Source organism: Canis lupus, chromosome 12 (assembly GCF_011100685.1).
Source record: "Canis lupus familiaris isolate Mischka breed German Shepherd chromosome 12, alternate assembly UU_Cfam_GSD_1.0, whole genome shotgun sequence".
NCBI lineage: Eukaryota > Metazoa > Chordata > Mammalia > Carnivora > Canidae > Canis > Canis lupus.
Window position 1 is genome coordinate 4,781,067 of NC_049233.1, and position 69,564 is coordinate 4,850,630.

Sequence of the window (69,564 nt, forward strand, 5' to 3'; positions counted from 1 at the left end):
CAGGCCTGAATAAAGCTGGCAAGTTCCCTTCCTTGCTGACCCACAATGAGAACATGGTGGCCAAAGTGGATGAAGTGAAGTCCACCATCAAATTCCAGATGAAGAAGGTAAGAAGGTCTGACTGGGTTGCAGAGATTAAGCTTTGGTGATGGTGGCACTACCAGTCCCAAAGTTCATCCATGTTCTCTGAATGGGAGTCCCAGGTCACATTTCTACAGATACATAAGACATGTGACAGTCACTGAGCAGGGTTGAGGCTTTCCACGTGCCTGTGGTTTTCCTGCCCTGGGGTCCGGGTACTGTTCACTAGGTCATCGGAGTGGGGAGGGATGGGTCATTTGGCTTCTAGATGTGCCTACTCTGACTCTTCGGTTTGGCCGCCGGCCTGATTTGACTGGACTCTCTCACAGGTGCTATGTCTGGCAGTGGCTGTTGGCCACGTGAAGATGACGGACGATGAGCTTGTGTACAACATCCACTTAGCTGTCAATTTCCTGGTGTCCTTGCTCAAGAAGAATTGGCAGAACGTCCGGGCTTTGTACATCAAGAGCACCATGGGCAAACCCCAGCGCCTTTACTGAGACCATTTAATAAATCCTAGTGCTACCGTTACTATCTGCCTGTGACTGGGGGGGGGGGGGGTGCTCTGTGAACTGACTGACCTTCCGTAGCGGTACACTGATGAAGGAAGGTTCTGGCACCCAGTGTGGGTGGGCCTGTTCTGCATACTGCAAACCAGGAAGTGCATTCCATCTACCTTCAGAATTGTGTAGTCTAGTAAGACTCTAGTTCGGGTCTCTTGGATACTTGATGATAACCTGCTAACCGGGGTTGAAGCTGGTCTGAATCCTGAGAGGCAGATCTGAGCTAGTGCTCCCAAGTCTTGTGCTCCTGCTGCCGACTCCTGGAAGGAGGGGTTGGACCCACACGTGGAGGACATAGACTCAGTCCTTCACAGCATGCTTAATATATGGCCTGCTTCTCCTTACTCCATGGCTTCTTGTTTTGTGCTAAGTTGTGCATTTGGGCTCGTCTGTAGGAATCACAAAGTTCCAAATGGAGATTGGGTTCCTAGATTGTTCAGATAGGATTGATCCACAACTTGATTTGCTTGTCTGGCCTCAAATACACCATATCGAGGGTAGTGATTTACTCATGTTTGGGGAAACACAAGTAGGAGACCTGTACGATGCTGCTGAATTCACTACTGCTGTTTTCTAGGAGCTTATTAGCAAATGGGGCAGAATTAGGCTATGGAAATTTCCAGGCCCTCCATCCTCCTGACCTGAGGCACTTCCCTGTTGGTAGGTTTGTTTGGTTTTTAAGACTTCATTTTATTCCCGAGAGACCAGCCGAGACAAGTTCATCCCTCCATCTTTTAATATAGTTGAAAGGCTACAGACCTCACACTTGGTTTTGGCTCAGGTCATGACCTTAGGTTGTAAGATTGAGTCCCTTGTCAGGCTCCAGGCTGAGGTGGAGTCTCCTTTAAAAAAGGCTAATCCAGGGCAGCCTGGGTGGCTCAGCGGTTTAGCGTTGCCTTTAGCCCAGGGCAGCCCAGGGCGTGATCCTGGAGTCCTGGGATCCAGTCCTAAATCGGGCTCCCAAATAAATAAATAAAAAATATTTTAAAAAATAAATAAATAAAAAATATTTAAAAAAAAAAAAAATCCCTGGGTGGCGCAGCGGTTTGGCGCCTGCCTTTGGCCCAGGGCGCGATCCTGGAGACCCGGGATCGAATCCCACGTCGGGCTCCCGGTGCATGGAGCCTGCTTCTCCCTCTGCCTGTGTCTCTGCCTCTCTCTCTCTCTCTCTCTCTCTCTCTCTCTCTCTCTCTCTCTCTCTCTCTCTCTCTCTGTGTGTGTGTGTGACTATCGTAAATAAATAAATAAAAAATATTTAAAAAAAAATAAATAAATAAATCGGGCTCCCTACATGGAGCCTGCTTCTCCTTCTGTCTCTGCCTCCCTCCTCTCTCATGAATAAAATTTTTAATTTTGTTTTTAAGGTTCTATTTATTCATGAGAAACATCGGGAGAAGCAGGCTCCCTGTGGAGAGCCCAATGTGGGACTCCATCCCAGGACCCCGGGATCACGCCCTGGGCAGAAGGCGGCACTAAACCGCCGAGCCACTCGGGGATCCCGATGAATAAATTTTAAAAAGGCTAATCCAAAGCATAAATAAAATGTACCTCAAAACAAGCTCGAACAAAGAACACAAGGCTTTTGCCAAAGATCTTGGGGTGGTTTTCTTTTTTCTATTTTAGCTTTTAATAATTTAGTAATTTTGCTTACAGGTAAAATAGTTATAACCTAATCTTGGGATGAGCCCTGAATTTGGTTTCTCAAGGTTACTGGGCATAGTTGCTCCTTCTGGTCTGTTACTACAGTATTAGGAGTGATAAAATATCTAGGCTTGTCAATGTTCCAGATGGGTAAGGAAAGGGAAAAGTTGGCGTATAAGAACTAGCTAGGGGGGGCAGCCCCCGGTGGCACAGCGGTTTAGCGCCGCCTGCAGCCCAGGGCGTGATCCTGGAGACCCTGGATAGAGTCCCATGTGGGGCTCCCTGCGTGGAGCCTGCTTCTCCCTCCGCCTGTGTCTCTGCCTCTGCATTTCTATGAATAAGTAAATAAAATCCTAAAAAAAAAAAAAAAAACAACTAGATAGAGGGCAGCCCAGGTGGCTCAGCGGTTTAGCGCTGCCTTCAGCCCAGGGCCAGATCTTGGAGACTCAGGATCGAGTCCTGCATCGGGCTCCCTGCATGGAGCCTGCTTCTCCCTCTGCCTGTGTCTCTGCCTCTCTCTCTGTGTCTCTCAGGAATAAATAAAAAATCTTAAAAACAAAAAGAACTAGCTAGGATCTATTGCGCCTGGGTGGCTTTACTCTGTTGAGTGTGTCTGACTTAGGCTCTGGCCTCAATCCCAGCTTTGGGCTCAGGCTCCGTGCTCAGTGGGAGTCTGCTTCTCCTCCCTCTGCCCCTCCTCCCTGCTTTTGTTCTCTCTCAAAATCTTTTTTTTTTTTTTTTTTTTTAAGATTTTATTTATTCATGAGACAGAGAGAGAGGCAGAGACACAGGCAGAGGGAGAAGCAGGCTCCATGCAGGGAGCCTGACGTGGGACTCCTGGATCCCGGGATCACGACCAGAGCCCAAGGCAGATAAATGCTCAACCACTGAACCACCGAGGTGCCCCTCAAAATCTTAAAAAGAAGAAAAACAAAACTAATTAGGACCCGGTGCTATTGAAAGGAAAAAGTTTAGGCACAGTAAGAGTGGAAGTTTATCAGAATGTTGGCCATGCTTAATTCTGGGAGGAAAAAAAATTATCTGGGATTTTCTGAAGTTCTGTAAGATTCTGAGAGTGCTTGAGAGCACAAGCTGGGGAAAGGGTAGAGGGAGAGGCTGACTCTCCTGCGAAGCAGATAACCTGACACAGGGCTCGATTCCAGGACCTCAGGATCATGACCTGAGCTGAAGACATTTAACAGCGAAGGCACCTAATCACAAAACAGAAGACATTACTAAAGAAAATCAGGTATTTTGATGACTGGAGGCATGTAAGCAGGTTACAAACGTGAATACACCTGCCAGCCTCCTGCTCTTAGGCACTGAGTACAGCAAGAGAGCAGGTCTGAGAGCCACGGGGCGGAAGCCTAAAACTGAAGTACCCCCTCAAGTTGGCTAAGATGGGTCCTAGCTGCACCTTAGCTGCCAATCCTCAGGGTGTGGGGGGGGGGGGGGCGGGGGGGACAGGGGGCCTGAGCCAAGACCAGGGAGACGTTTCTGTTCCTGCCAGAAACCGTGCTGTCCTGCCAATAGCTGGAGCCAAGGGTTTCCGGGGCGGTGTCTCCTGACCTCACGGGTACCTACAGCCGACTGGCTGCGAGGAGACCAGCCACGTGGTTGCCTGCGGGCGGGGCCCCTCCCGCGCCTGAGTTTGAATCCCAGTTCTCCCATTCAGGAGGCCCTGGAGCCTGTGGAGCCCGTCTATTCTCTAAACGCTGTTTTCTCACCTGAAAGCGCAGATGATGATGCTTAAAAGACCGTAGTACCAAAATCAAAGGATGACACGCTTTGCACGGTGCCGGGCACTTCGTACTCAGACGGCAGCCGTAAGCGGGCAATCCCGCGGGCTGCGCACGTCCGGGGCGGCCGGCGCACAGCGAGCTGTTTGGGTGCGGATGAACGATGAACGGGGAGAAAAGGTGGCTTCAGAACTAGTCACGCCCTCCCGTTTGAAATGAGCCAAGGATTAAACATTTTTAAATAGATTTGGAAACTCTAGGGGAAGGTAGTGGATGCCTTAGAAATATTCGGGAACTTGAGGGACGCCTGGGTGGCTCAGTCAGTTAAGCATCTGCCTTGGCTCCTGTCCTGGTCCGAGGTTGAGCCTGCCCGGGGCTCGCGGCTCCACGTGGTCTGCCCCTGCCCTCCCCACTACTGCGCACAGGTGCGCGCTCTCGCTCAAATAAAATCTTAAAAAAAAAAAAAAAAAAAAAAAAAGCCCAATTTGGGAACTTGAGCCTTCCTGGATATTGACTTGAATCACCTGGCTTTAAAACCCACTCATTGGGAACCCTGGGTGGCGCAGCGGTTTGGCGCCTGCCTTTGGCCCGGGGCGCGATCCTGGAGACCCGGGATCGAATCCCACGTCGGGCTCCCGGTGCATGGAGCCTGCTTCTCCCTCTGCCTGTGTCTCTGCCTCTCTCTGTGTGTGACTATCATAAATAAATTAAAAAAAAAATTAAAAATAAAACCCACTCATTCTATCAAGCCTTACGTACTGGGTGGGGGTCCTTAAGAACCAACTATATTAGACAAAGCTGACTCACTCCTTCCCGCGGGGCTGTGGGGCATCTGGAGCCCTGGTGCGGCTCTCCAGAAGCCCAGCGCCGGCAGGAAGGAAGGGGACGCAGAAGGGCAAGCAAACGGAAGACGTGTGCAGGCCGACTGAGCCCGCCTCTAATGAAGGCCAAGCTAGTTCAACCAAGCCCCAGTTTCTGGGGCAATGAGCCTAAAGCTCAGTGGCACCCGAGTTAGGATTCAGGCTTCAGCTCTCTGGGAGCCCGTCCTCGGGCATCTGTGATGCGGGGAAATCAAGAGCCCGTGAAACCTCACAACGGTGCACTCCTCCCTCTTCCCTGGGAACATCAGAACAGAAATGGGGCAGAAAGAACTACAGTCCCGATCTTTGGGGTCCATCCATCTTGGCCCCTCCTTACCGCAGGGGAGAGCCACAACCAGGAGAGGATCCTGGGCTTTGGGCTCACAGGACTCAGCTTTTTTTTTTTTTTTTTTTTAAGATTTTATTTATTTATTCATGAGAGACACAAGAGTGAGAGCGAGACAGGCAGAGGCAGAGAGAGAAGCAGGCTCCAGGCAGGGAGGCTGATGTGGGACTCAATCCCGGGTCTCCAGGATCACCTGAGTCAAAGGGAAGCGCTCAACCGCTGAGCCACCCGGGTGTCCCAAGGCTCACCTACTTATATTCTGGTTCCTTCCTTACTTTGGGACCTCAAAACTAGTTATCCCTGACCTTTGGTTTGTTACACTGTATGGGGAGGGTAGGTGAGGAGGTAGCAGGATGGGGTTGGGGGGAGACAAGGAGGCCAGCCCTATTTCACCTGCGATTTCTGCATGAGACCTACATGATTCTAAAGGAAATTATGCGAACACTGCTGACTCTGGGAGTGTGAAGGCAGTGACACACGTGACGATGCCTCAACAGCACCCAGTAGATATAATTAACCATTAGTCTAGAGATGAGATTTTGCATCCAGTCCCAGGCCTGGTGCATGGCGGGTCGTTCATAAACCACTTTGACTCCAGGACCCCACCCACCTGCCTGGGGCTCCAGCACTGTCCCCATCCTGCAAGTGACAGTCTGGGGTCCTTCCAATGCTGTGGACTAAGACAAAAGACCACCTGATTATTTAAATAGTCTACCAGGTGCATGGACTTGGGAGCCAAGCTAACCAGATTCAAATCTTGGGTGTAGCCAGTGACTGACTGGGTGAAGAGAGCGTTTAATTTCAGTCTGTTTCTCCATCTGCAGTCTTGGAGGTTGGACCAGAATGATCTATAAGACTCTAGATTCTGGAGTAGGGCTGCCAGATTTAGCAAATGAAAATACAGGATGCTCATTTAAATTTGAATTTCAGGGACACCTGAGTGGCTCAGACGGTTAAGCCTTCGGTTCAGGTCATGATCCCGGAGTCCTGGGGATCCTGGAGTCCCGGGGAGTCCTGGGATCAAGCCCCACATGGCGGGGGTGGAGGGGGGTAGTTGGGAGGGGGGTAGAGGAGTGTGTGTGTGTGTGTGTGGGGGGGGTCCCTGCTCAGCGGGGAGTCTGCTTCTCCCTCTGTCCCTCCCCTTGTTTGTGCTCTATCTCAAATAAATGATCTTTAAAAAAATTTTAAAACATTTGAAATTTGAATTTCAGGTAAACAAGGCATGTCCTGTCACCATCCCCACTCTGTGGTCTCTGCTATAGGAGCAGAGGACGGCTCAGAGGGGAGAGCAGGGCTTCCCCAGGCGGACAAGAACAGGTTGGAATCTGGCTCTGCCTGCAAGCCAGGGCTCATCCTCCTTGAGCTCTCTTTTCTGCTCTAAAGTGAAGACAGGACAGTGAGAACCGGAAGTAGCCACCACGAAGACCTTGGGCAAGTCCCTTCACTCAGAGACAATGCAACAACAGAACCTAGGCCAGCACTGGGCACATTTCAGCACTCAACTTGGCGGGAGGGGGTGGGGGAAAGGAAGTATGCGAAGCTTTCATGGGCTCTTCGAATCCTACCTATTCTGAATGGGGGTTTGGCATGGGGTCCCCCAGCACAGACGGGGCAGGGTGGGGTGACCGACCAGGCCCTAACCTGGCAGAAACACCCACACGCGGGGAACCCGGGTGGCTCAGTGGTTTAGTGCTGCCTTCAGCCCAAGGCCTGATCCTGGAGACCTGGGATTGAGTCCCACGTCGGGCTCCCCGCATGGAGCCTGCTTCTCCCTCTGCCTGGGTCTCTGCCTCTCTCTCTCTCTCATGAATGAATAAATAAATAATCTTTAAAAAACAAAACAAAACACCCACACGAAACTAATCCAACCCAGAGAGGTCTGGCACACGCTGGACACACTATTAACCCACAAACAAATAACTTTAATTTTTTTCTTTTTTTTTTTTTTTTGAGCAGGAGCCGGGCCTGGAGGGCCCCTACCCCAGCCCTGCGCCACATTTACGATATAACCCATCACAGCTGGATTTAAAAAATACACAAAAAAATATAATATACATTATAAAACCTAGGTTGAGTTTGGAAGTGGCCTGAGCGATATGCAAACTGTGAAGACCTGCAGGAAGCTCGGGGGTGGGCAGTGCAAGGAAGGGAAGGGGCACAGTACTTCATACGACACTCATGAATGCCCAGAGGCGGCCAGTGGACGGACAAGCCACTCTGGCCAAGGGGCTTGGTGGTCGGGAAGGGGTAGCAGGGAAAGGATTGACCTTCAGTCCCAGAACTGGGTTTGGGGAGCTGCTGCTCCAGGTCTGGGAGTTGGAGGCGGAGACAGACATAAGGGAGTGGTGCCCACCGAGGCTTCACCAAACCCAGGTCTTGGGCATTTGAAAATATCAAATCCTGCTGCTACCCCTTGTCCCTGGGACACTGGTCAGCCCAGGGGCCTCCTCCTGTCAGGACGGTGCTGAGGGGCTCAGGCACCGGCTCTGAGCCAGGGCAGCTTGGAGGCGTTGGCACAGGTGGACAGGGGACACCGAACAGGTGCCAGGTATCTGCTGCGCCTCTTTTCCTGCCAAGTCAGAAGCAGCTGCTCCCCTGGGAGGAGGCCCCCAACCTGTGCTGGCCCTGGGCCCCAGAACAGACCATCTCTCCCACCCCCAGCGGCTGGCACCCCCCCTACACGCCAGGGAGGTAGTGTAGACCTGGGCTCTGGGGCCAGATGGCCCTGGGTGAGAATCCCAGCTCTGGCCCACCCCTTGCATGGGCCCCTCAACTTCTCGGGATCTCAGCCCATCACAGGAGACACCAAGACTCACACTCCCCTTGGTCTGACAATGGCACCAGGTGCACAGGGGGCCTAGCACCAGGCCCAGCACACAGCAGGTGCAAGAAAGTGGGGGCCCCTCTCTCTTCTTCTCAACCTAACCCCAACTCAACCCTCTCCTTCCCAGGGCCTCTGCCCTGGGACCCCCTTGGTCTCCATCCCGTCCTCCCCTGCAGGCCACACATGCCGGAGCCCGAAGGGGTCCTCTCACTCACTGGAGGCCGGGCAGAGCCAGGGGGTGTTCAGTGGCCAGGGCAGGCTGCCCCCCCACTGAGCCCTCCTCTCTTCTCCCACAGTTAAAGCGCAGAACAGTGGCAGGGAGTGTGTGTGCTGGGGGTGGGGTGGAGGCCTCCTGGGTCCTGGGCCCGAGGCCTGGCCGGCGGGGGAGTCCTCAATCCCAGACCTCCGGCAGGGGGCCAGGCAGGTGTGTGGAAAGCTGCTTGTCCTGGATCCTGGTGCTGGGGGCAGAGGGGAGCCTAGTCTTTGACGAGCTTGTAGACGTGGTGCTGAGCCCCGTGCTCGCTGGTGGAGACTTCAAAGACGAAAGCGATGACGAGGAGGGTCTCTTGGGAGTCCCGGCTCGTGACCACCTGGGGGCCAGGTAGGGAGGATTCAGGGGGTCAGGAGGCACAGGGCCCCGCGGTGTAGGGGCCGACAAGGCCCTCTCCTTTCTGGACAGCCGTCTCCTCACCTGCCCCCCGCCCCCGGCGGCGCCCCCACCTGCAGGATGGTGAAGTTCTCCAGCACGCTGTTCATCATGTACTTCTCGGGCAGGTGCTTCAGCTTGTGGATGAAATTGATCATGTACTCGCACATGGGGGAGCGGTGGATGCGGTACACAAAGCGCCCGTTCTCCAGCCTGGCGTACTCCGTCTACGCAGGGCCACGGGGAAGGCGTCACCCAGAGTGGCTGCTCCCAGCCCTGCCGTGCCACCCTGGGCCCCCACTCACCTCTACCTTCTCCACCACCTGCTTGCCAAACGAGCACACCTTGGTGGAGACGCTGATGGTCATGCTGTCGGTGGAGCTGTACTGGGAGCTGACCCCATAGAAGGCTCCCGGGCCCTCCTGGATGGTGCTGTTGAGGTCGGCCTGGGGGGCGGCGAGCAAGGGTGGTGTCAGGTGTGGGCAGAGGCAGGCGGTTGGGGGTGGGAGGGGGCTTCCACTGCACATCTGGGGGATGGGACTGTCGGGAGCAGAGAGGGCCGCTCACCCAGAACTTGACGAGGAAGAAGGCATTAGGGGGCCCCTTCTCATAGAGTTCCTTCAGTCCACCCTTCTTCTCAGGGAACTTGTCATAGATCTGACGCACGTCCACGGCCTCTAGAGGCGGGTCTGAGAAGGCGGGGTTGGTCTGGCCGATGTGCACAAATAGGTGTTTGCTGTACTGTGGGGAGGGCCCAGTGCGGGGTCAGGAGAGAGCCCACGGGCACGGCCGGAGGGCCGCACAGGGATGCTGTCCCTGGGCTGAGGGCCCGCACCGCCGCCCAGGTCTCCCCAGGTTGCGCAGACCCTCACCCCCAGCCACAGGCACGTTACCGTGTCGGGGTCTCGCTGCACCTCCATGAAGGCAGAGTACTCGAGGAGCCGCAGCCGGGAGGAGGCGATGGTGCGGTCCTGCCACACGGGCGCAGAGGCAGCAGCTGGGGGGAGCGGGGTCAGGGGCTCGTAACCTGGGAGGGCGAGACGGACCCTCATCTGCATGGGCCCAAGCGCCTGCTCACATATGGGGCTGCCCCAGCGGCACGGAGCCATCATGTGAACTAGAAAAACGGCGCCCTTTTGGGTACAAACACGGGCTGGGTTCCGACCCTCTGTCATGTCTCCTGGTACAATGTACAACCTGCACGACTGTGCATGGTGGCCCCAGTGGTATACATGGAGGGGTTCCATATGTCACTGTTAATATGTGTTCAAACAGAAAATACAGACAAGTAAAAAGGGACAAATAAAAGTTATCCAGAACCCCAACACCTAGCCAGAGTGAAACTCTGCTAAGATTTTGGTGTATTTCCATAACAAGAATTTTATAAATATATATAAATCTATAGGATCTTCATTGGTATGCACTTGTGTAGCAAAGTTCTGGAAGCAACATCATGAAAGGTAAGAGGCCGGTTCCCGGCCTGTCCCAATCCCCTGTAGACACCACCCACTTCTCCCTCCCAGCACAAAAGTGTGCGCAGCCTTGGGCACCCTACTCTTCTGAGCAGCTGTGTGGAGGAGCAGGGGCGGCGGTGGCAGTCTTGTGTGGAACTTACTGCTGAGCGTTGGCGGCAGGGGCGGCTGGATGGGGTAGGCTGGCTGTGCAAAGGGCTTGATGCTGCAGATAGGAGCACAGCCTGGTTAGAGGGTCATCCCCTAACCCCACCTGCCACCCGGCCCCATCACCTGGAGTAACATCTGGTTTCAACAGGGAGCCAGCCAGCCTCTCTGCAAAGGCCCAGAAATGCACGCTGACAAAGCTAACTCACCAGCTTCTGGTTTTCTCCATGTTTGAGCTTTTATGAAATCCTGCTGCATCTCACAACTGAGGTGCACGCTTAATGTGCTCTTTCAACCCCACCCCGAGAGCGGCTCATTACACTGAGGGTGTGTGTCTGAGGATGAAAGTCCTCTCAGAACTGAGGGAACCCAGCACCCTCCACTCCCCCATGTGCAGTCTCAGAGACCGACCAGGAGAGCAACTGGGTGAGGAGTAGCTGAAGGATGAATGACAAGCAGGTGAGAAGGCTGATGAGTGAACAGATAGGAATGAACGGACAGATGCACTGCTGGTGCTCCTCCTTCCTCTATTTTTGAATTGAGACTTTGCTGGAAGCCAGCTCCCAGGGGAAGTCCAGTGGGGCCGCCAGGGACCAGACTGTGAGAAGGATGTCCCACGATACTCACTCCTGAGAGGGTCCAGGCTGCTGTCCCAGGAGAGGGGGGCTGCTCCAGAACTGCAGAGATGAGACAAATCCCAGTGGCCCCTCAGCATCCACGACCCCCACCACAGCCCAGCCCCGAAGTCACCCCCTCACCTCAGCCCCACCTCCCAGGCCCCCTGTACCCGTGAGGAAGTGGAGAAGACGGCCTGGGGCAGAGGGGAGGGCGGGCTGAACTTGTTCTGTAGGACACTGGCAGAGACGATCTGGGCGGATGACATGGATGCCATGCTCTGGAGGGCTTTGTCCTTGGAGACCTGGTCCTGGGGAGGGGAGAGGCCGTGTGAGGCCGAGGAGGCGGCAGGGCCAGGCTGGAGACAAGGCTGGGGCTGCCCCAGGGCCCCTCCCAGGCCCTCAGACTCTGCTGTGTGGGCTTGGGAGAGTCTGGGCCCCTGCCTGGGCCTGTTTCCTAAGTGTACATCACCCCTCTGAGCATGGTCCACCATGAGAAAGATTTTTATTTTATTCCATAACCCGATACCTATCCAAACACTTCCCCTTATGTTGTGTCATGAACCCTCATATTTCCTATTCCATCTCACCAGTGGCTCTGAGTATCGTCCGTGGAGCAACGGCACCAGCATCATTTGGAAGCTGGTTAGAAATGCAAATTCTCCAGCCCCGGCCCAGACCCACTGATTCAGAAACTCTGGGGGTGAAGCCCAGAAATCTGTCTTCGCTGGCCCTGATGGCAGTTCTGATGCACGATGAAGTTTGAGAACCACTATATTTCATTTTTAAAAAATGTCAGTTGCCAACCTAACTAAATTGATTTCATAATTCATATTTTGAAAATCCCTTGTTAGGTGCTCTCCCTCACCCCCACCTCGTCCCCCAGTGGAGGGGCAGGATACTTACCAGGTTCATGGCCTGTGAAGGAGAGGGAAGGTACATTAGAAAAGGCACAGGTCAAGGCAGGTGTAGGGTGGGGGCGTGTCATCTCACCCCCCCTCCACTCAATGGCCATCTGGCTCTCGAGTCTGAGGAAGGTAGGGGGGCTCAGAGGTAGCTGTGTACCCTTCCCCCACCCCACTGCTCCCCAGAGGGAGGGCTTGCTGGCTGGGGGTGCCCTGAAAAGGGCAGGATGGAGACCCAGATGGTGGACAAGCTGGTACCCTGGGTCTGTGCATGCCCCCTGGAGCTGTGATATAAGCACAGGGCCTGGAGCGGGGGGCCCAGTCTGCTGCGCAGCTGTGGAACAGGGAGAAGACACAGCCTACGGGGGCCCCGAGCCCACGTTCTGAGATCCTCAGCTGCAAAGCAGCCAGGATTGAGCATCCAGTGCAAGGAAAAGCCCACCACAAGGACTGTGCCAGCCAATGTGCCCGGGTCTCCTCCCTGCCCACCCGGAGACCCGGTGCAGTTAACAAGCAGCAATTAGGAGGAAGGAGGGAAAGGAAAAAGAAGAAGAAAAGAGGTGGGCCTCAGTGGCCTCCAGACAGTCCTCCTCTCCCTCCACTGCATGGCTGGCTGTCCCCCCGGGCTCCTGCTTAGTCCCCAGGGGCCGCAGCCTCCTGTAGCCCAAAGTGGACTTTGGGCTCCATGCCGTCGTATACGTTTGAGGCACCCTCCACCCCGCCACGGCTCTCCCGCCACCTCTCTGCCCTACGCTGGGCTCAGAAGACCCGGCCGGGCCAAGCGGCAGGGGACCCCTACCTTCAACTTGGACTGAATCTCTCGAGATTTCCGCCTGGCTAGAACCTGCAAGTGGCTAGAGACCTGTAGAAAGAGAGAGAAAGAGAGAAAAAGAGCAGAAAGGGCAGAAAAGGCAAGAACAGAGCTTCAGCCAGAAAAGAGGCACAGTGGGGCCAGAGAGCTGGCCGCGGCGGAGGCCTGAGCTGTGCAGCGATAGCAGTGGAGGCGCTGAGGAGGGACTGGAGGCCCTAGTCAGGCGCCCAACGTACCTTGATGCCAACCTGGTACTCCCGCACCTTCTTCCGAGCTAGAACCTGTATGTGGCTGGACACCTAGGGGCCGCCCCGCGCCCCGCCAAAGAGGAAAACACAGACAGTGAGGAGGCACGGCATGGGGTGGCCATGGGCAAGGAGCATCCCAGCCCTCGTCTCTGGGACCAAACGGAAGCAGGGGGAGCTATGGGGCCCTTGTGAGCAGACACCCCTGAGCCCTGCCAATTCTCTGCTCTCTTCTTGGCCCTATTTTGATCAAGAGCCTACAGCAGCCTCCAGGACCACCATGTACACTTGTATCGTTGTTCACCGCACAAGAGGACCTAACGCAGGAAGGACTAAAATCTAGTCCAAGCTCTGCTGCTCAACTTATGTGCCCTGGTGCTGGGCTGCATCTGACCCAGAGGAAGGGTATCTTTTTATCTTTCCAAAATGGGTGACTTTTTCTCACTGATATCCTCAGAAGAAACACTTTTTTTTTTCTATTTTTTAAAGATTTATTTATTTATTCAAATAATCTCTACCCCCAACATGGGACTCAAACACAACCTCGAGATTAAGAGTCACATACTCGGGATGCCTGGGTGGCTCAGTGGTTGAGCGTCTGCCCTTGGCTCAGGTCCTGGGATCAAGTCCCACATCGGGCTTCCTGCATGGAGCCTGCTTCTCCCTCAGCCTATGTCTCTGCCTCTCTCTCTGTGTCTCTCATGAATAAATAAATAAAATCTTAAAAAAAAAAAAAAAAAAAGAGTCACATACTCTTCTGACTGAGACAGCCTGGTGCCCTGAGACACTTTTCTCTGATTGGCATCACCAATGGCCACAATGTTCCTGCTGGCCATCAGATTATAGTAAGGGCCATATCCACTGCCTAAGTCCTTGTGTCAACCCTAACAGCTTGCCAGCCTGTAAAACCAGGCCTGGCCCTTCTCCTGCTTTGCTCATCCAGCCTCTTCTCCCAACATGCCTTCCTTCTCCTTGGACTAATATAGGACAGTATGTGCACACATATACATGTACATTTACACACACACACACACACACACACACGGTTGGTGCTCTTAATATCGTTTCTTCTCCAGCGCATTGTCACTAGGCTTCAGAGAAACCATGTCCCTACTATATTCCCCATGAAACAGAAGTGGATACATGGATCCTCTAGGCTGCTTCACGCATTCATTATTGGCAATGGCTGTGGGCTTTCTTTGCAAGTCGTTTTAATCCCCTCAAAGAAACAGTTTCTTTTTAATCATAGACTGAAACTTACTGTGTATGTGATGTCCTGCAGCCCAGGGGGTTAGGGCCCAGGGGTGTGTGCCTCATACTGCCTCACCGGGCACACAGGAATCAGATGTGTGTCCTGCAAGACTACTGATCACTTCATATCATGACAATAAGGGACATTTACTGAATGTAGCTATTATTGTTCTCAGCGTTTTACATGTGCGTCATCTGACCTCTACAGTAACACTAAGAGGTCAGTACTAGCGCTATCTCGGAGTTACACATGATGAAACCAAAGCACAGACAGGTTAAGCATCTTGCCCAAGGTCACACAGCTGGGGCGTAGAGCTGGGATTTGAACATAGATAGCTTGACTCCAGAGAACACTTACTCCACCACCAAGCTACGCTACCAGGATTCTTTTGACCCTTAGCACAGAGGACCACTGCCAAATGGTCAAGTCTGTGACAGCTGGGAGTCACATGGGACTTAATCCTAAGGTAATATTTAGCTGTTTTTCCAGTATGGAGGCATCGTACTTCCTATTAATTGCTGTAAGTATCTGTAAAAACACTAACCCTGCATTTTTTAACCAAAAGTTAAATAAAAACCCTTGCCTGTCATCTGGTTGTTCTTTGCAATACATAAAGACATGTTTTGTTCTCACAACCATAGGATGCTTATCTATCTACCGACCTACCTATCTAATTTTTTTTACGACTTTATTTCTTGGGGCACCTAGGTGGCTCAGTTGGTTAAGCATCTGCCTTCAGCTTGGGTCATGATTTCAGGGTTCTGGAATTGAGTCCTCATCAGGCTCTCTGCTCAGTGCGAAATCTGCTTCTCCCTCTCCTTCTGCCCTTCCCTTCCTAACAGACTCTCTCTCTCTCTCTTTTTTTTCTCTCTCTTTCAAATAAATAAATAAATAAATAAATAAATAAATAAATAAATCTAAGAAAGAAAGAAAGAAAGAAAGAAAGAAAGAAAGAAAGAAAGAAAGAAAGAAAATAAAGTTAGAGGAATGCCACCTTTGCAAAATGACAAAATTCTTAAATTCTGAGCTTTGCCTGGGCTGCTTTGTGGAATCGCACTACACGGCCAGCCTTCCTGAGATACCCAGAAGCAGGTACATCGTTGCTCTGCTACCTTCCTTAAACCTCAGGTCACAGTGACTGAGCTTAAAGGTCCCTTAACCCCTTTCCACTCTGACAAACAGGTTCCTATGAACATTTCTTTTGAGTGAAGCAGGAGACAGTGCCCTTCCCCCGTGTCTGAGATGGCTACTTAGAGTCATCGTCGTCGTCTTCTTCTTCTTCTTCTTTTCTTCTTTCTTCTTCTTTTTCTTCTTTTCTTCTTCTTCTCCTTCTCCTTCTCCTTCTTCTTTTTTTTTTTTTTTTTAAATAAGTAAGCCCTACACCCACTGTGGGGCTCAAACTCACGGCCCCAAGATCAAGAGTTGCCCACTGTACCAATTGAGCCAGCCAGGTGCCTGGCTTTTTGTTTATTTTTTTATTTTTTTTATTTTTTATTTTTTCTGGCTTTTTGTTTATAAAGATGTCATAATTGCAACAGCAGCGGCACATTTTTCTACAGCGCTTGGTCTGTTCTAAGCATCTTCACGTATTAGCTAATTTAATGGCTGAGGAACAGAGGCTAAGGGGCAAAAGCGCCCTTCCTGTAGGTGAGGGTATTTGAATCTGGTGATTTGATTAATCAGTCTCCTACAGCCTTCTACAGTTCCAGGGAACAGGGCCTTGTCAGGTTCCCTTGCAGTATCCCTAGTGCCTAGAATACAGTAGCTCCATAATTTGCTCAATGAACAAATGCTGTGCAACACGAACTGGCCCCGGGAGAGCAACTCATAAATGCCTGAGCAAATGGGGGCGGTTCTTGCTCCCACACTGTGGGGGTGGACTCAGAACCTTTCTTTGTCACGGTGGGGATGCGACTGGCGGGATGCGACAGGTCGGCTTTGTCACCGCACCCATGGGGAGTTGAGGAGCTGGGTGCAAGGTCCAAAGCCCACTAGAGAGGGAGGAGTGTGGAGGATCAGAACCAGTGTCTGGTCCTCTAGTCTCTGCGCACAGCCTGTCTCTCTCCCAGGCACCCCACACATAGGCCACCCCAACCAGCTCCCTGTCCAGGTTCCTGTCAGTGCAGTGCTGCCCACCCCCCAACCGGGGCCTAAGCCACCAATCATCTCTCCCTGCCACCACCGCTACCCTCACCTCTGCCATCATGCAGGCCGCTGGCGCTGTGGTCCCTCATCCCTGCCTCTGCCCAGCCCTCCCTGAACCATTGCTCCAGCTGCTCCATGGCCCACATTCCTCGACAGCTGCCACTGCCACTCCCTGTTCTACTCCCTTCCATGGCACCCAGCTGCCCCGAGGGGAAACCTGTCCCTCAGGCCTCCAGCCAACCTCTCTCACTCTCCTCAGCTCTCCCCACCTCTCTCCCCACCCGCCACACTGTGGACTGACGGCTCTTTCCCGCCCAGTGCGTTCAATCCTGGATTTACCACCTACCAGCCAAGTAACACTGATGAAGTTACTGAACTTCCCCATGATTCCGTTTCTTCCTCTGGAAGATGGGAGATAATTGCTAGATCTACCTCCTGAGATTCCCACCAAAGTAGGCCCCGTGTGGGTTCACAGTGATGCTATGTGTATCCAACTTCTTCAGCCTGCAAGTACCTTCTCCCCTTCTCTCTGCCTGGCTAAACCCTGAATTCCTTCTTACAGATGCATCTAGAGTGTCACCTCCTGCATAAGCCTGGGCAGCCCCACTCCTCCCTTTCCCTCCCTGATCCAGGTTGGACACCTGTCCGGCAGCACATGCTCCTATCCTGGCCATGCTGCCCTGCTCTGCACCCATCTGTCACTGTGACCAGCTGTCTCGCAGCCTGCCCAGGGTCAGGGGGCTACACTGGGCAGTAACCATGCCATGTCGCAGCTGCCCCATGGGGCTCGTCCCTGGTCCAGGTGAAGAGGGCAGACCCCTTTCTCTAAGGCAGCAGGACAAGCAGCCCGGGCGGGTGAGGTCACTCGGGAGAGGATGGGTGCTGGGAAGGGGCTGAAGGAGGCAGCTGAGGGAGGGCGGGCCTGGGCAGAGGGCACATAGCATTAATCCTCTCCCTACCTGTTTTCTCGTCCGGGTCTTCCCGGTCCTCAATTTAATGTAGCGTGCGATCAACTCATTTCGACCTGGATTGGGGCGAGAGAAGAATGAAGAGTGGCCAAGGCGGCAGCTGGGGGCAGCAGACCACCCCCACCCCCCGACCAGCCTCGGCCAGCTGGGAAACACGCACGGCTCTCCTCTGACACTGCTCCTTGGCCCTGTCCCCACCCTCAAGTCCAAGGGGCACAAGCAGGGCAGGGGAAGGGTAGTGGGGAGTCCCAGGTGCCCTCCTAAGGCCCCAGGGTAGGGGGGAGTGGGGAGCAGCAGAACAGCTGGGCTGCTCACTCCTAGCCCCACAGCAGTTCCGAATCTTTAAGTGTAAGCATTCACGTGTGAGCGAGGCCTGCTGCAGATGGACCTGCCTGCACACGTCCCCGCACACGGCCCCACGGGTGTCTGAAAGAGTTCTGGATGGGTTCCTGTCCTGGCCGTCCTTGCCAGGAGGGGAGACCCTGAACAGTCCCTTCCCTTCTCTGGTGAGGCGGGCAGGAAGAACCCAATGGTCTCCAACACACCTTCTACACTGACAGCCTGTGTCAAGATGTCCTGGGCACGTCCCTGTGTCCTTGAGCCTATCACCCCCATGTCCCTGGTGGCCAGTGTCTCTCCTGCCCTGTGAGATGCTGGCAGATGCTTAGCCAATACCTTTTAGCCCCTAAATCCAGGCCCTCAGCCCCCCAACCCCATAACCTCCCCAGAAGGGCCACATTCTCCAAATTCCTCCTCCATGACAGAACCAGCCCCACTGCTCCTCCCTTCCTGTCTGCCCCTCTCCACCCCACTCCCTCCGCCTTGTCTAAACATACCTCGTGGGGCTGCCCTGGCCATCCTGGAGGCAGCCCCTGCCCCGTGGAAGCATCCTGGAACATCTGCCTGCCCCACAATGGGGCTCTGGGGCTAGGGGTGTGCGTGGCATAGGGGATGGGGACAGGGACCCGGCAGCCCTTACCACTGAGTCAACGGCTCCCTCCTGCACCCCACCATGGTATCGGCCCCTGGGATGTCACAGGCTGAGGGCCTGCCCCACTCGGCCATAGGCTGTCAGGGAGGACTGGAAGGAGCTAGCAAGGAGCTCCCAACCTCCAAAGGGTTGAGTCATCCCAAAAATGCATCTCCAGGGGAACCCTCTCGGGGCTGGACAAGAGGGGGACATTCCCTTCTGGGGGCACATGGGAAAGGTAGCAGAGAGTGGGCCAGGAGAGCAGGAAAGACTTGGGAGGGGGTTGAGGAATGCAGGACTCCCCATGTCTCTCCAGGCCTCTTCCTAACGCAGGCCCTAGTCACAGCAAGGCCCCCCCTGCCCCACACCCATGTGCTGAAGGGAACTGGCCAGGAGGGACACCCCAGCTGCCACTCCTCGGGCTTCCCCACACGCGGGGAGGGACCCTCTCTCAGGGCTAGCCCAGAGCACACAGCACTGACCCAGTTTCCTATGCCCACTGAGTCACCCTGAAACCTGCAGGCCAGGAGGGGGATGAGAGGAGGAGCAGACGGGGGTGTCAAGGTGTGGGCCCCAATCTGGCGGAGGGGGCAAGCCTGGCTTGTTTATGAGGATCCAGACACACAGGCTTACACGCCCAGACTCGCCCATGGCAGGCTGGCGGCCTCGAAGACTTCACCGAACCGGTTGGGTGAGGGGGCAGAGAGCAGGGGGAGGGGCCTAGGAGGGCCTGGCCTCCTCCTCCTCCTCCTCCCGCCCCTCAGTGTCCCTGTGTCTCCCCACACGCACCGTACATCTTGCCCTCGTCTGACAGGATAATCTTGCGGCGGCCGCAGGGTGGGTAGATTGCCAGGGCCTCCTGGAAGCTCTGCTCGATGTCGGGGCTCCACACGCCCTCCGCATCGTTGTCCAGCCCTTTGTCCAGGCCCTCGGGCCCATCCTCCCGGGCCTCCCCGGGGCTGCTGCTGGCATTCCAGCTGTTGGACGCTATTGTGCTGGTTGCTCTGGGCTCTGGGCCTGAGCCCACTGGGCAGCCGGAGCCTGCAGGGCAGACACAGAGGGGTTAGGGTCAGGGCTGTCCTAGATCAGAGCAATCTCCCACTCCAAGGCCTGGTGCTCCAGGGTGGGGTGGGGATCACCAGGGGTTCCGCTTATTCAGTGCTATGCAACCTTGAATGAGCTACACCACCTCTCTGAGCTTTGGTTTTGTGTGATGGAGAGAAGGTCTGCCTGAGGTTGTAAGGGTTAAAATTAAATGAGATCATGACAAAGGACCAACCACAAAGCCTGGCTCCTAACCCTCAAGACGCAGGACCGCTGGTGATCAGTAACAACAATAATACCTCATATCTACGCGGCCCTTTGGTGGAGATTAAGCACGTGCATATTCATTTAATCCTCAAAACTAAGGCAGGGAGGGCAAGGACTGATACTCATTATTCAGATGGGAAATTGAGGCTCAGAAAGTCGTGCTGCTGCCACAGGCATCGTGTTGAGCAGAGTGGAAAAACAGAGAAGGGCCTGGTGGGTGTTTCTACAGCTCTCAGAGGGGCCTGCTTGGCTCTGACTTTGCCAGCTCTTCCTCCTGCCATCAGCAGCCCCAACCAGGGACCCCCACCCTCCTCACTCTTCCCCCAGCATCTTCCTGCTGAAGACCCACTGTAGGAAGGGGAGGGCCCTGGACCCAGGAAGGGTGCGGTTTTGACTTCCCTAAAAGATAACTCACAGGAACCCTGCCAAGGAAACTAAACACGGGGCAGGGACTGCCCCGGGAATTACACGGAGGGAGCGATGCTGGCTGGCAAGGGAGCAGCTGAGAAGGTGCCTGGCCCACAGCCTTGCTCAACCCCACCGGCTCCTCCATCCCACTTCCTGTTCCTGCACCTCCCGGCCCCACAGCAGCCCATAAACCACCCACACGCCCGCCCCTGCCCTGGCCCACATCGCAGATGGGCCAGGGCTCTGTAAACTCTGAGTTCCCTGCACACGCCGGGCTCAGTTATTAACTCAGACCACACCCAGCAGTCCCCCCAACACACACAGCCCCAATGCTCACCCTCCAAGCCCCTTCAGCCTCAGACCCTGCATGCCCAGTGTCCTGGGGGCCTCTGAGCCCAAGATGGCTAGATCCAAGGACTTTGCTCTGGTCTGCAGGGAAAGCTGGGGTGGGGTGGGGGGTGGGGAGGGTCGAGAGGTGGGCAATCCCTCTGAAGCCAGGAAAGGGAATTCTATCCTCTCAGACAAGAATTCCAGGTCCTGCCAAATGGGCAGGGGTCTTCTGCAGGGGGCCACCTGTTTTGTTTAAGGAGGCTTGACGAGGGTCACTAGTGGCATGGGATGGAGCGGGCCCGGGGGGCCTGAATCGTCAGATGGAAACAGAGCTAAGACTATTGCTCAAATGACGGCACCTGCCATATGGCAGGTACTGTTCTGGGATTTTACACACACTGAGTCATTTAATCCTCACAATAACATGGGGTAGAGACTATTATTAGTCCCACCTTACAGATGAGGAAACCAAAGAACAGAGAGGTTAAGCAACATGTCAGACACACAGCTTGCAAGGGCTGGCACCGGGCTGCGAGCCCAGGCGGTCTGGCTTCCGTCTCCCACCTGAGACGAGGACGAGGCCGGGCCACCCTGAGCCGGCCCAGTGGGGTCCAGCAGGGCCCCCCACGCCTCCAGAGCCTTCTGTGAGGCCTCCGAGAGCGGGAGCAGTAGCTCTCCCACACCAGAGGGCGGCCAGGCGGAGGGCCGCGCTCCCGGATCCCCATCCCACCCGTCCTTAACCCCCAGGCCAAGGCTGAGTGCGCGCGCAGAGCCTCTGGGGGCCCAAGGGGAGACGCAGCGCCCCCCGCAGGCCGGACACTAACACAGGCTGGGGGGGCAGGAGGGGGCTCCAGGCTCTAAGACCCCGCCCAGCGGAGCCTCAGGCCTGGCTCAGAGCAGCGCCCCGCGCCTGGGGCCCGGGCAGCCCCCGCCTCCCCGCCAACTGCCCTGCCTGCCCCAGCCCCGCCGGCCTGGCCTCCCCTCTCCCGGGCGGCCGCCCCCCCCCCCCCCCCCCCGGGGTGATGTCAGCCCCGCCCCGCCCCCCGCAGGAGCACTGTGGCCAAATATGGCGAACACGGCCGGGCCGGAGCCGGGAGCCGGGACAGGCCGGGGGCGGGGCGGCCCGGCTGGGACCGGGCAGCTGGCGGGGGGAGGGGAGCCCGGGGTGGCGGCGGGACCACCGACCCGGCCGCCCGTAGGCACAGGCGACACCCACTTTCTAGAAACAGTCCTGTGGGCGGGGGCGCCGAGGCAGGGGCCCCACGGGTGACCCCCGCCCCCACGGCCGGGCACAGGAGCAGGTGTGCCGCGCGGTGCCCGGATGGAGACCCCAGTGAGGGTGTCTGGACCCCGGGGCCCGCACAGACCCAGGGGCGAGCGCGGGCGGGCAGCTGCACGGGGCAGGGGCCTGCACTGGGGTCCCTGCCGGCTGCAGCGCTCGGCCGGCCTGCGGCTCTGGTCTCCCCAGTTCCTGGCGCGAGGCTGGTGTGTGCCCGCCCTCCTCCCCTGGACCCTCACGCCCCGGGGACCCAGCTCCGGGCCGGCCCTTCAGACAACTGCAGGCTGGCCTGGGCCAAGGTGGTTCAGGCTCCAGCCCCTACAGAGCAGGGGGCAGCCGCCCACGTCCAGAACCTCTGTGCGCTGGGCTGGCCCACCAGGAGCGGCGGGAGACAGGGAGGAGGGCCCAAGTGAGGGGTGAGGGCTGGAGGCTGGGAAGAGTCTGGGGGTGGGGTAAAGACAGGGAGACAGACCCCGACAGGCAGGCAAAAAGACAACAGACCGGGGAGACAAGAGAGTGGCAGAGAATAAGGGGTAAACCCCTCCCCCCACAAAACCTTGGCGTGAGACCCTCACTTCCAGTGAGAGACCCAGAGAAGGAGAGATCCAGAGAGCAGCAGGCGGACAGGACAGGGAAGGTGCTAGAGAGAGCTGGATCCAGAGTGGGGGCGGGTATCACGACCAAGAGACCCAGACAGAGACCCAGATCCGGAGAGAGGGAGGCACACAGTGGAGGGGGGTTAAAGGGGCGGGAAGGGGGCATATCGATAAAGTCAGATAAAGTCAAGCAGTGAGGGAGGGGGTAGAGGGAGAGAGAGAGAGAGAGAGTGTGTGTGTGCATGTGAGCCGACAAGAGAACCCAGAGTTCAGAGCAGATCTAGAAGGAAGGAGTGACGGGGAAGCCATTGCTGGGGGCCAGGTAGGCCCCAGCAGGGCCAGAGCCAGGATGTCCCACTCCTGTCCCATTTGTTCCGCCCCGTGGAGACCACCTCCCGTCTCGGTGTGCAGAGGCCCGTTATTACCACAGGCCGCCGGCCTCCTGTGGCCCACTCCGCCTCTACCCGCACTCTGACCAGCCATTCCTGCTTCGCCTCTTGCAGGGCCCTCAGCCTTCTGAGGTCAGAAGGTGCCTCTGGGCGGTGGCAGGGAAGGGAGCAAGGAGGCTTGGGGGCCCCCCTGCGGGGAGAGAAGGGGCCCCTTGCTGCCCACTCCCCGCCCTGGGGCCAAACTGCTAGAATAACTGGCTGGACAGCTCCAGGGAGGGAGGCCAGAGCTGGGCAGCTGCAGGGGCCCTAGGCCGCCACCAGCCCCCAAGCCCTGCAGCCTCCAGACCCCCTGGCCCTACACCTCCCTTTCAAGGGAGGGGAGGGGAGAGGCTGACAGCTTGGGCTCCCCCAGACCTCTGCCCTGGACAGGGATGCAGATAAGGCAGGTGGGTGTCGTCCTAATGTCCCCCTGCCACCCTCCCTTCCGAATCAGACCCCTGGGAGACACACTGAGCCCAGTGACCTTACTGGGTCTTGTGGCCAGCAGCTGTGAACTCCAGCAGGGACCACAGCCCCCCAAAGTGCTCTCATTTGGAATGAGAACACCACTCAAAACGCAAGAGGATTAGTGAAATCAGCAGTTGCATCCCGAATCTCCTAGGGCTGGGCTGACCCACCAGGGGGTTGAGCACAGGGAGGGCAGTTGATGAGGGTGAAGGGAATCTCCCCACCCCCTCTGCCTTTCCCCTCTTCCTTCTCACCCGCCCCCAAAGCAGGGCCAGCTGTTCTCCAGCTGCCAGAGGCTCCCACCCTAGAAGTAGCCATGCTCCGGGTGGGACCGGAGAGGGGGCAGGAGGGGGATGGTGTCTGCCTCCAGCACAAGGACCCCTGAGGGACCCTGCCAAGTGGCCACACCCTGCCAGGCTGGGGAGGGAGTACCCTCCTCCCTGGAGCAGGGTAGAGATTTTTACAGGAGGAAGCAATTTGCAGAGCCCACTAGGAGGGAGGTGGGGAGGCCTCCTCCCCGCTCTCCCACTTATTAATGTGCTTCCAATTTGGGAATCAAGACTCTCTGCACCCACCCACCCCCACACTCAGGGTACAGGCTTCCTGGGGACCAGAGGAGGCAGGCCACCCCCCTAGGTTTTCTTGTCCAAAGCTCATCCTCACTGTCACTGCCACCCCCCACCAGTGTAGGAAAGTGGGAGATAGAATCTCAGAGCCCTCAAACTTCCACAGAGAGAAAGGCCCACTGCCCAGATGCTGTCTCATTTTTTTTTAAGTAATCTCTATGCCCAACATGGGACTCGAACCCACGACCCCAAGATCAAGAGTCACACACTCCACCGACTGAGCCAGCCAGGCACTCCCTGTCTCATCTTGCCCCACCCCAGTGAAGGCCAGGTGTCCAGTTCATGGGTGGGGGTGGCAGCCAATGGGTAACTTGGTTAAGCGGGTTTCACAGTTGTCCACTGACATGCCCATCCGTCCCCCCTCACCCTGCCTACGCCCCAGCCCTGGGACTCTGCGTCACCTGCTGAGCTGCCACCAGTCATTCAGCCAATCCCCCCCCACTATGAGAGTCCCAGTGTCCTCTACAACACACACACACACACACACACACACACACACACACACACACACGGGCTTCCTTGCAGCCCTCCTCTCTCAAGCACACACTCACCCGCCCAGCCACTGTCCCACACATTCTCAGTTACCTGCATCTCTATCCTGTTCCTTTTTAAACTTTTTATTGTGGTAACATACACTTAACATCGAATTTACCATTTTAACCATTTTTAAGGGCACCATTGAGTGGCGTTAAGGACTTCTCTGCTTTTAACAGTTATCTTTTTCATGGTCCTCCACATGGATGCCCCAGGCATCAGGGTCAGAAGCCCCCAAATTTGTGACAGAGCATGCCTGGCCCAGCCTTGATGGCTGTCACCCACACTGTCCTCCGGTCTCAGGCAATCACAGATAGTGCTCACACACAGAGGCCAGTCTCGGGCACACCTCGCAGATCCTCTGATGTGCGGGGCTGCAGGGCAGGGTCTGGAGCTCAGGGTCACCTACACACCTTCTTTCCCACTCTGCATTTCACACAGATGCTCAGCACCATGTCACGGTGCTTTCTCCTCACACACACCACAGATTGTCCTAGTTTGACGGAGTCATATACAGTCGCACGCGCAGCCCGTCAGAGTTCCTACAAACCAGAGGCCACCTCGTAGGCTGTTCATACACACACACACACAGTAGTCACACCACAGCATTGAACATCACACAGAATGGTACCCATTCTGCTTCTGACACACACAGTATCCAACAATCACTGCATCCCTCACAAGCAGAGCAACAGGATCCCCTCTAGGGTCAGACATAGGCTCACTTGCTGGTCTTTCAGAAGCCATGTCCCCCGAGATGGCCACTCACATGCAGAAACCACAAGTACAGCTTCTTTCACACACACATACACACACACACGTCATTTATGGTGGTTCCCACGTACAGACAGTATTAGCCACACACACCAGTGTTATAAAATCACAGGCAGTGCCACACACAGCTTCTCTCCTGTACAAGTCCAGCCTCAAATGCAGTCACACAAACTGGTTTTAGCCGGTTCTCTCACACACGCACACCCCCCTAAGCAGTGTCACCCACGCAGAATGTCCCACTCAGTTTCTCTCTCACACACATCCAGCGTCACACACGGTTGCACTCTCATTTCCCTCTATCACTTCCTGTCCTTTCGGGCCTGGCAGGGAGCACAGGAAACAATCAGCACTCTAGGAAACCTCAAGGGCTGAGGCTTTGGGGACCTGTGAAGGGATAGGGATTCTCTGGCCTCCTGGGGGACCTTCGAGGACAGGTGAAGTTCCTTTCTTGCCCCTCTCAGATCCTCCCCCCAAGGGGCAGCACCTCTCCTGCAGACAAACCTAGGCTGGCACGACACCAGGACAGAGGGGAGGGCAGGGCAAGGCCTTGAGGACGGGACTGAGTGTGATCTGCTGACCTCTGACCAGAGAGGCTCCCACCATGGGCCCAGGGCCCATGAGAGGTCCACAGAGACCTGGACCTCACGCTTCTGCAGCCTCCACGTGGGAAGAAGAGACGGCCACCTCCTAGCTACCGCCATGGTAATCTGCAGCATTTAGAGCCCTCATGGCTCCCTGGCAACCTGGGGTCTGGTACTCCAGAGCCTTTCCCCACCGTCCTCACTGTGGGTGGACCCCTCCGCTCCTCATCCCTTCCTAAGGGAGGTAGTGGGCAGGACTGACAGCTTCGGTTCCCTTCCAGCTTCCATACTGAGCCCTGTGGGGCTCTCTCAGGCAGAGGGGGCAGGCCATCCAAGTGACCTCTCAACACAACTCACCTGGGCCAGCCTTGCCAGACCCTGGGGCCACTTCAGAGGGCAAGGTCCCCCAGCTCCACCTGGCTTCCTTGTCCCTGGCTGCCTGCTACCCACAACCTTTTCAGCCACACTTTCCTCAGTCACCCCCTGGTTTGTCCTCATGTTCTTCCTCAGATCACTGATCACCCACTCACCTCTCCAGACCTCACCAGGTTCACGTTCCATAATGGGAGAAGGAAGGCCCACTGATTAGAAGGCTGAGACTCAGAAAGGAGCTCGGAGATAAGGGACCTGAGAAGTCATTCCCAGCAGGGAAACTGAGGCACAGGATGACAACAGGTACTTAAAGGCCCAGCTGGGACCAGATCTCTAATTTCTCGACTCCCTCTTTGAGATGTCGCCTTCTGGTTCTAACATTTCAACTGGCAGAAGGCACAGGCTCTGCAAACCTGAGGGCAAGGGTGGGAGCACAGAGACAGACACAGATGGACAGATGGACATGCACTTGCGCACATACACACACAGCCCTGTCCTGCAGATCACTGACCATCCTACTGAGCCATTCCCTAGCCCCAATGCACTAATTAGCATTATTATTCCCTCACTAGGGAGAGGTAGGGGAGAAGGCTCTAGAAGTTGAGAATCCCATTGGCTCTTAGTCTCTCCCTGAGGAGGGGGCATCCAAGGCCCCTGAAGTCACCCTCACCAGACAGCCTATTCCTAGAAGATACATCGGTCAATCCCCTGCCCACAGAGTGAGCAGGGATCCAGAAAACCACAGAGCCACGTCCTGGAGTGACACCCTCCTGGGGGAGGGTCTTAGAAAAAGAGCTACAAGAATCTGGAACGGAGGAGAACATAACCCCCACACACACACATGTCTAACTTTGGGGGACTGTGGATTTCCTCCTTGCCCCAGGCTGCCCCGACATTCTAGCTAAGGAAGTGTCTCGGCCCCCTGCACTGGGGTGGAACATGTATACATAGAACCAGGCCATATGAGACGGGATACATAAGAGCCACCATGGGCTCCAGCCCCTAGAGCTGTGTCCAGTCCCTACCCCCATTCCCTGCTTTCCTGGACTACAAGTCCAGGCCTGACCTGGTTCTGCCTCTACCTGGAGAGAGAGAAAGCACAAAGGGAGGTGCCCCCTGAGAAGCCCTCCCCCAAGGCCTCATTCCCTCTAGTCCAGAAAGAATCTCTGAGTCCTGGATCAGGGCCACTCTCCCAAAAAGGTGATAGAGTGGGGGCTCAGTGACAGTGCCCTGGGGCCTGGCTAGTTGAAAACCAGTTACAGACAGGCACTCTTGGCCTTCCCTCCCCAGGCAGGAATAAAGGGCATGACAGACAATAGTGGTGGTGGTGGTGGTGGTGGCGGTCGTCGTGGGGACAAGCCTCCTTCAAACCCTCTAAAGTCTAAACAAGGGTTCTGAGGAAGTGTAGGGAAAATAAGGCCCCAAAGCCAGCCCCCTTTGGAACCAGGCTCCTAGAGCCGTGGTCTGGAACTCTGAACCTCCACCCCAAGCTTAAGCCCCTGCCCCTCAGGGGGCACACGCCCTGGGCGCGCAGCTCTGCCCCCAAACACCCTCCACGATCCAGCGCAGCCACCAGGCACCGCGCGCAGGAGCCGGCCTGGGCGCCGGGAGGCCGCGCGCGAGGCCTGCGTGGAGCTGGGGCCGGGCCGGCTCCGAGAGAGCGCGAGCCGGGAGTCCAAAGGGCGGCGGGCCCGGGACTGGGAGTCCCGGGTACGAGCTCCCTGGCAGGCCCTCCAAACCGTGCGGCCCCCAGACCCCTGCCTCGATACCCCCAACGCGGACGCTGGGACAGGCGATGGCACCGGGGCAATCTCCCGGCACCCCGACCTCCCCCGACCGACTGGTCCGGGTCGCGGGGGGGTGGGGGTGGGGGGGTGGGCGGGGTGGGCGGGGCTTCCCGGAGAGCTCCCCCCCTTCCCTCTAAACTTCCCGGCACCCAGATCCGGGGCTCCGGCTCCAGCTGGACAATAGCTGGGGGGACCCAGGCCCCCTCGAGTGCTCCCCAATCCAGAACCAGCCAACCAAACCACCTCTCCCAGCAGGGCCTCCTCCCGGCGTCCGCCCGGCTTACCTGGTCCGAGCTCGGGGGGGCGCTCCGGCCGGGCCGCTCCGCCGGGCCCAGAGGAGCTGAGGGGGGGGCCGGGGAAGGGGGGTCTTGGGGAGGGGGCTGGCCGGAATGTGTGGAATGAGCCGGGCTGGAGCGGGAGGCGCCGGGCGCGGAGGAGGGAGCGAGCGGGACGGAAAGTTTGTGTTGAGGAGCCGGGGCGGGGGGTGGGGGCTGAGGGGAAGGAGGGGGCGGGGCGCGCAGGGGGCGGGCCCAGCCGCGAGGGGCGGGGCCGCGCGGGGCCACCCCCGTCGGCGCTAGGGCGGCCCACCCCGCGGCTTCGCGACCTGGGGCTGCAGCGCTGCTCGCCCGCGGGTGCCACGCTCCCACCCGCTCCCCGCACGCCGGGCCTGGCCCCACCTCCCCGGGACCCCACTGCAGTCTGGGGCTCCGGCCTGGGCGGGGCCGGGGGCGGGGCTCCTGCCACCCGGCCGGACTCCCGTCGGGGTGCCGCGTCACGAGGAGCCCCGCGGAGCCAGGGCGCCCGGGCCTCGGGGCTCCCTAACCGACCCTCCCACCCAGTCCCGAGCCGCCGAGGCGCAGCGCCCTCTCCCGCCCGAGAGCCCGCCCCCAACTCCCGGGGCCCCAGACCCCGCCCCGGCCTGGCGACTGCGCCCGCCCTGCCCGGACCCGGTTTGTCTGGTTCTCCCCGAGAGGCTTGTTTCTCGAATTTCTCCCTTTCCCCCTCTTCCCGGACCTCCGGGGCCCTCCCTCTCGGCCCGGGGCCCCCGCGGGGGGCGTCTCGACACCACGAGCCCGCCGAGTTTCGGTAGGACCGGCGCTGGGCGCGGGGGAGGGGACGCGGGAGCGCCCCGGGCCTGGGCGGGAGCGGGGCTGGGGGTGGGGAGGCAGGTCTCCGGCCCGCCCCCCGGACCCCTCCCGCGCTCCGGACCCCTCCCGCCGCCTCGTTCTCCGCACGCGTTGAACAACCACCGCTCGCCGGCCCGGGACGCGGCTTTATTGGGGGTGGAGGTGCCGGCTCTTCCTCCCGCATCACCTACCCCTCTTGCGAGCCCCCCCACTCCTCGGAGCCCTAAGACGGTCCGGGAGGGGGTTAAGACAACACCGACTACTGCTCCTGGACAGGAAGTGACTGGGGCGCGGGGCGGGGAGGGGGCGGTCGGTGAGCAGCGCAGGCGGGCTCCGCGACCAGATGTGCGGCTCCCGACTCCAGATGTTCTTCATCTCTGTCGGACCGCCGTCTGAGTTCCTCCCCTGCCTCGGCCTGTGCCAGGCCGGGGAGTGGATGGAGGTCACTCGGAGACCGTGCGCGCGGGGGGGGGGGTCAGCCCGCGACGAGAGAGGCGTCTTCAGTGGGGGCTTTGGCGAATGGACCCTGCCAGCCTCCACTGAATCCTTTCCCCCACCCTTGGCGGGCGCTGGGGGCGCTGGAGTCACTCGCAGGCCAGCTTCCCGTCGAAACTGGAGAGGGCAATGGCGAAGGCCTGCAGAGCGCACAGCGGGTACCGGTAGTCTAGGGTGAAGGCGTCCTCTGCCACGCGCCCGAACTGCAGCACGATGTAGTCGGCTGTGGACACACAGGGGCGGGGGTGTCTCCCAGTCCTGGCAGACAGTGTCCTCAACTTTGGGAGAAGTCTCCTTCCTGTGCACTGGGGCGGGAAACCTCAGCCACCATCTCAGTTACCCACTCTCCACCCTACACCCCTTATCTGGTGCAGCTGGCCCCACCTGCAGCATTAGCAGCCTTCTGACTGTAAGCCCCTGAGGGCAGGGACCCTGCCTTATCTTCTGCCACCCAGGGCTATGTGTATGACAGGCACTTAAATATAGGAACCTGTCACACGTGCCCCAGCCTACAATCCTTTTCTTATGTCTCGGGCTTCATTCCTTCTTCCCATCCCCGGCCCCCGTGTCTCATCTTAGATTGCCAGGCTCTATCCCTTGACTAGCCCCCTGACCCCCTACTTTATGGAGTGGCTCCACTCAGCCCCATCCCATATCTGGTCCAGGTTCACAGCCCCAGTCCCAACACCTCCCCCAGCATCCATAGGGACAGGAAGTTGCTAAAAATACCCCTGATCTCTGCAGGCCAGGCTCTACCAGAAATGTGATCTGGAGAGTGGTTTTCCAAGGCCTTGGGACAGGTGACACTGGGGACACATCCCTAGGATGGAGTGGGGGATGGAAGAAGTTGCTCAGTGTCAGCCAATCCCAGGAACCCAGGGTCCCTTGGGAGGTATCTTTCCATCCCAAACTTCCTCACCTTAGTGGGAACCTCTCCCCCAGGCCAGGGACATTTTTACTTCATTACGTTCTGGGTGTATCTTGGTTCCCTAACTCCTTGAAGGCAGGCCTTTGACCTTACTTGAGGGAGGACAATGGAGCAGGCACTCAGAAATGCTTGATATTACCTACCCTTACAAGGCAGCCATCTTGAAGGGCTTGAGAGCTGGGGCCCTGGAGCCAGACCACCTGGGTTCTCATGCCAGCTCTGCCTCTTACAGCTCTACCACCTTGGGCAAGTTACTTAACCTCTCTATGCCTCGGTTGTCTCATCTGCCAAATAGGGACAATAAGAATACCTTTCTCAGGTACTGGAGGGGATAGGGATGTTGAAAGATTTAATGATTCAGTATCTGTAAAGTCCAGAGAACAGTGCCTAGCACATAGGAAGCACTGTGTGTCTGTGAAATAAATTTTGATGACCAGTGGGTCCTCCTGCTGTTGCTGGGAGACCTTTGCTGGTGCTGGGAGGCACCACCCTTCCTGAGTCTCAGCAGCCTCTTTGACCACATAAAGGTTGGGCTATCAGTATTTCTCAAGTTCTAGCAGATTAACTCTCCCTTCAGCACAGTCTTTCTCACCCAGAATATTCCAATATCTATCCCAGGCTCTGGTCAATGTTAGAAAGAAGCCCTGAGACACCTGCTTGGAATATCTGAGGCTCCTGGAAGCATAGTGTCAATGCCCCTGCAGGAGGGGGTGACCTTCCTGGATATTCTGGCTCCAGAGATAAAGGACAGCTCTGTGTGTGTGCGTGTGTGTAAGTGTGTGTGAGTGTGTGTGTGTGTGTGTGTGTGTGTGAGAGAGAGAGAGGTGGTGGGGAACAGCCCAGCTTGAGCCTTCAGAGACTCACGGTCATCGGCGTGGACAATCTGGAAGTTCTTGACTGAGGCTTGTGTGACTCGACCTTGGAAGTTGAGGGTATAGGAGCCGCTGTCTTCATTCCAGACAGGTGGCTTGTTGTGCAGCTCGATGAGGCTCTCCAGGGTCTTGTTCTGCCAGCGTACCAGCAACCCGTCACTGGCCTGGGTGCCAAGGAGGAGTGTTAGGGGAAGAGTCATGGCTGGCCAAGACATCTTGGGACTGAGGGGAAGCGGCCTGGGGAACCTGTGTGTGCCTTTGAACATGTGTGCTAGTGTGCAGCCTAGAAACCAGTATGTCCTCAGGGGATCCTTGAGAGCCTACTTGGTCTTTGTGGTGTCCTTGTGTGAGAGGGCATCCCTCTGTGAGAATGGGATTTTGCCCTGGGATGCCAAAGTGGAGGGTTGGAGAGTAGCACCTGGCATACAGTAGGTGCTCTGTGCCCTTGGTACCGAAGGGGGTCTTAGGTACAGCCACATGCTGGCACCTGATCACAAGGAGGCACTAGACATGCTGGGATCTACAGGGAACTCACAGTTGTGCTCGGGGAGATGGACAGGTAAACAGTGGTTAAAATAAGATGTCCCGGAATAGAGTTTCTCAAACGAAGGAATGGTGTCTGTGTGATAGCGCTCTGAGATATTTCCTTCCTCAGTTTCCTTGGCACTAGTCACATTGATGGCTTAGAGTGAATCTGCTTCAAGATCACGTCCTCCAAGAAGCCTTTCTGACCCCATGTCTGATTTAGATGCCTTAGCTCCAAGTCTCCTTCCATAACATCTTGCTCTTACTATTTCTCCCACTGCACTGTAATAGATGGAATTAGATACTTAAAGGGCAGGTCTGGTATTTTACTGACAGCTGTGTGCCTCAGTTTCCCTCACAACAGGGTGTTGTGAGGATTAAATAAATTAATAGTGTGCGGAATGTTATTCAGATCAGTTCGTAGCACAGAGTAAATGCTCAATAAATGTCGGATTGTTCTGATAGTACTTGTGTTGATTTTGGATCTTCACTGCCTGGCTTTAATGAATGACCGTAGAATGAATGAACTGTGAAATTATGAGGAGTTACCCAGAGCGGCTCTGGGCAGTGCTTACCAAGCCCAAACACACTCGGGAGGCACTGCCTCTGGGGCATTCGTGTGTTTATTCCAGGCATGGAAGGAGCAACCATGTGACCTGTGGCTCCTCAAGACTACAGCTTTCCGTGCTTTGTGCCCCATGAGTTGGCCAAGCCTCTGATTCCAGTGTGACTTTCTAGCACAAAAGGATATGTGATAGGCTCACAGGGGTTATTTTTCATTGTGAACCAGTAAAGTGACATCACTGAGAGTGTGAAGCATACCAACCATCCTGTCTCTGAAATCCCGGGCTCACTGATGCAGTGCTGAGGAGCAGAGCAAAAGACTAACATTGCAGGAGGCCACCACTCCCCAGGATATCTCTGCATCTTTTTTTTTTTTAAGATTTATTTATTTATTTATTAGAGAGAGAGAGAGAGAGAGGCAGAGACACAGGCAGAGGGAGAAGCAGGCTCCATGCCGGGAGCCCGATGCTGGATCACGCCCCGGGCCAAAGGCAGGCGCTGAACCTCTGAGCCACCCAGGGATCCCCACATCTCTGCGTCTTATCCTATACTTCACACACACATACACACACAAAAACAAGCAACTTTGCTTTTCTGAATAAAAGTCAAGGGACCCCTGGGTTGCTCAGTCAATTAAGCCTCTGCCTTTGGCTGAGGTTATGATCCTGGGGCCCAGGATCAAGCCCTGCATCTTATCGGGCTCCCTGCAGGGACTCTGCTTCTCCCTCTCCCTGTTATTCCCCTCACCATGCCCCTGCTTGTGCTCTCTCTCTTTCTCTCAAATAATTAAATAAAATCTTAAAAAAAAAAAAAAAAAAGTCAAATCAAGTCACTCCTGAAACCCTGCTGTGGCTTCCTGTTTGAGTACAAACCAGTCATACAGGTCCTATCTGCCCCTTATTCTCACCTCTCACCTCAAACCTACCAGGCACCATCCTGCCTCAGGGCCTTTGTACTGGCTCTTCCCTCTGTCTGGATGCTTTCCCCAGATATCTGTAGGCTTGCTCTCTCACCTCCTTCAGCTCCTTGCTTAAACATCACCTCAATGAGGCCTGCTCTGACCCTGTATTTAATACTGAACATGTACATATTTCTCATCTTCCTTCTCCTGTTTAACTTTTTATTTTTTCCCTATCACATCACTTTTTAAAAAATATTTTATTTATTATTTGACAGAGAGAGAGCACAAGCAGGGAGAGCCACAGGCAGAAGGAGAGGGAGAAACAGGCTCCCCGCTGAGCAAGGAGCCCACTATATGGCCCGATCCTGGGACCCCAGGATCATGACCTGAGCCGAAGGCTGATGCTTTGCCAAGTGAGCCACCCAGGTGCCTCCACTTCTCGCTTTCTAACATACTATACAATTTATTTATTTATCACAGTTATTGTCTAATGTCCATTTCCTCCACTAGATTGCCAGCTTCATAAGGGCAGATTCTTTTTTATTCACTGATGCCTCCCATCACCTAGAATACTCAGCACTCCTTACACACTGAATGTGTATAATACAATACACACAATATACACTTCATTCATTGAATGAATATATGAATGGATTATTTGGTGTAAACTGGAAAAAAAATCCCTCATTGCATTTGTTTCAATGAATTCAATTATAGAACCCCCTAATTCATTCCACAAGTTTCCAGAATGAAGTTGTGATGCAGGGTGAAGAGTGTGCTCAGGAAGTTGGGTATGGGCAACCCCCCACCCCCCCAGCTCCCCAGGAGTGGATCATAAGGGGGACACATGGGAGCAGGACCCTCAGGAAGAGGCATCCAGGGAGGTGCTGGGCTCACATTTCGCGGCCGGATGGGGACCCTCTCGTTGTCCGTGTTCATGCCAGGAATGATGACAGTCATGCGCCGGGGACCTCGGAAGCCCAGCACATTGGTTTCCTGGGAAGGAGATCCTGTTAGGCTGGCCCATGCCAAGGGGAGGCTCCTGCCAGGGGACCCAGGGGGGGTTCTCACATAGATCACGGCGGCCAGCTCCTGCCGAAGGCTCCCCACATCAGTACTGCCTCCTCCGCGGTGCGGGTTCTGCCCATTGTCAAAGACGGTAAAGCGGTTGCCCAGCAGATTGGACCTGCAAGTGGGGTGTGTGGGGGGGTGCTGGGGACAGGGCTTGGGGAATCTCATACCCCTACTCCAAGACCCATCCTCACAGCCAGGCAGTTTTGAGAGCTTCCTATGTCATGGGTGTCAGTGTCTTAGGACAGAGCAACCCATGTCCCCTGCCCCAGGCCCCCCTCAGGAGGTCTTTTTAAAAGCTGGATCTGGAAGGACCCTGGGCAGCCTTCAACTCTCAGCTCCATTTCTTTGCTGTGTGACCCTAGGCAGGCTAAACTCTCAGAGCCTCAACACCCCCCTCTGTAAAATGGGCATACTAATAGTATTTACCTCGCTTGGTCTTTTTTTTAAGATTTTATTTATTCATGAGAGACACAGAGAGAGGCAGAGACACAGGCAGAGGGAGAAGTGGGCTCTATGCAGGGAGCCCAACGTGGGACTCCATCCCAGGACCTTGGGATCAGGACCTGAGCCAAAGGCAGGCACTCAATCATAGCCACCCAGGCGTCCCTCACTTGGTCTTAATAAGGGGATTAAGTGGGTTAATATTTGGAAGTTAGAACTATGCCTGACACACAGATAGGCCTCACATAGGTGTTGTTAAGTACATAAGGATAAGAAATAAGACCTGACCCAGGGGTTCACCTTCCCCTTACCTCTCAGATGTGCAGTGAAGATTAGATGAGACATATAGGGAGACAGCACAGGGTAGGTGCTGGATGTTTGTTATTCATTCACTTACTAAATGTTTTAGTGAGTCGCTACTATGTACCAGGTGCTAGGAATTCAACCACAAACGAAACAGGCATAGTCCCTGCCCTCATGGACCTTATGACCTATTTCAAGTGAGGTTCCTGGTCCAGCAGCACTAGCATCATCTGGGTGCTTGCTGGAAATGGAGAATCTTGCCCCAAACCCAGATTCACTGAGCCATTTTAACTACACTTCCAAGGGATCTGTGCACATTTAAGTGTGCGAAGCCAGAGCACCTGGGTGGCTCTGTCAGTTGAGTGTCTGCTTTCGGCTCAGGTCATGATCCCAGGGTCCTGGGATCGAGCCCGGCATCAGGCTCCCTGCTCAGCGAGGAGTCTGCTTCTCCCTCTCCCTCTCCCTCTGAGATCTCCCTCTCCTTCTCTCTCTCAAATAAATAAAATCTTTTTAAAAAAGTGTGGGATGCCCCAGGCCAGGGGACATTTCTAGAGTGCCCAGTGTGGTGGCCACTGCCAGGCGCAGGGAGATGGAAGTGACTTGCCATGGCGCACTAGCCGCCCTGGGCCTCTTGGCCCCACCTCAGCTTCCCAATGAAATTCTCCCCTCCTCGGGACAGATTGGTAGGGTCGCTGGAGATGAGGTAATTGGCTGTCTTGCTCCGTTTCCGCTTCCTGCCAGCCAAGAGGAACACCTGGGGAGAGGGGGGAGACAGGTGGAGGAAGGAGGCCTGCGTGCCCTGAACACCCTGCCCACTCCCCCACCCCCACCCCCGCCAGCCCGACCGTCAGCCTGGGTTCCTGCCCTCTCTCCCCCTGCCACCTCTCCCCTCCCCACCTTCTTCTCTGTGTCCAGGTGCAGGAAGTAGGAGGGATACAGGCCCCGGTCCATGCCCTTCTTGTCTCGGGTCAGCCTGCAGCGGACAGTCCGGCCCTGCGGCGCTGGCCGAAGCACGAACTCCTGGGGCTCATCCACTTCCACCGGTGGGGATGGGGCTCTCTCCTCCTTCTGGGTCGGGGCAGAACGCACATCAGCCGCGGAGCACTAGCTCCTCTGCCCTCGCAGTCCCTAGCAGGGCAGGCGGGACAACTCACCGCTTTCTGTGTGGGAAGACAAGAGACAGGCCGGCTGCAGTGGCGCGGGCCCCTCGTGCTGCCCCCGCAGCTCCGCCGCCGGTAGGAGGCTCTGGGGAGCTGGGCGCTTTGTTACTATTTTGCTTCACTTGTGGCTAAGAGCCTGGAATCTGGAGCCAGACACGTGGGTTCAAATCCTCGTTCCACCACTAACTCTGTCATGTTTAACCACACTGTAACTCAGTTTTTTTCGCCTGAGAAATGCAGAGGTTGGGGCTGGATACCCAGGACAGATCTTACTTAACCTATACATTCACCAAACACTCATTTAAGTCTACCAAGGCGCCGGGCATAGTCCTAAGTATCTTCCAGTATTAACTAATTTGATTCTCTTAGGTCACCACTGACATAGGTGTCCAATTTTACTAAAGAAGTCGAAGCTCCGAGAGGTTAAGCAACTTGCCCAAGATCACACAGCTAGTGAGAAGCGGAACTGGGATTTAAATGCTGCCCAGCCTCCTGTAAGAGCCAGAGCCTTCAAAAGACTTTCTTTCTTTCTCTTTTTTTTCAAAAGACCTTCTTTCATGCGGACACTATGTCAAAGGGTGAACTGAAGTGGGGCCAAAGGTATGAACTGCTGTGTTCTAGGCACATAGTGTTATAGAAGTATTAGCTACTGCTGTTACTACAGTGAATAGTAACTACTCAATGCCTGTAGTAGCCAGCATCCAAGATGAGTCCTGGTGATCCCTGCCTCCTGATATTTTTAAAATATTTTATTTATTCATGAGAGAACACAGAGAGAGGCAGAGACACAGGCAGAGGGAGAAGCAGGCTCCTTGTGGGGAGCCCGACATGAGTCTTGATCCCAGGACTCCTGGATCACACCCTGAGCTGAAGGCAGATGCCCAACCACTGAGCCACACAGATGCCCGCCTGCCTCCCGGTATTTACACCTCATGTAGTCTCCTTCCACATCATATTAGAGTTGCTCTTTCTGACAAATGGAACATAGCAGAAGTGATGGGGGTATGGGGGCGTCACTTCTAAGGCTGGGCCATAATAGATATTGTGCCTTCTCCTTGCTGTCTCCCTTGGGCCACTCGAGCTCTGGGGGAAGCTGGCTGCCATGTCATTAGAACACTCAAGCTGCCCTGTGGAGAGGGCTCCAGCCAACATCCATGACAGTGAACCATTTTATTTTTTTTTAAAGATTTATTTATTTATTCATTCAGAGAGAGAGAGAGGCAGAGACACAGGCAGAGGGAGAAGCAGGCTCCATGCAGGAAGCCCGACATGGGACTCGATCCCGGGTCTCCAGGATCACACCCTGGGCTGCAGGTGGTGCCAAACCACTGAGCCACCCGGGGCTGCCCAACAGTGAACCATTTTAGAAGTGGATCCTCTCTTTCCAGCCAAGCTTTCAGAGTGACTGCAGACCCAACTAGCATCTTGACAGCAATCTCATGACCCTGAGCCAGAAGTACCCTGCTAAGCCCCTTCCAGATTCCTGACTTACAGAAATTAAGAAATGTTTGTGGTTTTAAGGCACCAAGTTTTGGGGGTGACTTGTCACACCACAATACAGAGGTAAGACAATGAATGAATAAATAAGCTTATCTTGCTCATGGAATAACTCCAAACAACAGTTTGGTTGCATTCCCCTATAGAGTGGCCTGGCCCAGCCTGGTGACCCCACAGCAGCCCCTTTGGTTCTCACATGCTTGGTGCCCTCCATGCTCATGTTCTAAGGGAAAACCATGATTCCAACTCCAACTTTCCCAGTAGGGAAGAGAAGGGACTGCCAGCCTGGGTGTGTGCTATATGAAAGCCACTAAGAATCCCTGATTATGCTGCGGTTGGCCTTTTTTGCTGAGGGCAGGTTTGGACTGTATGTGAGGTGAGGCTGGTGTCGGCAAGCAGACCCTTAGCCTGCAGGCAAGTGAGCACCTCTTCTCCACTCTGGGCTGCTCCAAGAAGAAACTTGGGAAACGCAAGACTATGTTTGGAATGCAGTGTGCAGAAAGCCAGAGCTTATTCAAACATTTCCACAGCTGTGAATTTCTAGGGCCTACTGTATTGAAGGCTGCACGGCGGTTATATTCCCCGCTGGAGATAAGAAACTCACCTTTCAGTTTATATATCGGTATCTGGTGATGTTGGCTAATGTGAGTCAGTCCCTCAAGACGTGACCACTCCTGAACTAACTAATAAACCCGTATGGAGGAGGGTGCTGGAGGCCCCTGTCTGCCAGAGTTAACCTTTCAGCTGCCGGAAGGTTGGGCCCTCCTGGGTTGGGGGGCAGGTAGCAGCAGAACACACTTGGGTACTAGAACGGTAGCATGAAAATATTTTAACAACTCATACAATCATTGCCCAAGGGGGTGCACATGTGCCCGTCTGCCTGTGTGTCGTACCTCTCTGGTACAGAAAATGGGTGTCTCTTCACAGCGGCCGTGTGAGCATCTCTGGCTGGGTCTGCTGGGTTAGGCTGCAGAGGGGAGGACTTAGAGTCCAGATAACATCAGGCCCCCAGGGGGCCAATCCCAGCCTAGTGACCCCTCCACTGCTTTTGCTGTTCTCACAAGGCTGGTGCCCTTTGTCCTATTGTGTCATCAGAGAGGGAGCCAAGATTCTAACCCCAAGCCATTCCCCAGGCCCCCCGCCAGGTTCCACACTCTTGTCCCTCCCAAGCCCAGGTCCCTGCCACTGCTCCTTGAAGGGGCCTCAGCCCCCTTCCCCTCTGGATCCTGACCTTTTTGCCTTTTCCTTTTGCTTTGCCCTTCTGATTGCTGTTCTTGGTCACCACGCCTGCCACTTCTCCCCCCTCTTCTTCTTCCTCCTTCTTCTGCTCTTCTGAGCCTTTGGAAATGCCTGGACATAGTGGCGGGACAAGTCTGTGAACCCCTTACCCTGTGGAGCACCTCATGTTTTGCAAAGCACTTCTAACATCCATGTCTTACTCATACCCTCCCCACAAACACAAGAGTAATCCCATAATACTAGTATCAGAGACTCAGAAAGGCTAAGATACCTGCCTGAGGCCACACAGCTATTAAAGTGGGGATCAAGATGCCCCTCAAGACTTGTGACTCTGAGCCCCCTCCTTACCCTACGCTGAACTCCGGCTCCCCACCCCCCAGGACTGCCTCTAGATGTCATGGCACCAGAGGCCTCTGTCACCCACCTTTCTTCTTCTGAGCTTTTTCAGCTGGGCCTTCTTCCCCAACCAGAAACATGGCTGCTGGGGTCTTCTTTGTCACTCTGGCCGGGCTCCCTGAAGGGTCCTGGTCAGCCTCCCCAGACCCTGTGTATGCGGATGTGAAGGGGTCACACTCCCCTACAGCCAGAGTCCCATGTTCTTCCAGAGACCGGCCTCACCTTTCTTCTTCGTCTTTCTCATCTTGGTCCCCTCCCCAGCTGGTGCCTCCTTTTTCTTAATGCGCAGAGGTTTGGGTGCGGGGACGGGGCTTGCCAGGTCCCCTGGAAAGGGAGATAGGGGTTAGGCAAAGAAGAGCCTGTTGGGGCTGAAGGCCACCTTCCCACCCACTTGTCATTCCTTCAGTTTCCAGGGAGGCTGAAGGCCTGACGATGGCTCAGTCTGTCTTCGGCTCGCCACTTTTTAATTTTTTTTAAGATTTTATTTATTTATTTGACAGGGAGAGAGAATAGGAGTAGGGGGAGCAGCAGAGGGAGGAGAGGCAGACTCCCTGGGAGCCTGACGTGGGGCTCAATCCCAAAACCCTGGGATCATGACCTGAGCCAAAGGCAGATACTTAATGGACTGGGCCACCCCAGCATCTCTGCGTGTTGCATTTTAATCCTGAGTCTGTAAAGGGCTGGAAAATACCAGGAGCTTCAAAAGCATTACAGAATGAATGAACATCTAACTGATGTTCTAACTGAACATCTGATTCCCAGCTCCCACCCCATCTTCCCCAGAAAACTTCCTCTAGCAGGTGCTACAGACGGCACTCTGTCCCTCCCACAGAGGCCCAAGATCCTAGCTACCTGTTCACATTGAGACCAGACTGCGGTACCTGTAGGGCGAGGTGCCCAGGCCAGACAACCATCATAGCACTTATTTCACTGACTGATTTTTACAGTAATCACTTTGATACTTTTATAAAAATTATAACTATAATTCATATTGAGTTAAAAAAAAATACTAAAAAAAATCACAAAGAAAACTAAAATCCTCCACTTTCCCTGGCTCACAGAGCCCTCTGGGCAGGCAGTGGTGGGAGCTCATATTGATCTCTGTACTTGGGGGCCATCAGGAGAAAGACACCAGAGAAAGAAACTCTTGTGTCCAGGCACTGGGTAGTGTTCTGATGTCTCAACTCTCATATCGCTGAGGCCCCTGAGCCCCTGAAGGACAGGGCAAGTTTTACAGTGTGTGTGTGTGTGTGTGTGTGTGTGTGTGTGTGTGTGCTCCTTCTCTCACCCTTCTGACCCTGGGCCTTGGCCCTCCTCTCCTTGATCCCGGCAGAAGTCTTCTCTTTAGGAGGCTTCTTGGGTGGCAGAGGGATTTTCTCTTTCTTTTCCTCCTCTTCTTCTACCTCTTCCTCTTCCTGGTCCTCCTCTTCCTCCTCCTCATCCTCTGTAGGTAGAAACTCCTCATAATGGGGGCCGGCATGGGCCCGGTTATCTGGGAGCCCAGTCCCCCCAGATTGCTGGGAAGTGGTAAATGAGAGCCAGGGGTGGGAGTTTCCCCTTCTGGAACAGGAGCAGGAGGAGGAACAGTCCAGCACCTTCCTCAAAGCACGGGGGCCAATTCCCAAGGTGTTCGGGTGCAGGGAGTGGGGGCTGGGGGAATGCTAGGGGCTTGGCAGTCCTGTCCAGGGACATACCCTTCTCTGTAGGGCCTTCGCCCCCTCCGGGACCCCACTCCTCACACACTCCTGCCTGTCTGCTAGTCTCCCCTTCTCGGCCCCTTCGCTGCCCCCGCGCCGCCCCGCTCGGCTTCTCCGTGGCCCGGAGCAGTTACCGACCTCAGCCAGACCCATCTGGGCTAGCTCCGGCCCCTAGCTTAAGGCCAGACTCTGAACCGCCCCGTGCCTCAGTTTCCCCATCCAGAAAACAGAGTGACGAATAAGAGAATACACTTTTAATCTGGCTCCCAGAGCGGCCGGAGGAGGGGCGGCTGCTTCTGGGGCTTCGCGCCTCCCCTCGCCTCCTCTCCCCGCCGGCGCCGTCTCACCGTCCGCGGCGTCCGGGGCTCGCGCTACCAGGAAGGTTTCCCGCGGGTCGCGCTTGGCCTCGGGGTCCCGGAGGAACTTGGCGTAGATGGTCTGCGGCGGCCGCGCCTCCGGGGGCGGCGGGACCGGCTCCTCCCGCGCCTTCCCGCAGCGGCCGGCTGAGCCGAGAGGCCGGGTCAGGCCGGGAGCCCCAGACGCTGTCCCGCTCGGCCCCCGCGCGGGTCTGTCCTGGGCGCTCTCTCCACCCCGACACCCCAGCCCCCACCCACTCCACCCCCGCCCCCGGGCTCCAGGACTCAGCCGCACCCCTCCCGCCCCCTCACCCTCGGCCCCCCGCCCGCCTCCGGGTCTCCGGGGCCTGGATCCTTTAGGGCAGGGGGACTCGGGGGCCTCTGTCTTCTTCTTCCTCAACTTCTGCCCCTTGGCGGGTCGCTGCGGAGCGGGGTCGGGAGGAGGGAGAGGAAGGAGAGGGGGGCTCGGACGGCTGCCCATGACCCTCTAATCCCTTGAGCTGCCAGAAATAACCGCGGATTATCGGGAGGGGAACTGCAGCCTCCTTGGGGTGAGGAACAATGACCCCTCCCATGCATCACGGCCACGTCCAAGGCCCCAGAGCCTCAGCTTCTCCCCTGGACATCCCATGCCCCCAAACACATTTCCTCAAAAAAAAAAAAAAAAAAAAAGCAAAACTGCAGGGAAGCAACCCCCCAGACGCTGTAGAGGGGACACGCCCCACTCCAGATCGCCTACCCTGCGTAGGGCTACTGCAAAGTGGAGATGAGGTTCCCCTCGCCTCCTTTCCAAGCAGGGGGACATACCTGCTTGGGGCGCTGCTGGACCTCCGGGCTCTGGCCTTCCTCCTCATGTCCGCTGAGGGTGGCAGAGGCATCAGTCTGTCTTCCTCCCCTTTCCTGTCCTCCCCAACCCCTCCGAGCCCTGGTCCCCCAACCCCAGGGGTCAGGCAGGTAGAGGTGGTGAGGGTGGTGGGGCTGCTTCCGCACCTGTCGGAGGCCCACACCTCTCGGAGGGTGTCGTCCTGCAGCGGCATGGTGCATTCGCCTATCCGCACCCCCTTCTCTGGCCACCCTGCGGCTGGAGGAGCCTCCCAGCGCTCCCGGCTAATCCAGGCTCAACCTCACCCCACCTCCCGCTGGCCCAGGAGGGCGGCAGCACTGGGGGAGGCGCTTCTCCTGGCCCATGACCCTCGCCCCCCTGGCCCATTCCACAGGAGGAAGAGGCTGAACTGCCAAGTGCTCAGACCACCAGCACCCTGAAGGAGGCCATCAGTGCCAGCCCCGCCGTTTCCCACCCAGCTTTGGGTTAGAGGTGCCAATTTGTAATTTGTTAGGGGTTAGTGGGGTGTGGGAAGAAAATATTAGATCGGATCTTGTATTTATTTTTCATAAAAACTGAGAATTAGGATTTACTGATATTTAGTATATAAGGATTGACAGGAGCATGTGTATATACAGTACTTGATTGAGAAAAATTATGGATGTACACTTACATTTTTTTTTTTTTTTTTTTTGCTGACAAGGAACATGCTTTTGTAAAAGTTTAGAGATCAGGGGGTACCTGGGGGGCTCAGTCGGTTAAGCATCTACCTTTGGCTCAGGTCATGATCTTGGGGTCCAGGGATCAAGTCCCACATCTGGCTTCCTGCTCAGCAGGGAGTCTGTTTCTCCCTCTCCCACTGTCCCTCCCCACTGCTTGGGCTCTCTCTCAGATAAATAAATAAAGTCTTTTAAAAAAAAGTTTAGGGATCCCTGGGTGGCGCAGCGGTTTAGCGCCTGCCTTTGGCCCAGGGCGCGATCCTGGAGACCCGGGATCAAATCCCACATCGGGCTCCCAGTGCATGGAGCCTGCTTCTCCCTCTGCCTATGTCTCTGCCTCTCTCTCTCTGTGTGTGACTATTATAAATAAATAAAAATTAAAAAAAAAAGTTTAGAGACCAGGGATATAGTTTTTTATTTTTTTAAAAAGTAATCTCCTAGCCTCAAGGTGGGGCTCAAACTCATGACCCCACTCATGACCCACTCATGACCTACGGATCACATAGGAATCACGTGGTCCACCAACTGAGCCAGCCAGGGCCTTCCCCAAACCAAGGATATAGTGTTGATATGATTAATATCATGGGCAAAGTTTGGTTCAATGCTAAGGAAGCCCAGAGGAGGGGTCCCAATCAGCTGTCCTGCAGGCTTCCTGAAGCCCGATCTAAAATTTTAAAAATGATGAATAGGAATTCCACAGGCAATAAATAAATAAATAAAAATAAAATTTAAAAAGTGGGTTGGATTACCTAGAAAGGGAGCAAGATGAAGGCCTAGAGGTTGGAAATAGCCAGATGTGTTCAAATGTTCAGCACCAGGAGACAGGCAGTCATCTCATACATGGGTCAGCCCTGAGCTCTGCCACTTAAGGGCTAAATGTCCTTGGGTGACTTACTTAGCCTCTCTGAGCCTCCATTTCCTCATTTATAAAATGGGCTTGACCTGGTAAGGATATTTTTCAGATTCAGGGAGATGAGAGGCACCTGTGTGGCTTAGGCGGCTAAGTGTCCAACTCTTGGTTTCAGCTCGGGACATGATCTCGGTGTCCTGAGTTCAGCTGTGCGCCGTGGCAGGTTCGGTGAGAAAGGAGCATGCAGTGGGTGCTCAGCAACTGGTAACTGTGTGCCCCTTTCCACTGAACTTCCACTTCATCCCGGTCTCCTCAGCATTTACACCCCTTTTTTTTTTAAATTTTATTTATTTATGAGAGACAGAGGCAGAGACACAGGCAGAGGGAGAAGCAGGCTCCATGCAGGGAGCCCGACGTGAGACTCCATCCTGGGTCTCCAGGATCATACCCTGGGCTGAAGGCGGCACTAAACCACCGAGCCACCTGGGCTGCCCTCTTTTTTTTTTTTTTAAGATTTTTATTTATTCATTCATGACAGACACAGAAAGAGAGAGAAAGAGAGGCAGAGACACAGGCAGAGGGAGAAGCAGGCTGCATGCAAGGAGTACACCTCTTGATACATGAGTGGGGTTCATTTTTTCAATGACGTAATGAGTGCATTTTTAATTCCATTCAATTCTCCAAAGAGTCCAGTGAGATAGGCGGGGTGGAGATGATTATCTCCATTATATGGATGGACGCACTGAGGCCCGTGGAGGTGACGTGAGTGCTCGGGGAGTGATCTGCGTCAGCCAGATCATAAGGTGGCTTGGTTGGGGTGTGAATCCAGACCTGACTCCTGTAAGAGCCTTTACCCCTAACCCTTGCATGTTTTATGCAGTCACAAGGATTAGAGATGGGGCATGAAGGAAATAGTCAGGCTTTTGTATCCCATTTGCTTGGTCCACCTGATCCAGATTTGCCCTAATCCATCTTCCTAAAATACCACTTCTTCAGTTGACACCTTTGCTCAAGAACATTCATCGGCTCCCTACTGCCTAAGGACCAGGTTTAATTTTTTTTTCTTTTTCTTTTTTTTTCCCCCCTTTTTGTAAGGGCGCAGGACCGGGTTTAAATGTGCCAGGCTGGCATTCAAGGCTCTCCCTCGTCTGACTCCAACCTGCCTTTCTAATTGGAGGGCTATCCCAAACTGTGCTATTCATCCAGGCGCATAGGTTTGCATATGTCCTTTATATTCTCTCTCCTCCATGCTTTTGCTTAAGCTCTTCCCACCCGGAATGCCTAGCCTGTTCCAAGAAACCTGTCCAACTCTAAATAGCCCTCAAGTCCCCACCTCCAGGATTCCTTGGCCCTCACGGGCCTCTGCATGCATAGTAATAATATTAATAATAATAACAACAACAACATTTATTGCCCACCTACTATGTGTCAGTTTCCTTGTTCCCCTTCTCTCTCCACCCTCACAATAATGTTTATGAGGCAGACATTAACAGCCTAATAGCAAAGATGAGGAAATTAATGGCTGAGAGTCAGTCAACACGTATTTCCAGAGAGCACTTTGTGCCAAACAGTATGCTAAGCCCTGGTCATCCAGTGATGGACAAAAAGTTATGGTCCCTGCCCTCATGGAGCTAAACTTCTGTGGAAGACAGGGAGTAAAGACACAAATACACCAATTAGTTGATGTGTGATCTCGCTGTTATTAATTGTAATAAATGCCAAGAAGAAAAAGAACTGGGTTCTGCGAAAACAGCAGGTGGGAATCTGGGCTGGATTTAGAGGACAGACAAGGCTATCTGGGAAGGGAGGTTTTTTTTGTTTTTGTTTTTGTTTTTTTTTTTTTTTTTTTTGGGGGGAAGGGAGTTTTTAAACTGAGCCCTGATGGGCTGCCTGGCTGGCTCAGTCAGTAGATCAGTAAAGCGTGTGACTCTTGATCTTGGGGGTGTGAGCTTGAGCCCCACGTTGGAGGTAGAGTTTACTTAATAAATACTAAAATATGTTGAGACCTGAAGGCTTTCAGAGACTAGGAATGAGATCCTTCCAGGCATAAGGCACAGCTTATGCAAAAATCTCGAGGCAGCAAAGCACTTGGCACAACAGAACAGGGGCACCACTGGATAGGGCTTCAAGACCCGCTCTTTAGAGGGTTTCTGAAGATCTCAAACCCCAAATACATGACTAAGAACCAGAGGACACCTGGGGCTCAGTGCTGATCTGACAAGGCAAACTGGAAAGCTAAATATCCACATTCTTTTTTTTTTTTTTTAATTTATTCATAGACACACACACACACACAGAGGGAGGCAGAGACACAGGCTGAGGGAGAAGCAGGCTCCATGCTGGGAGCCCAACCGACTTGGGACTGATCCTGAGTCTCCAGGATCACATCCTGGGCTGCAGGCGGCGCTAAACCGCTGCACTAACCGGGCTGCACCAAATATTCACATTCTAATAGTACCAGGGCCACAGGGAAACTTTCATATCTTAAACCAGAGAGGCCTGCACTGGACTAGAGATGGACCGGGTGGTGGCCCAGGTCAGAGGACACTGCTTTGGAATGTAGGCCCATGTGAACAGCAGAAGCTCTTAAGTGAAGAAAAAGTTTAATTCATTTCTCAGACCTCTCCTCTTGGGCTGCATGGATGTGATAGATGTTTGCATAATAAAAGTGTCCATTTCTCCTGCTTCTTTTCATGTTCTGAAGGTTCTCATGAATTAGCACTGGTATTCTTAAAGTTGCACATGGCAGCTGAAGAACATTTTAAAATATTAAAAACAATTCATACGACTTAAATTTGTATATATGTAGTTCGGGACATAACTTGTGGGGCATGACAGCTGTTTCTCACATTGACACATCAGATGCTATTTGGGGAACAGTTCTGTTTTCCTAAAAATATTTAATAAGATGGAATTAAAATTTCTAAAACTATTTAAATCTGATTACATTTTGCTACTTATTAATTATAAACCATATTTGCCATTAAATTTTAATACATAGGGGATCCCGGGGTGGCTCAGTGATCTAGCGCCTGCCTTCGGCCTAGGGCATGATCCTGAGGTCCCGGGGTCAAGTCCCACATCGGACTCCCTGCATGAAGCCTGCTTCTCCCTTGGCCTGTGTCTCTGCCTCTCTCTCTCTCTCCTTTCTGTCTCTCATGAATAAATAAATAGAATCTTAAAAAAAATAAAATAAATTTTAATACATAATTTTGAATATATTAGAAAAGTCACTTTTGAAAACAGGTGAAAAATAATTTTATTAAAAATAGTTTCTGGGATCCCTGGGTGGCCCAGCGGTTTAGCGCCTGCCTTTGGCCCAGGGCGCAATCCTAGAGACCTGGGATCGAATCCCACATCGGGCTCCTGGTGCATGTAGCCTGCTTCTCCCTCTGCCTGTGTCTCTGCCTCTCTCTCTCTGTCTCTGTGTGACTATCATAAATAAACAAAAATTAAAAAAAAACAAAATAAAAATAGTTTCTTTTTAAATTTTTTTATTTTAAAAATTATTTATTTATTCATGAGAGATACAGAGAGAGAGGCAGAGACATAGGCAGAGGGAGAAGCAGGCTCCCTGTGGGGAGCCCGACATGGAACTCGATTCCAGAACCCTGGGGTCATGATCTGAGCCAAAGACAGGTGCTCAACCACTGAGCCACCCAGGTGTCCCAAGTTAATTTTATTTAAAAAAAAATTTTTAGGGCAGCCCCGGTGGCTCAGAGGTTTAGCGCCACATTCAGCCAGGGGCGTGATCCTGGAGACCAGGGATTGAGTCCCACATCGGGTTCCCTGCATGGAGCCTGCTTCTCCCTCTGCCTGTGTCTCTGCCTCTTTCTCTCTCTCTGTGTCTCTCATCAATCAATAAATAAAAAATCTTAAAAAAATTTTTTTAAAGATTTTTTATTTATTTACTTGAGAGAGAGCACACACAAGACAGCACAGAGGGAGAGAGAGAAGCAGACCCCTCCCCACTCCAGCAGAGTGCCCACCCCCAGGCTGGATCCTAGGACCCTGAGATCTTGACCCTGAGCCAAGGGCAGCCACTGAGCCAACTAAGCCACCCAGGAGCCCCTTTAAAATTTTTCTTAAAATATTTATTTGAAAGAGAGACAGAGTGAGGGAGAACATGGAGTGTGAGGGGCAGAGGGAGAGGGAAAAGCAGACTTCCCTGCTGCAGGGAGCCTGATGAGGATGCGGGGCGGGGGGGGGGGGGGGCGGGTAGAGCGCTGATCAATACCAGAGGCCAAGGAGGACATTTTACAGACTGAGTCACTCAGGTGCCCCCTCCTTTTTTTTTCTAAAGAATTTTTATTCATTTGAGGAGGATGGAAAAAGTGAGAGCATGAACAGGGGGTAGGGGCAGAGGGAGAAGGAGAAGCAGACTCCCTGCTGAGCAGGGACCCCCCCCCCCCATACGGGGCTTGATCCCAGGACCCTGAGATCATGACCTGAGTCGAAGGCAGATGCCTAACTGACTGAGCCACCCAGGTGCCCCAAAAGGTTTTTATTCATTTATTTAAGAGAGAGAGAGCACGAGTGAGGGAAAGAGCAAAGGGAGAAGGAGACACAGAATCTCAAGCCGACTCCACACTGAGCCGGAAGCCAAACATTGGGCTTGATCTCATCACCCTCAGATCTTGACCTGAGCCGAAATCAAAAGTCAGATGCTTAATCAACTGAGCCACTCAGGTGCCCCTAAAAAGATTTTTGTTGTTGTTATTGTTGCTTTTAACATTTATTATAGTTACTTTTGAGGAGAATGTATTCATATTTTGTATACTTGGAATGCAATTATATTTTTAAAAATCCTTGAAGAATTAATGCAGGTTCAGATCATGATAGGAACAGAAGGTAGCAAAGTGGAACTCAGAAAACAATGAAAAGAAATTTCTGGGTCTCGGTGACACTAGATTCAATGAGAATATGTGGGGAATTTAGAGACAGTATAACTAAATGTCCAGATTTGGGTCTGACCGGGATTTAGAAGTGAGCATCAAGATTTTGGTTAAAATGAATGTCAGTTTAGGAATAAGAATCAGATCAGGAACACAGATGACTTCTAATACCTTCTGATTTAATACCATTGCAACAGGCCTTTTTCAAAGAGAAACATGCTCAAATTTCTATACTTACACCTTGTTTTGGTCTAAAAATGACATTTCTTAGCTTGATCACTGGCATTAGTTACCAGATTCAATTCCACATGAACTTTAGCTGTTTTCTAAAATCAAATCTCCATTTTAAAATAAGATTTTATTTATTTGTTTGAGAGAGAGAGAGAGAGAGAGAGAAAGAGAGAAGGAGCCCGGGGGATAGGCAGAGGGAGAAGCAGACTCCCTGCTGAGCTGGGAGCCCCACCTTGGGCTTGATCCTAGGACTCTGGGATCATGACCTCAGCCAAACGCAGATGCTTAACCAATTGAGCCACCCAGGTGCCCCCCTTTCTTTTTAACTAAGCTCCACACCCAGTGTGCAACTCAATGCAGTATTTGAACTCAACTTCCTGAGATCAAGACCTGAGCTGAGATCATGAGTCGGATGGTTACCTGACTGAGCTACCCAGATGCCCCTAAAAATAAATCTATTTTCGGAAGACAGAGATTCCCCGCCACCCACGCCAACTGGGATGCTGATAAGTAAGGACTTCTACCATGAGCCAGGCACAATTTATCCTCACAGCATGCTTGCATATCTGCAGCTCAGACAAATTAAGTGACTTGTCCAAGTAACTTGGAGCCATAGTGTTGACCAAACACCCTGGTGTTACTTGTGTCATCACTGGTCCCTGCGGAAACTTTGAAAGGTGAGTGGGCACATTGTTTCACCTCTCTATGGGCCCGTTTTCTAGTCATAGTGGTGACAATAATTGTACATGATGTTAGGGAAGTTTCGGGAATGGAACGATGTAGGTGCTTAGCACAGTGCTGAGCACAGAGCAAGTGCCCTATTGATGTCGGCTGCATGTCTTTTACCTTCATTTTACAGGTGAACAAATGTGAGGCCCAGGTCTCTGAGGGGCTCAAACCCAGGGCTCCCTGGGTCAGCATATGTGGTGCAATGGTGACAAGAGGGCATATTGGGAAAGTCTGAAGCAGTGGTTGAGAGTTGGAGATGTTGCCCAGAAATAGACTCAAGAGTCCTGCTTCACCACATTCCAGCTGGGAGACGTTGGGCAAGCTTTCCCCTCTGGCTTAATGTATCTTGCCCTCAACCTCAATTTTTCTTTTCTTTTTAAGATTTTATTTAGTCACGAGAGACACAGAGACATAGGCAGAGGGAGAAGTAGGCTCCCTGCCAGAAGTAGGGCAGGGGAGCCTGATGCAGGATTGGATCCCAGGACCTGAGTGGAAGGCAGATGCTCAACCACTGAGCCACCCAGGTATCCCATGGCATAGTTTAACCAGAAGTTCAGGAACTGGATCATGGTTAGAGTTGGGTTGGGGTGAGGTTTAGGGCTGAAGTTTATACCAGGGTTGGGTTTCAGGTCAGAAATAGGAAGAGCGCAAGGGTGGGATTAGGTGTCACTGAAGGTGTCTGGCACACTTAGAAATGGGCATTTATGGGTTCTGGGATATGGCTGGTGCTAGGGTTAGTGTTTGATGCAGTGGCTCTCAGGCAGGGCATTTGGAAATGGGGGGAGGTGTTTTAAGTTGTCACAATGGGGGCGCCTTCTGTGGGGCCAGAAATTCTCACTCTTTAAATTTATGCCCTTGGTCAAGTCATGGTTCTCAAGGTGGGGTCCCTGGACCAGCAGCTGCACCAGCGGTCACTTGGGAAGTCAGCGGCAGCGCAAATTCTCTGGGACCTTACCACTGAGCACCGGCAGCTGGGGAGCTGGGGCGCAGAGGCGAGGGGAGCAGTCGGCACTCTAGCACCCCCTGGGGGATTCTAGTGTCCACTCAAATGTGAGAACCACCGCAAAACAGCGCGGTTGAGACTGACACTGCTTCGCCCTCCGGCAGGTGTCCACACTTCTCTGAATAACGGAGCACATCTCATGAGCTGCGGATGGCGCGGTCCATGAGGCAAGGGACTTTGAACGTCCCGGTCACCGCTGTCTCTTCTCTCCGTGTTGAGGAACTGACCGAGGAGACAGAGACAGAGCTATCCGTGAACAGGGAGGGGAGACCCTGCCTTTCCCTTATTCTCTTGGTTCCCAAAAACATGAGGCTAAGGTTTCCCGGGTTTCCCGATAGATTTCTGGCACCAAGGACCTCTCTACATGCCTGCGGGTCCTGCTGGCGCTGGGGGCGGAGGTGTGGGTTCTGGAACACCCACCGTGCACTCGCCCCAAGTCCCTTTGCGTGTCCTCGGGGCACGATTGCGGCCTGGGGGCCTTCCTCGACAATTTAGGACATTTTTCCTTTTTTTATTTTTTTAAGATTTCTTTATTCATGAGAGAGAGAGAGAAAGAGAGAGAGAGAGAGAGAGAGAGGGAGAGAGGCGCAGAGGCAGAAACAGGCTCCATGCAGGGAGCCCGATGTGGGATTCAATTCCAGGACTCCAGGGTCACGCCCTGGGCTGAAGGCAGGAGCTTTAACCGCTGAGCCACCCAGGCGTCCCAACTTTTTTTTTTTTTTTAGATTTTATTTATTTATTCATTCATGAGAGACACAGAGAGGCAGAGACGCAGGCAGAGGGAGAAGCAGGCTCCATGCAGGGAGCCCCCTGTGGGACTCGATCCGGGGACTCCAGGGTCACACCCGGGCTGAAGGCGGCGCTAACCGCTGCGCCACCGGAGCTGCCCCCCCCCCCCGCCCTTTTAAATTTTACTTTTTATTTTGGAACAATTTGAAACTTACACATGCGTCGCAAGACCAGGGTAACGAACTCTAGCGTACCCTTGGCTTGAAGACCCCGTGTGAGTTTGCCAGTTGCCGGAATGATGGCGTTCAGGGTCGGGGCCGGCCGGCTCCGCGGCGGTGTCGGTCTCCCTAGTCCTCGCGGCGTCAGGGCTTGTCGGGGAACAGAGCTGCACGCCGGCTGCACGTTCGATTCAAGCGACTGGAGACTCGTCTCGGACCCAACCTCGGTGTAACAAGCCCCTCCCTGAGCATCATCTCAGCTGGGTACCCAGTGGCCCTGGGGGGCGCAGGCACCGCGAACCGACCCGAAGCCAGGCCGGACTTGGCTTGATTGGCACATTCACTGGACCAGCCGGGAGCATTCTCGCATCGGGCAGCCGAACCCAGGGGTTCAAGAGGCGTGTCCTCAAGTCTCATCTCCCTGCATCCCCCCGTGGTGCTAGGAAAGGTGACAACAAAGGTTGTGTCCCTGGTCACATCGATTCGCCGGGGCGGGACCTGACTGGCTCCACCTGGGTCGCCTGCTTCTCCTTGGATTAGGTGGTTTGGGTCAAGAGGATGGGGGTGCTCGGATTGGCCAGCGCAGCCTTGGGCCGCCTGGGGGCGGGGCTCTCTGTAATTGACAACCCAAGGAATTCCTAGGGGAGACGGTAATGCTAAAAGGATAAAGCGGGGGCGGGGGGGGGCTGCTACTGCTGATCGGTGGGCGAGTAGTCCGCATGGGGGGCCATCGTCAGAGTCAGGATCAGAATCCCAGCGGTGCTTAGCTGCTGCCACAGTAGCAGCCCTGGCAACGTTCACCGCGAGTTTGCTGGGTTCCGGGCACTGTTCGAAGTGTTTCCTATATTAGCTCGTTTAATACCAACCATTTTATGTTATAGATGCTACTTTCATGCACGTTTTCCGTACGAGGCAACTGCACGGAGAGGGGCAGTCACTTGCCCGAGGTCACACGGCCCAACGCAGCAGACCCGGGGGTCCCACAGCCGCAGGCCTCCCTCCGGAGAAACACCCCGGGACACACCCTCCTCCATCCTCCGTGCAGTAGCAGCAGGTCTCCTGCTCCGGGCGGGGCGCCGTCCCCAGGAGCACTCGTCCTCCAGCGCACCCGTGAGCCCCGGGAGAGTAGAACACCCCCGCAGATTGCTTAGATTGCTTATCGGAAGTTCCCCATTACCTCCAGAGCCTGGAGCAAAGCCTTGGGGAGCAGAAGACAGAATGGGTGGCTTTGTAGCGGTGCTTCTCCACTAGAATACTTACCAGACCTTCACAAAATCCCAGTGGTCAAGCTACACCCCAGACCAATTAACCAGTATCTCTGGGGTGGGGCTCAGGCTTCAGTATTCTTTAAGGCTTCTCCAGTGAATTAAATATCCAGCCAAGGTGGAGAACCATTCGTTTAGAGGTCTTCTGGCTCAGTGGAAGCAGCTGTGGGGTAAGATTTACCTGGGTTTGAGACCTGGCCCTATCACTGCACCTGTGTGACTTTGTGCCAGCCCCTTAACTTCTCTGAGCTTCAATTTCCTCATGTGTGGAAGAAGATCTGTTGTCAAGACAGCGCAGGGATTGTCAGGGCTGAATTTGATGTTTAAGGCTCCTAGCACAGAGCTGTCGCTGAGCTCCATCCTTAATATTAAGGAGCGGGCAAAACAGAGCAGGCCCTGGTCTCCTGCAGGATCAAACCTACGCAGGACCACCCAGAAAGGCAGAGAGACGCCAATGACTCACCACCACTAGGATGGGGCTGTGGAATAGATTTTAGGGGCCTTAGGGACCCTCCGACCCCAGGTTCTCCCACCTCGAACCTCTGCCCTCCCTCATCGAGGGCTTTGATGATTCCGAATGGGGTGAAATTGAGACAGGATGGGGCCGACGCGCGGGAGTGGAAGCAGATTGGGGAAGCGGGGTGCGGGGAGGAAATGGCTGTGGGAGTGCACTGACTGAGCCCTACCACCAGGTGGCGACAGGAACCCACCCACTGAAGGCCCAGCCTTAAGGAGAGGAAGACGGAATAACAGATTATTAGAGAGAGGACTTTTTTTTGGTTTGGTTTGGTTTTCTTGTGCCCCCCCCCCCCTTTTTTTCTTTTTTTTAGTACTAGGTATATGCTAAGGTCGTATTTTCTTTCATTTCTGTTTACTTCTTGCAGCAGTCCTGTGGTAGGCACCATTACCCTCCTTAAGTGGGTGAAGAAATTGAGGCGGTCCTGCTAACTGGCAACTGGGATTAAACCCAGTCATTCTGGCTCCAGATGCTAGTCTCTTAACCACTGAGGTCATAGAAGGTCAGAGCTGCGAGGGCCTTTGGAAATTCTCAGGTCTTGTGATTCCTAAACCTGTTTGATAAAAAAAATCACCTGAGGCTCTTTTAGAAAAATTTCAGATTCCTGGGGCCCAGGCCAGGCACTGAATTAGAATGTCCCGGGAAAAGGGGCCTGGGAATGTGTGTGGTTAACAAGAGTCCCAGTTTGGAAACATGGATCTGTTCTCAGAGAGGGAAAGTGACCTGTTCAAGGTCACATGACCAGTCTCCCTCAAGCTCCTAGTACCTTGAAATCCAGAAGCCAGGTCACCGCCTAAAAAAAAGATGAGATAATATACCATGTGATCCAGCAATTCTACTTCTGGGTATATCCCCCAAAGAATTCAAAGCAAGGTCTTAAAGAAATATTTGAACACCCATGCTCACAGCAGCATTACTTGCAATACCTAGAAGGTGGATGCCACCCAAGTGTCCATCAACAGATGAATGAATAAGCAAATGTGGTTTACATATGTAATTAAATATTATTCAGTCTTAAAAAGGAAGGGAATGCTGTCACATGTTACAACATGGATGAACTTTGAGGACGTTATGCTAAGTGCAATAAGCCCATCACAAAAAGATGAATAGCATATAGTTCCATTTATATGAAGTGCATAGAGGAGTCACATTCACAGAGGCAGATAGTAGAATTGTGGTTTCCGGGAGCTGGGGAAAGAGGGGTATGGGGAGTTCATGCTTAACAGTATACAGTTTGGGAAGATGAAAAGAATTCTGGAGATGGATGGTGGTGATGGTTGCACAATAGTATTTACTTAATATCACTGAACTGCACATTAAAAATTGGTTAGAATGATTGATTTTTATGTATATTTTACTACAGTAAGAGATAGTGGGGGAAAAAAAGAGATGACCATAATCTGTGCCCAACCCTGGAGGGCGGTAGTAATGAGAAACAAGAAGATAAGTATGATCTCCTTTATCTTTTTTTTAAGTTTATTTAATTAATCTCTACCACTAACTCAAACTCACAACCTTGAGATCAAAGGTCACATGCTCTTCCAACTGAGCCAGCCAGGCACCCCAATTTTCCTTATCTTTTAAATGACTTTGTGAATAAATATTACATGGCCATTGAGGAATACCATAAAATCACCTCTCTCCTCAAAAGGATTATACTGGAGCGCTTGGATGGCTCAGTGGGTTAAGTGTCTGACTTGATTTTGGCTCAGGTCAAGATCTCAGGGTCATGAGATTGAGCCCTGGGTGGGACTCTGTGCTGGGCATGGAGTCTGCTTAAGATTCTCTCCTTCCCTCTCCCTCAGCCCATCCCCTGCCTCTCTCTCAAAAAAAAAAAAGGATTGTACTAAAAATGTCTGAATGTATTTTTTTTCCCCAAAACTTCATCAACTTTCGGTTTTATCATTTTACTTTTTTCTTTTTTTCTTTTTAATTTTTTAAGTTTATTTGTTTTATTAATTTTTTTTTTTTATTATTTTTTTTTTTTTTATTTTTTATGATGGTCACACAGAGAGAGAGAGAGGCAGAGTGAGAAGCAGGCTCCATGCACCGGGAGCCCGAAGCAGGCTCCATGCACGGGGAGCCCGACATGGGATTCGATCCCGGGTCTTCCAGGATTGCGCCCTGGGCCAAAGGCAGGCGCTAAACCGCTGCGCCACCCAGGGATCCCTCCCCAAAAATGTTAATTGCAAATTTATTATACTAAATAAAACAAATCTATGTTTATTGTTAAAGTGAATCAATAAAACTACTACATCTGTTATTGAGAGGGGACAGTGGCCCCTGCTTTGATTTTTCCTGCTTATTCAGGAATTCTAGGTTCTCAAATGGAGGCTATCAAGGAAGAGGGATGGAGTTGGGGACCATGTATATAAAAACTCCTGTTCATTTTACTGTACCACCAGCTCCAGGGGCTGTTATTATTTAACATCTAGATCCCTCTCCTTGTGGTAGGACAATGGTGGGGGAGAGGCTGAGCAGGAATGTTCCCTCATCCTCGGCCTACCAAAGAGTCCTGCAATTGCCAGTCCAATTTCTCCTCCATCTCTCTTCTCTTCCTTGTCTAAAAAATATTTTATTTATTCATAAGAGACATGGGGTGGGGGGCACAGACATAGGCAGAGGGAGAAGCAGGCTCCACACAAGGAGCCCAATGCAGGACTTGATCCTGGGACTCAAGGATCACACCCTGGGCCAAAGGCAGACACTGAACTGCTGAGCCACCCAGGGATCCCTCTCTTCCCTTCCTAAAGAAGACTGATTCTTCCATGTGGCTAAAAAATCTGGGTATGGAGGAAGAACCTTAATTTATTATTATTATTAATTATTATTATTATTTGGTGGGAGATGGATATTGAAAGGAGCAGCACAGAATAGCTTCAGGACATGAGGAATGAGGGAAGAGAAGAAAGAGGATTTTAATTAGCGTGGCTGTGAACTGTGCATCTGAATCCCTTTGAAGTCCTTTGAGAAGCGTGACTAAGGAGTGAGACTGCTTGTTAATTCCTTTAGGCTATTGGGTTGTATACCTTGGGTCAGACACTGTTCTCAGACTGAACCACATGGGGCTGTGTTTTATTAGGGTTCCACCCTTATTAACAAAGACCAGGGCATGAGTTCTTGAGGCTCCAACACCCTGACCTTCCTGCTACTCACTGCCAGGGCACACCCTGGACCCTGTCGTCACCCCAAACTGCTCCACCTCCGAAACTACAATTCAGACATCCCCTCTCTGATTGGCAGTCTTCCCACACCACACCTGCTACCCTTTGCTCACTTTCTTCCACTACACCTCTCCTTTGACCCCATCAGGACTTCCAGCCCATCGATCCCAATTGTGCCCAATCATTTTTTCTCTTTCCTTTTGGTAATGGCATCTACTTTTTCCTTGGAGGAAAAATTTCAGACCCCTGGCCAACAGCAGAATTAGTCGTGTGATGCTAGTCAGTCCAGGGAAAGCCACCCCCAGGACTGTTGCTGAGATTCCAGATAAGGGGACATTTTCTTTCTGCTCAAGTGGCTCAGTGGGCAGGAGGACATAGCCTGGACTGGCTGGGGGTCTTCCTGGGGATGAGAGCCTGCAGGATAATAGGAAAAGCTGAGCAAAGAGAGATTTCTCATAATCTTGTTAGAGTATCTGGAACTAGCCGTTCCTGAAACTATCTTGGATTTTTCAGATAATGAATCAATATCTAATATTTGTAAGTCAGGGTTGGATTCTCTCACTTGAAACAAAGTGACAGGGCACCTGGGTGGCTCAGTGGTTGAGCATCTGGCTTGGGCTCAGGTTGTGATCCCGGGGTCCTGGGATTGAGTCCCGCCTTGGGCTCCCCGTGTAGAGTCTGATTCTCCCTCTGCCTGTGTCTCTTCCTCTGCCTCTCTCTGTGTGTTTCTCATGAATAAATAAATAAAATCTTAAAAAAAAAAGACCTGATTTTACAGTGTCACTCTAGCTAGACTCTAGATCAGGGGTTCCTAAATGTGGTTGCTCATCAGAATCATGAGTGGAGATTTTTTCCCTTAAAACCTTTGCATGAAGGATAACACAGATACAGAAGAATGCATAAAACATAAATGTACATGTCAATGCATTATTATAAAGCCAACTCCCATGTAATCTCATCTATATCAAGAAATAGAACATTGTTAGACTCTACAAGCCCCAGCCCCTTCCTCTCGTTCACAGGGAACCACTATCCTGACTTCAATGGCAATCACGTCCTAGCTTCCTGAGATCATTTTCAGCCTGAGTATGCTTCCTGTTGGAAGAGGTAATCAAGAGGACATGACTGTCAGTTGGCCCTGGAGCTGGACTCAAGTAATCTGAGGCTCCTCATCCCCTCTCCCTCCATCCTTGGAATGTATCTTCTACCCACCATTCCCATAGTGGGAGCCATTTTCAAGGACATAGTCTTGAAAGAATAAGGTGGCACTGAGAGTGTCTGGGTATACACGTGACCAAACTCACATCTGGCAGGCGAGTGCGGAGTTCTACTCCTTATGGCCACTACAGACAAGCCTTGCGGCCAGGAGTGGCCTGTCTCTTTCTTGGGGCTCTCTTTGCCCTCCGTATACAGGCGCCAGTTTTCAAACTAACACTTCCCTAAACACTGTGGTGTACTTTTGCCTGTTTTAGAGTGTTATGCAAATGGAACTATTTATTAATCTTAATGAAACCAAATTTGTCAGACTTTTCTCCTTTAAGGTTGGTGCTTTTGTATCATGAAAAGAAATCTGTCACCACCCTGAGGTTTGTTTTTTGTTTTTTGTTTTTAAGATTTTATTTATTCATTTATGAGAGACACAGAGAGAGAGAGGCAGAGACACGGGCAGAGGGAGAAGCAGGCTCCATGCAGGGAGCCCGACAGGGTACTCGATCCCGGGACCCCAGGATCATGCCCTGGGCTGAAGGCAGGCGCTAAACCACTGAGCCACCCAGTGATCCCCTTTCTTTTATAATCTTTATTGTTCTGCCCTCCATATTTAGGACAACAACCCACTTGGGATTTATTTGTTTACGGTGTGAGGTCAGAGTCAAGTTCCAGTTTTACCTCGCATGAACACTCAATCCATTTACTGAAAACGCTCATCCTTCCCTGTGCTCTTCAATGCCACATGAATCACAACCCCACACTGTCCATATTGACATCAGCTTCTGGTGTTTTCCCAGTCTGTTTGTCCTTGTACAAATATCACCCTCTCCTCATGACTGTACGTACTTTTACAAAAAGTCTTGCTTTTCAGTAGAGTAATATTTCCATGTTGTTCTTTAGGAAGGAAACTATCTTTAGCCCCTTCATTTCCATATGTATTTTAGAATCAACCTGTTGTGTTCCACCAAAAAAAACCCTCAACCCCCTCCCCCAAAGAAAACTCTGTTAGGATATTTATTTGATTGCACTGAACCTGTAGATCAATACATTGTTCAACATCAAGTCTTCTAATCTTTGTTTCCTATTTAAGATGCACATGTTAGGAAGAGAAGATATAGGATGAAGGGGACCTATAATAATTTCTTTTTAGGGGGGAGTGTCCAGATTTATTGAGATATAATTGACATATAACACAGATTGTAAATTTAAGGTGTACAGGTGTTGGTCGGATGCATTTATATATTACAGAATGATTACCACCATAAATTAGCTCGCACCTGCATCCTGTCACATAATTATCATTTCTTTTTTTGGTGAGAACATGTAAGATCTACTCTTTAAGTAATTTATTTTTTTTTTAATTTTTTTTATTTATTTATGATAGTCACACAGAGAGAGAGAGAGAGAGGCAGAGACATAGGCAGAGGGAGAAGCAGGCTCCATGCACCGGGAGCCTGACGTGGGATTCGATCCCGGGTCTCCAGGATCGCGCCCTGGGCCAAAGGCAGGCGCTAAACCGCTGCGCCACCGAGGGATCCCCAGTAATTTATTTTTTAAAAGATTTTATTTTTAAGTAATCTCTACACCCAACATAAGGCTTCAACTTACAACTCCAAGATCAAGAGTCGTATGCTCTACTGGCTGAGCCAGCCAGGTGCCCCTGCTCTTAAGCAACTTTGTATATATATATATATATATATATATATATATATATATATATATATTTATATATTTAAATTATACATTAAATTATATATTTAAATTAGATATATATCAAATATATTAGTATATAATTTATATATATATATAATGCAGTATTATTAGCTATAATCACCATGCTGTATATTAGATCCTTAGAATTTGTTAATCTTGTAACTGGAAGTCTGCACTCTGGAAGTTTATTTTGCAATACTTGAACATGGACATATTTATATGTGTGTGTTTGTGTGTACTCACACATGTCCATTTATTTAGAGAAATTTATTTATTTATTTATTTATTTATTTATTTATTTATTTATTTATTTATTTATTTATTTATGATAGACACAGAGAGAGAGAGGCAGAGACACAGGAGGAGGGAGAAGCAGGCTCCATGCCGGGAGCCCAACGCGGGACTTGATCTCGGGACTCCAGGATCGCGCCCTGGGCCAAAGGCAGGTGCTAAACTGCTGAGCCACGCAGGGATTCCCTATTTAGATAATTTAAAATTTTTTCTGTATAATGCATTTTTGCCCATCTTTTGATAGATTTATCTCTAAGTAATTGGTATATTTTAAAATGCCATTCAAGGAGCTTACAGTTCAGATTCTTTGTCTCAACTTTTAGAGAGTCTGAGTGAGTAGTTCTGGGGGCATCTAGATATGAATTTTGAAAAAGCTGCCCAGGTGATTCTGATGCGTGTTCAGGCTTGGGAACATGGGCATCTCTGTGGCTCCACTCATTGTCTCTTTCCAGTCCTGTTCAGCTCCCTCCCCCTCCAGCTGGCCTAATCCCATTGGCCTTTGGCTGCATGCAAGTCTCTCTGGAGTAAGCCCCCAAGCCCTGCAGGTCCCACCATCTCCCTTTACTCAAAGTCCCATGCACTTTCAGAAGGGGTTGTCTACACCTGTGATTTCAACTTTTTAGGCTTGCATACTCCTTTAAATAAATTTGAAAACCCATGTAGTCCCTCACACATTTTTGTTTTTGTTTTTAAGATTTATTTATTTATTTGAGAGGGGCAGAGAGAAATTTAAGCAGACACTACACTGAGCACAGAGCCCCACGTGGGGCTTGATCCCATAAGCCTGAGATCACACCCTGAACCAAAACCAGAGTCAGTCGCTTAACCAGCTGCTGCACCCAGGCACATACACCCCGCCCCATGGTTTTTAACTGACATCTCATTCAAACCATCCTTACTCACCCCTGTGCCCTTCTAGTCTACCAGGCTGGCTCTTCTTTTCACCCTGTCATTCACTCCTGCAAGGTGGCTTCTGCTGCCTGCATGCCACTAAAGCTGCTCTAATCTAGGTCTTCGGACTCTCATGTCACTCAGTTGAGGGGACAATTTCAGTCTTTGTCTTCCCTGCTTTCCCTACAGCATTTGACATGCTCTCTCCCTGGGTACCCATGACACAACATTTTCCTATTCCCCTACCCCACCTCCCTAATGAGCTACTCACTGTCTGTGTTGAATGATTGAAGGGAACAAACAGGGAGAGAGGATCGAGGGTACCTGGGAAGGAGGGTGCCAGAAGGGTTTCCCACAGAGCCTCTCCTGTACCAAGACCTGCCAATCATACCCACCCATACAACTTTTTTTTCCCCCACAATGAAGAAAACAGCATTGGTCACTGTAAAAATTTAAGCATACTGAAAAGAAAAAGAGAAAGGCAATTATAATTACCCGAAATCTCCCTACCCTGAGAACATTCACCATCATACTGCTGGTGCCCATCTCTCTGTCTCTCTATGCATTTATATGTGCACCTACAAGTGTTAGTTTACAAAAAGCTGGCAACAATGGTTATTATCCTAGATGTCTTTAAAATTTTTTTTCCTTATCTGTTCATTTTATTAAAAGCAAAAATAAAAATAAACAAGTAGAACTTCATCAAAATAAAGAGTTCTGCACAACAAAGGGAAACAATCAACAAAACTAAAAGATAAACTACTGAATGGGAGAAGATAACTGCAAACAACATATCTGATAAAGGGTTACTATCCAAAATATAGAAATAACTTATATGACTCAGCACCAAAAAAATTGCAAATAATCCAATTAAAAAATGGGCAGAAGACATGAACAGACATTTCTCCAAAGAAGACATCCAAGGGGTCCCTGGGTGGCTCAGGTGGTTGGGCATCTACCTTTAGCTCTGTTCATGATCTGGGGGTCCTGGGATCTGTCCCCACAATGGGCTCTCTGCTCAGCGGGAAGCCTGCTTTTCTCTCTCCCTCTGCAGTTAGTTATCCCTGCTTGTGTGCTCTCTTGCTTAAATAAAATCTTTTTTTTTTTTTTAAAGAAAACATCCAGATGACCAACATGAAAAGATGTTCATCATGACTAATCATCATGCAAATTAAAACCACAATGAAATATCACCTTACACCTGTCAGAATGGCTAAAATCAAAACACAAACAACAAATGTTGGTAAGGAGGCAGAAAAAGGGAACCCTCTTACACTGTTGGTGGGATTGCAAACTGGTGAAGCTGCTGTGGAAAACAGTATGGAGGTTCCTCAAAAATTAGAAAATAGATGGGACGCCTGGGTGGCTCAGTGGTTTAGCACCTGCCTGTGGCCTGGGGCATGATCCTGGAGTCCCAGGATCGAGTCCCATATTGGGCTCCCTGCATGGAGCCTGCTTCTCCCTCTGCCTGTGTCTCTGTCTCTCTCTTTCTGTGTCTCTCATGGATAAATAAATAAAATCTTTTAAAAAATTAGAAAATAGGAATAGAAATACTAGAAAAAATAGAGAAATATACCATCCAGTAATTCCACTACTGGGTATTTATGCAAAGAATACAAAGACACTGATTCAAAAGGATATGTGCGCCCCTGTGTTTATAGCAGCATTGTTTATAATAGCCAAATTATGGAAACAGCCCAAGTGACCATTGATAGATGAATGGATAAAGAAGATGTAGCGAATATACACAATGGATTATTACTCAACCATAAAAAAGAATGAAGTCTTGTCATTTGCAGCAACATGGAGGAGCTATAGAGTATAACGCTTAAGTGAAATAAGTCAGCCAGAGAGAGACAAATATGTAATTTCACTCATATGTGGAATTGAAGAACAAAATAAATTAAACAAAGGAAAAAAATAGAAAGACAAACCAAGACACAGGCTCTTAATTACAGAGAACAAATTGATGGTTTGACGAGGTGGGTGGGGAGATGGGAGAAACAGGTGGAGGGGATTAAGAGTACACATGATGAGCACTGACTCATTTTTTTTTTTTTAATTTTTTTTTTTTAATTTTTTTATTTATTTATGATAGTCACAGAGGGAGAAAGAGAGAGAGGCAGAGACATAGGCAGAGGGAGAAGCAGGCTCCATGCACCGGAAGCCCGATGTGGGATTCGATCCCAGGTCTCCAGGATCGCGCCCTGGGCCAAAGGCAGGCGCCAAACCGCTGCGCCACCCAGGGATCCCCAGCACTGACTCATTTACAGAATGGTCGAATCACTATATTATACACCTAAAACTAATATCACACTGTATGTTAACTATAATGGAATTAAAATTAAAAGCTTAATAAAAAATAAAATTAGGGACACCTGGGTGGCTCAGGGGTTGAGCATCTCCCTTTGGCTCAGGTCATGACCCCAGGGTCTTGGGATGGAGTCCTGAGTCAGGTGCCCCAGAGGGAGCCTGCTTCTCTCTCTGCCTATATCTCTATCTCTTTCTGTATCTCTCATCAATAAATAAATAAAATCTTAAAACCAAAATTAAAAGCATTCCATTTATTTACCAGGTTTGTCTTGTTTTCACTACTATGACTAATGATACAATAAATATTCTTACATATATTCATCCTTATGTGCTCAGGCTTTTATTTTTAAGGTTTTTTTTTTTTTTTAAGATTTTATTTATTCACAAGAGACACACACAGAGAGAGGCAGAGACACAGGCAGAGGGAGAAGCAGGCTCCGTGCAGGGAGCCTGAAGTGGGACCTGATCCTGGGTCTCCAGGATCACGCCCTGGGCCGAAGGCAGGCACTAAACCCCTGAGCCACCCAGGGATCCCCTCAAGTGGTTTCCTATCCTATTAACACCCTTTTGACTTCAGGGAAGGTGTCTTTTGCCATAAACAATTTATAACTTTTATGTGATTATATGTGTATACATTTACTCTCATGGGGTTTGGCTGTCTGGTCTGGTTTAAAAGGTCTTTTGGAATATATTTTGCATGTTATTTACATTTATGGTGTTAAACTGTCTGAAATTTATTTGGGTACAGTGAGAGGCAGGGGTCCCAGCTCATCGTCTTCCTGGTGGGAGACCAGCTGGGTCAGCATCGCTTAGTAAATAAACTACCCTTCTTTTCTCACCGAATCAAAAGCCCATCATTGTTATACATAAAATCCAATCGGTATTGGGATCTGTTCTTGTGCTCTCTTCTATTTCACTGAATTTTTCATCACCTCCTTGACCATTCTTGGACAGGTGTTGGCAGGAGTCAGAGTTCTGGAAAAGCTTATGCACGACTGTTTCTGCATTGAGTGTTTGTGTGCCCCTCTCTGCCCCCTGCCCTTCCCCCTGCCAGCCTTGACAAGCCTCTCACCACCCCTCTGCTGCAGAAGCAGCCAGTACTAATCTCATTATACCTCTTATCCCTGTTTCTGTCCCAGTCAGCCTCCTCAGCCTCCTCCTTGGGCCTAATCCCCATCTGGCCCTGTTTCCCCTTCTTTCATCCCGTCTCCCACTCCCTTACTACTGGAAGCCTCCACAAGCTCCCTTGACCTCAGGCATGGGAAGGGCCCTAGAGTTTGTCTTCTGTGAACGGTTTCCTTCACCTCCTAGCTCTTCTGGACAACTGGCTCTCCCCGAGGACCCTGGATCCCCTACCACTAGCTCTAATGGTGGCTGTTCTTTCTCCCTCACTCCTCCTTCCCCCAGGGCCAGGAAGTATAGTGGGTGACCTCCTTGCTCCACTTCCAGAATATGACCCCTCTCCACTCCACTTAGCTTTAGCTCTCATGCTGTTTGACGATACTGTTGTTGCAGACACCCTACACCCTGGTCACTCCTCATCCCTTTAAAGAGTTAGGTCCTGACTTGCTGCCCTTGTCTCTGACACCACTCCAGCCATCATTCTGGACATGTTTAGTGTTCACATAGATGGTCCTTCCAATCCGCTGGCTTCTCAGTCTCCACCTGGCCTCAGCCCTCTACCCCATGGTCACACCTGAGGCTGTGCTGTCACTACCCATAAGCCTCTCACCCTGGCTTTTTGCTGCCTCTGCCTGAGATCCATGCTGCAGGCGTGTTCTCTCCACCTGCCTCACCTCCCCCACTGATTTTCACCTCCATTGCTTTGGGCTCTCTCTTCACCTAGTTTGTATTTTGCAGTTTTGTCAGAGATGGCCTTTCTGGATTGAGTCCTCTCAGTATGAGATCACTTACCAGAGACTCCTGGTAGGATGTGTGTCCTAGTTATCTATTGCTATATAACTTAGTGGCATAAAACCACAATCGTTTTATTTGCTGATGATTCTGTGGGTCAGCAATTTGGCTCTACTCAGTTGGGCGATTCCTTTGCTGGTCACATCTGGGATCATTCATGCGGTGGCAGTCATCTGGTGGCTTGGCCAGGGCTGGATGAATGCCCCAAGACATCTGGCCTGTTGGTACAGGCCATCAGTTGGGACTGTCTCTGCACATGGCCTCTTGTCCCCCAAGAGGCCCACTCTGGCTCCTTCCTTTGACGGTCCCCTCCTCAGGGACACCTCCACCTGCTTTGGGGGACCTGGCCTTAGAACACCCACAAAATCGTGTCTGCTATAGTGTGTAGGTCACAGCACATTACAAAGCCAATCCAGATTTGAGAGAGTAGAGCAATAGATCCCACCTCTTTTTTTTTTTTTTTTAGGTTTTTTTTATTTATTTATTCATGAGAGACACAGAGACCGAGGCAGAGACAGAGGCAGAGGAAGAAGCAGACTCCCCACTGGGTGCCCGATAAGGGATCTGATCCTGGGGCCGTGAGATCACACCCTGAGCCAAAAGCAACCGCTGAGCCATCCAGGCATCCCTAGATTCCTACCTCTTGATGGGAGTTGCAATAAAGTCACATTGCCAAGGGGTGTACATACAGAGAGGGGAGGGACATGTGGCCATTTTATTTTGCTATCTACCACGCTGTGTTAGCTTGTACAGCTGGGAGAGGAGTTAGCAGTTTGCTGAGTTGATTGACTAAACCTTGCCCTCCATGATGGCCTCCATTCAGTGAGGTTGAAGTGTGAGTACTTCCCTGGAATCATGTAGAAGGAATGTGAAAGCATAGGAAGGGGGAAAATGGGAGTGGATTTGTCACATGTGTCCTGCACATCCCCTCCTCACTGCATCTCCTGAGAAGTCTCAGGGGATACACCTGCTATGAAGAAGCCAGCAATACTGTAGCATGGAGGAGGATCAGAATCCTCGATGAGCCCTGTGCACTTTCCTGTAGGCCAGGAGTAGTGGGGGTAAGGCCCACCCCTGAGATGAGCTCCAACATTTCAGTAAGAAAGCTGGAGTCCTGGACGAGAAGAGGCCAAGTGGCAACATTTGGTCACCAGAGCCATAGTGGGCTCTCGAGGAAGGCAATCAGAATGTTTTGACCTGCATGGGTTTTTTTGTGGCTATGGTGACCCTAGAAATAAAACAGATGGGCAGCCTATTAAAATATTTCTTGGGAACCCTGGGTGGCGCAGCGGTTTGGTGTCTGCCTTTGGCACAGGGTGCGATCCTGGAGACCCGGGATCGAATCCCACGTTGGGCTCCCGGTGCATGGAGCCTGCTTCTCCCTCTGCCTGTGTCTCTGCCTCTCTCTCTCTCTCTCTGTGACTATCATAAATAAATAAAAATTAAAAAAAAAAGAAAATATTTCTTGATCTTCAGAGCAGAAACATGACAGGTCAGGTAGCCAGAAACCTGACTTAATTTCCATAATGATGGTCACAGTTTGGAGCTAATGCAGATCATTGACTCAGAGCCCCTGGATTGAATTGAGCCCAGTGTCCCCTTGAGACAGGATCTTGCAAAACCCCATAAGCATGCAGTATAAATCTCTGAAGCTTTCCTCAAAGGGCTCTGCAGCCATTTACTAAGGTAACTGTATTCTTGGAGAAATGGACATTCTCAGACTCTTTGGAGATTACTAGATACTGGCTTTGAATCATCATTAATTCCTGGGAACCAAAAAAGCCAGAAGGGGCCTATGGTGGTTAGATGTTAAATGGAATTTTGACTAATGTCTAAATCACAGTGAATAAAGGAAGACCACTGACTCTTCCTGTGGTTATTTTTCTAGTTTTTTGAATGAATGCTTGGCCAATGACAGAACCTCACATTGGTCTCAGAATCATGGAATTAAGGCTATGAAGGACCACAAGTTAGGATCCCAGAACTTTGCCTCCCTCTAAAGATAGGAAACTAAAAGCTGTGTTGCACACTTGGGAAAGCTGCAGGGATGATGCTACTTATGTTTTCTTTTCTGTATTTCTTTTTTTTTAAGGGAGGAGGGGCAGAGGGGAGAGAGAATCTCAAGCAGACTCCCCAATGGCTTACAGGTCATGGAGTGGGAGACTCAGGTTGCAGTGCACATGGTTCCACCATTTGGGTCTTCTGACCCAACAGGTCAAACGACAGTTGAAGTATCTATGGCAGATAGGAGCCACCGGGAAGCCCTAATGGAGAGTCACAGCACGCACACACAAACTTTTGGAGCAATTCTATGCCCTCTTCGTCAGAGAACTCCTTTCCTTTGGATTTGGCTCCAAGCTTGCTACTAGGTGTTGGTAGAGACTCAGTGTTTGACCATGGGACATCAAGTGGCCATGTGATCTGAGGTGCCCATTAGATACTGAGTATTATCTGGCCCACCAAGTCACAAGGCAGACAACATCTTGAAATGTTGGGCTTCATTTTACAGGATGAACTGCTTTGAAGAAGCACCCAAAATATACAAATCTAGAAATCAAAGAGTGGAAGTAGTAAGTAAGTAGTTCTTAGTAGTAAGTAGTTCTTGTCATAATTACATCTAATAATATATCCATAAATTTTTTGCTTCCTATTCCTGCAACTCTGAGCTCTGCTAGTTTATTTTTTTAAAGATTTCACTTATTTGACAGAAAGAGCACTAGCAGAGGGAGCAACAGGTAGAGAGAGAGGGAGAAGCAGACTGCCCATTGAGCAAGGAACCTGATGTGGGGCTCAATCGCAGGACCCTGGGATCTTGACCTGAGCTGAAGGTGGACACTTAACCAACTGAGCCACCCATGCATCTCTGAGCTCTGCTGGCTTAAAGGTCATGATTCCCAGTAGAGGAATGCTTCCACCATGGGGCACAGGGTTGATTTAATTGACCTGGAAGCTGACACTGCCTGGTCATTTGGGGCTCCTCATGTCACTGAACCAACAGACAAAGGAAGCAGTTACTCTACTTGCTGAAACGGTTGAATCTGATAACCAAAGAAAAATAGGGTCACGGGCAGCCCCCGTGGCACAGCGGTTTAGCGCCGCCTGCAGCCCAGGGTGTATTCCTGGAGACCCGGGATCGAGTCCCACATCGGGCTCCCTGCATGGAGCCTGCTTCTCCCTCTGCCTGTGTCTCTGCCTCTCTCTCTCTCTGTGTCTCTCATGAATAAATAAATAAAATCTAAAAAAAAAAAGAAAAAGAGTCTCTGCGGAATCACCATGGCATCCGGGACCCTGTACACATATCCTGAAAACTGGAGGGCCTTCAAGGCTCTCATTCTTGCTCAGTACAGCGGGGCTCAGGTCCGCGTGCTCTCCGTACCACCCCACTTCCACTTTGGCCAAACCAACTGCACCCCTGAATTTCTCCGTAAATTTCCTGCCAGCAAGGTTCCAGCATTTGAGGGTGATGATGGATTCTGTGTGTTTGAGAGCAATGCCATTGCCTACTATGTGAGCAATGAGGAGCTGCGGGGAAGTACTCCAGAGGCAGCAGCCCAGGTGGTGCAGTGGGTGAGCTTTGCTGATAGCGACATAGTGCCCCCAGCCAGTACCTGGGTGTTTCCTACCTTGGGCATCATGCACCACAACAAGCAGGCCACAGAGAATGCAAAGGAGGAAGTGAGGCGAATTCTGGGGCTCCTGGATACTCATTTGAAGACGAGGACTTTTCTGGTGGGCGAACGTGTGACACTGGCTGACATCACAGTTGTCTGCACCCTGTTGTGGCTCTATAGACAGGTCCTGGAGCCTTCTTTCCGCCAGGCCTTCCCCAATACCAACCGCTGATTCCTTACCTGCATAACCAGCCCCAGTTCTGGGCTGTCTTGGGGGAGGTGAAACTCTGTGAGAAGATGGCCCAGTTTGATGCTAAAAAGTTTGCAGAGAGCCAACCTAAAAAAGACACCCCACGGAAAGAGAAGGGTTCTCGGGAAGAGAAGCAGAAGCCCCAGGCTGAGCGGAAAGAGAAGAAGGCTGCTGCCCCTGCTCCTGAGGAAGAAATGGTTGAATGTGAGCAGGCACTGGCTGCTGAGCCAAAGGCCAAAGGCCCCTTTGCTCACCTGCCCAAGAGTACCTTTGCGTTGGACGAATTTAAGTGCAAGTACTCCAATGAGGACACTCTCACTGTGGCACTGCCGTATTTCTGGGAGCACTTTGATAAGGATGGCTGGTCCCTGTGGTACGCTGAGTACCGCTTCCCTGAGGAGCTCACTCAGACCTTTATGAGTTGTAACCTCATCACTGGGATGTTCCAGTGGTTGGACAAGCTGAAGCTGAGGAAGAATGCCTTTGCCAGTGTCATCTTCTTTGGAACCAACAACAGCAGTTCCATTTCTGGAGTCTGGGTCTTCCGAGGCCAGGAGCTTGTCTTTCCGCTGAGTCCAGATTGGCAGGTGGACTACGAGTCCTATATGTGGTGGAAACTGGATCCTGGCAGCGAGGAGACCCAGACGCTGGTTCGAGAGTACTTTTCCTGGGAGGGGGCCTTCCAGCATGTGGGCAAAATCTTCAATCAGGGCAAGATCTTCAAGTAAACATCTCTTGTCATCGCCTAGTTGCCTGTACCTGCCCTTCAGCGAGATGGGGGTCATTAAAGGAAACTGAACATTGAACCCTTAAAAAAAAAAGAAAAAGAAAAATAGGGTCACTATTACATGATGAGGTCAGAGCTATGTTTAGAATCTGGAGTGTTCTCCGGGGTGTCTCTTAGTACTTTTATATTCTCAAGTAAAAGTTA

At 52.2% G+C, this 69,564-nt stretch overlaps 3 protein-coding genes and 1 pseudogene across 4 annotated transcripts in view; 2 read left to right on the forward strand and 2 right to left on the reverse strand.

The window, feature by feature from the left end:
* The window catches only part of RPL10A (ribosomal protein L10a), a 2,382-nt gene extending 1,770 nt beyond the window's left edge, over positions 1–612 (forward strand). Inside the window, exons 5-6 of the mRNA NM_001252145.1 lie at positions 1–107; positions 411–612. The exon at positions 1–107 is cut by the window's left edge and continues 66 nt beyond it. Of these exons, the coding sequence (NP_001239074.1) occupies positions 1–107; positions 411–581 (278 nt within the window). The 3' untranslated portion in view covers positions 582–612. The remainder of the gene's footprint in view (positions 108–410) is intronic.
* A 6,569-nt stretch (positions 613–7,181) lies between these two features.
* On the reverse strand, positions 7,182–29,255 carry TEAD3 (TEA domain transcription factor 3). 2 transcript variants are annotated; one of them, XM_038553836.1, is made up of 13 exons: positions 29,042–29,255; positions 19,019–19,270; positions 17,251–17,315; positions 12,638–12,700; positions 11,840–11,851; positions 11,107–11,244; positions 10,947–10,996; positions 10,316–10,377; positions 9,594–9,727; positions 9,268–9,441; positions 9,006–9,146; positions 8,775–8,927; positions 7,182–8,644 (listed from the first exon to the last, which is right to left on the reverse strand). In XM_038553836.1, the coding sequence occupies exons 1-13, from the start codon at positions 29,223–29,225 to the stop codon at positions 8,531–8,533; spliced, it is 1,542 nt and encodes a 513-aa protein (XP_038409764.1). In that variant the 5' UTR covers positions 29,226–29,255; the 3' UTR covers positions 7,182–8,530. The 2 variants fall into 2 exon arrangements, with proteins under 2 accessions (XP_038409764.1, XP_038409763.1); XM_038553835.1 differs by lacking the exon at positions 12,638–12,700 and adding an exon at positions 12,886–12,948.
* Positions 29,256–29,280: 25 nt separating this feature from the next.
* Positions 29,281–42,335, reverse strand: TULP1 (TUB like protein 1). Its single transcript, XM_038553370.1, has 15 exons — positions 42,289–42,335; positions 42,106–42,157; positions 41,611–41,719; positions 41,290–41,445; positions 40,534–40,689; positions 39,468–39,569; positions 39,274–39,393; positions 38,842–38,960; positions 36,108–36,113; positions 35,851–36,021; positions 35,595–35,707; positions 34,207–34,321; positions 34,033–34,131; positions 31,138–31,309; positions 29,281–29,568 (listed from the first exon to the last, which is right to left on the reverse strand). The coding sequence occupies exons 1-15, from the start codon at positions 42,333–42,335 to the stop codon at positions 29,435–29,437; spliced, it is 1,671 nt and encodes a 556-aa protein (XP_038409298.1). The 3' UTR covers positions 29,281–29,434.
* A 25,710-nt stretch (positions 42,336–68,045) lies between these two features.
* On the forward strand, positions 68,046–69,376 carry LOC608284 (annotated as a pseudogene).
* Positions 69,377–69,564: the final 188 nt, after the last annotated feature.

Bases quoted from the DNA above. Each gene is read 5' to 3' on its own strand.
- TULP1 (XM_038553370.1), bottom strand. From the start codon at position 42,335: ATGCCGCTGCAGGACGACACCCTCCGAGAGGTGTGGGCCTCCGACAG. The intron at 39,394-39,467 runs GTGAGGCCGGTC...CCGCATACACAG, and splicing joins GAGAAAGACGAAGAAGAAAG to GGTCTGGGGAGGCTGACCAG. The intron at 34,132-34,206 runs GTGAGAACCCCC...TCTCCTTCCCAG, and splicing joins AGCTGGCCGCCGTGATCTAT to GAAACCAATGTGCTGGGCTT.
- TEAD3 (XM_038553836.1), bottom strand. From the start codon at position 29,225: ATGAAGAACATCTGGAGTCGGGAGCCGCACATCTGGTCGCGGAGCCCG. The intron at 19,271-29,041 runs GTAGGTGATGCG...TCTGCCCTGCAG, and splicing joins TGGGGGGGCTCGCAAGAGGG to GCTCCGGCTGCCCAGTGGGC. The intron at 9,442-9,593 runs GTAACGTGCCTG...CCCTCCCCACAG, and splicing joins TGCAGCGAGACCCCGACACG to TACAGCAAACACCTATTTGT.